Source organism: Dreissena polymorpha, chromosome 14 (assembly GCF_020536995.1).
Source record: "Dreissena polymorpha isolate Duluth1 chromosome 14, UMN_Dpol_1.0, whole genome shotgun sequence".
NCBI classification, from domain to species: Eukaryota; Metazoa; Mollusca; class Bivalvia; order Myida; family Dreissenidae; genus Dreissena; species Dreissena polymorpha.
This window is the reverse complement of record NC_068368.1, coordinates 56438115-56510203: the sequence shown is the minus strand read 5'-3', so window position 1 is coordinate 56510203 and position 72089 is coordinate 56438115. Positions and strand designations below refer to the sequence as shown.

General features: G+C 34.9%; 1 protein-coding gene across 1 annotated transcript; it reads right to left on the bottom strand.

Moving 5' to 3' along the window:
- Positions 1-17344: 17344 nt before the first annotated feature.
- LOC127856925 (uncharacterized) lies at positions 17345-44936 on the bottom strand. Its single transcript, XM_052393128.1, has 13 exons — positions 42502-44936; positions 41164-41406; positions 40548-40883; positions 40190-40435; positions 39753-40001; positions 38283-39494; positions 30934-31139; positions 30635-30753; positions 30125-30307; positions 26098-26207; positions 25811-25953; positions 24379-24556; positions 17345-21126 (listed from the first exon to the last, which is right to left on the bottom strand). The coding sequence occupies exons 1-6, from the start codon at positions 42869-42871 to the stop codon at positions 38959-38961; spliced, it is 1980 nt and encodes a 659-aa protein (XP_052249088.1). The 5' UTR covers positions 42872-44936; the 3' UTR covers positions 17345-21126; positions 24379-24556; positions 25811-25953; positions 26098-26207; positions 30125-30307; positions 30635-30753; positions 30934-31139; positions 38283-38958.
- Between the last annotated feature and the right edge of the window lie 27153 nt (positions 44937-72089).

Sequence of the window (72089 nt, the reverse complement as noted above, 5' to 3'; positions counted from 1 at the left end):
ATATAATTTGGTTTCCATTCTTTCCAGTCTCTCAGATTTGATACCAGTATCAATATTTCCATTAGCTAGGGCTATGCCATGAACTTGGAAATACTTAAAGACCAGGAATCTCTTAATCTATATACGTTGGATTCAATGGCTGTTCATTTACCTTGAATTGCAAGAGAAGTTAAATTTACGCTACAATTAGAAAATATTTTATCTATTGATTAATCTTCACAAGTAGCGCACAAATAATAATTAATTATTCCCACAGCCATTGAGTCACGGAGCGTTCTGTAGAACGACATTGTGTAGCTAGGAAATGCACATAATTGAGGAGCTTTGGGAGTTCAAGTTACACTTTATTACAATACTTGTCAACATCATTGTACGCGTTTCTCGTGAGACCACGTTTTTCAGTCCGGTATCCTCGTAACATCGTATTTAAAAGCTGTCATTGAAGAGAAATGTCCAGGTATATTGCTATTGAATCGGACAAGTACTCCTATTTGATTGTATCGGGAATTACCACACCTGCAACTCTGCCTTTATAGCCTTTTAAAATGATTAATTGCATTATATGGTCATTGTTTTGAATATAGGAAGTGTTCTATCCCAATAGCCACACTTTTAATACAATACAATATGCATGTGCGAAACTTAATCTAGTATTTGAAAATAAGTGTTTCTGTCTTATCGAAATCCGAATTTCCACCCGCTGCTTTGACACATTAGACCGGCGTGGTCTCTTCGGAATATTCGAGATTTATATATAGTTTAAGCCTTATAATACGTATATATATGATACCATTTACTTTTTTATTTTGATCCTATAACATCTGTCAATTTGCGGCACTTATTAAATAGTTGTTGTCGTTATCGCATCATATTGCGTTATATTATTATTTACTACTTTTCTCAAATGTATACTCCAAAAACATGAATAACTGTATTCGAAACGCCAAGAAAACGTCAATTGCATCGTCTGGGTTATAAAGTTTAGTTCCCCAATGGTATATTTCATTTGAGCTTACACTTGTTGAACAATTACTCAGGATAAAGAACCAAGACTTACGGTAGGGCAAATTAGAAAGCGTCGACTTTCCCTTATCGCTCTTTTTTTCAAATATGAAGAACAAAAACAGCAAAAATTGTTTTAAATAAATGTAAGATAGCCATAAAAATCGACGTAAAATAAGCATTTTTCATGAGCTTAAAAAAATGTTCACGTGCATGATCGCGTTATTTTGTATGGGACATATTGTCACAAAATCGTTAAACGTGATTTAGAAGTCATTAGCCATTTAAATAAGTTGTCCAACGTTCAACTCAATGATATTGATGTATAATAGCTGCTGTTCTAACGTGTGTCTATAATATCTGATCTTGTATGACGTCTTTGAACAGAGTAGAAAATGTTTAACCAGTAAGTTTACTCTCCTTAACACGAATGTACAATACCTCGCCTGTAATTTTTCAGCTTTAATTCAACATTCGTTTGACAGTCTTCAAATATCTTGTTAAGTAATTGAAGTTTGGATTAGTGCATAATAATGTTAACAATTCACAAAATGTAATCGAAAATTTGAATTGAATTAACACTTTTTTTAATTTACTATCTACAGTGTGTTCTCCTATTTTTATGAACTACCACTACTTTAGGTTTGTCGAAGATCCTTGAAAATTGACAAAAGCGCAGATGGTGTTCATATTAAAAACTACTATTAGTAATAATTTAACTTGCTTGCTATAAATAACTTAAATGGAAATTTTGTTCAAGTTAAATAATCATTTCGAGTATTCTATTATAGTTGACCATCCAAAATATCGTGTTTCTATCAGTAACAATAACATGTGTTAACCCTACTACATTTTGTTCCTCTCATGTTACATTTAATATGCAGAAGTTTAAAAAAATTCACACAAGCTATTTTAGCGTTCAAAAGATTTGAAATCGAACCTAAAGAGATGCCCCATTCTTGCCCCTCGATACAAACTGTTGAAAGCCCATTGGTGTGCAATGACTGGACATTAACAAAAAATAAAATCTTTTGTGAAGAAGGGCTTGACTCTGTGTGCTGCTCAGGGCAATACGTATGACACACTCTTGTTACAGCATCACTTGATTCAGTGGCAGAGTGGAGTGGCAAGACGGAGGGCGAACTATGAGTGGATTAAACATGCTGCAGGTGGACGCTTGAAACTGAGTGATATTTCTGAGGATGCTGGGGTTATTCATGTCTTCACCCTGCCGTTACCGTGTATACCATGACGAGGTTGCTATTCAGCCAATGAAAACTGATGGTTATCTGTGTAGCTTCCAAGTTAAGCAAACTGATGTCCGACATGAAGAAACGTGTGGCTAGTGATAATGAATCTGACTTCCACTGATTACAATTTTTGAAGTTTTTTAATGCCCTTGAAGAGAGGCATGTATTTTTTCCCAGTGTAGGACTGTCGTATCTTTTTTGGTTTCCATTTTCTAACTCAATCAGTTTTAAATGGGTCATTAGCCGATTTTCTTTAAACGTTTTAAAGCATAAAATACAGGCCAAGTTCAATCACCAAGCACTTCTTTGGCCCCTTAATTTTTCAAAATTTAGCTCTTGATTCCCCCCAATAACAAAACAAGTTTTCATAGGAGTGTTTGAAAATGCTAATAAGGATTAAATGCGGGCCACGCCCAATTATCAGCCAAACCCCACCTGACATTTGGATTTCCAAGTTCATTGACCTACCTATACGTTTAAATTGGATAATTATGAGAATTGGTTTTAATGTAACTTGTGGTGGGCATATTATCTTTTACATGTTCAGTAACCCGCAACATTGCCTCTTAATTATGGCGTATCAAATACCAAAATTAGCCAAATTGTCTTTCTCTAATGCATTCAATCGTACCATGAAACGTATTGTCTGTGCTGACCTTTTACCGCAGATAAATATTTCCTTCATAGGTCAATATAAACCAAGACCTTTTAAATACCTTATTTGTGACTAGTTGGTTCTCTCTTTTTTTACTTAAAATGTCTGTTTCAAGCTTATTTGATTTGCAACAGAAGACGACATGTTGCGTATGGAGCTTGTCCCTCTGTGACAAACTCCTTACTGACTTTCCTAGATGCAGAGTTATTAAAAGCGATTAATGCATTTTGATGACTAGTTGTACCAATAATAAATGCTCTGGAACAAAATTTGTTAATGATTTATATAATGGAAATCTTATACATTCAAACATCTATATTATGAATAATTGTTAAAAATGTCTATGAAAAAATTGAGTATGTAAGTTTGAATATACGTTTGCATGTACATGAAAACACTTGAAAGTATTAAATGCCATTTTCATATCTAAATTTTCAAATTGTGCAAAGTAAAGTTGAAATTAAGTTTTTGTCAAAAATATTTTCATGTGTGTATATGCAAAGTTATTGATTTGTTATGTTTGATAAGTGTTTATTTTTTTGTAAAAATACGCTTTTTGTTTTATTATATCCAATTATGGTGTACATAACAAAAGTTCTGTTTGAAGGAAACATTTATATTCAAATATGAAGATTTATGTAAGAAACTAATAAAAATGTTTAAGAACATATGGTTTGGCTTAAATATTTGATGTTTGTTTACAAAACAGTTTTGAATTAAGTTGAAGTAAAACTCCAGAAAAACTATAAGGAGAGACATTGTGTTTAATATCCGATTGTTATTTATTTAAGGACAGAATACATACATTTTATATGACTTGCACAATGTTCATCGTAAACATCACATGTGGTTTTTATTGATATATTGCTATATGAGAACATGTATATGTGCAGAAAACAAATGTCTACTAACATGAATATATACCAAACAAATGTATATTGAAATACAGAGGATGAACAATTACGTTATACGATTTAACAAATTCGATTTGATACTCAACTGTTCCTTAACACATAAACACAGTTTTATTATTTCAGACCTATTGGTTGACTGCAGCAATTGCACATACTTCATAACAGATGGATTATTATAGTATGTTTTATGTAATTCTTCCTTATATCAACAAATGTTGAACAAATACATACGAAATGAAATTTGTTCTCAATATCCGTGATATTACAACAAAGACAATATCTGTCTTGTCTAGCATTAATGATTGCGTTAAATCTACCAGTCTGTATACGAAGGGGATGAAGAGACAATCTTAATCGGCAAAAATAAAATCTGATTTTTTTTTTAATTAAGTGTAGTTAAATCTCATATTCAAGATTTGACTTAAATGTTCTATAAATGTTAAAAATGTCTAACATCGAGCTATCGTCTAGTGTACGGTACCAAGTTTGTTTATATGAATGTATAATTTTAGAATGGGTTTTAAATGTTTTACATTAATAGCATGAACGCTGTTAAAGACAAACCTGAACCCGTAATCGTCCAATAATTTCTTGATGTCATAAATCGAATTTGGACAGCCTCTGGCGTCATCTGCAACTCCAATTTTGTATACAGCTTTGAGAATTATGTTATCAGAGGTCACTATTTTAAGTCAATATTGTACGATTCTTATGTCCCTCTGTATAATGAGTGGGTATCTTCTTTACTCACCGTAAACACAAGCATTACATGTATTAGTTTTAACTCCTTGAAACCTCTTACAGAACTTCAGATGTATCCTTTCTTATTCCTTAGATTGTGTAAAACCACAAACTTTGTAACCAATAACCAGTAACCAATTGACAAGTAGACGCAATCTGGTCGTTTGTGAGCAGGACGTGTTAAATAAATTCCACCATTAAAAATGCAACATCATCAGCATAACTAAAAATATACACCATTTTATCTGTTCATATAAACTACATGATTACATCATAGAAAAAGTAAATCACGCCAAATACCTAGGTATTACACTCCAATTTAACCACAAATGGGATAAACATATTAACTCAATCACTTATGAGTCTAATCAGGCACTGGTATTTCTCCGTTACAACCTAAATATTATCTCATCAAAAGTTAAAGATCATGCTTAAAAAGCATTAGTAAGGCCTTAACTAGAATACTCCTCCTATGTCTTAGACCCACATATAAAAGCTCAAATAAATAATCTGGAAAAAATACAAAGACGTGCAGCAAGATTCGTAACAAACATATATCACAACACAAGCTCAGTAACTAAAATGATAGACACCCTGAATTGGTCCACTCTTGAAACACCCAGAACACAATTACGTCTAATCATGTTAGATAAAATTATCCACCATATTGTAGCCATCACTCCTGTAGATATTCTACTTGTTCCTGTCAGCCGCCGATACAGAGTCAGAACAGGGGGGCATGCGTATACGGGAGCTTACCGCGTTTAAGTGAGAAAGTTGGAACAAAACTTCAAAAATGGCGTCGTTTGTTGGGTTTTCTTGAAGGAAGAGAGGATAGTTTCACCCGGTAAGCCCCTTTGTATTTATTATTATTTTAAATGAATACCCTCTTTCGGCTCGTCGGTGTTTGTGCTTCCCTCGGTTTTTTGTTTCAAGATCGTAGACGTCGGGATAAAAAAGTTATTGAAGGAAAACCGTCCACAAATCTGTTGTCTCCTTACGTGACGTTCGAGAAATGGGATGTTCAAATATCATTTTCTCTTATAATACACAGTATTGGTCCACGTGTACAGTAAAATATAACTAAAACCATGAGTATTTCATTTTCCCGACGCCGTTTTATCTCTTATAACTAATTTATTGCCGACAACTATTGGTTCAACCCTTCTTTTTTTAACTGACTTCCTATTAAGCACATTTTGGGACATGACTTCCAAATGACCAACACAGCTCATACCCATGTTAGAAGTTAATACACGAACTTTCTGTCGTGAATGAATTTACCATTGATATGAATGTTTTAAAGAACGTTTCCTCAGTTTAAATTTATACCTCTTTCATACTTTTCAAAGATACGAAACCTAAAGCTACATTACAAAAGATGAAACATAACTTGTATTGTTATAAACTGCGACGTTATACGTGGGGAGCTTCACTTTTTTTTGCAATATACATGTACTATTAAGCAGCATAGCGCCCTTTTTGGAAGGGATATTATGTTCGGATGTTATGTAATCGACTTAACGGTTCGGAATCCATTTAAAACTAATTGGCGGGTGCACACATCAGCGGATAATATGCAGGTCAAAAATAGATTTTACATCCGGTGATGCTGGTTTTGACACCCGACGCATATATACATTTATGAATGAAAGGCTTCATGTACGTTGACGTCGCTCTTGGTTACCAGAAAAAATCCCACATATGGATTATAACCGTCATTGTTTACGATCTATAAAGTGCACAAGTACTGGAATTGGTATAGCGTTTTTTTAAAGGTGTATGTCAAGCTCGTGTGCCGGGAAAACAGGGCTTAATGTATTTTTTTGTTCAGCTCTATAATATTTATATCAAATCTGTATACAAAAAAAGTGGGTGAACATTAATCCGGTGTTAATTTTTGCAAATATTGAGGCGTTCATTAATTATGGATCTAAAACGGAGCATTAATCCGCATGTTAAAAAAACACCGGGCGCATTGCATTTTAGTTCGGAGACATGAAATTATTTTGAAAGAAAGCAATAAGAGGTTCAATTCTATATGAGCAAGTCTAGCTGCGCACGATTACGCTCTTACTTCTCGTATATATTTGACTCTTATGAATCTTGGCAAATACCTAGTGTTTTATTTTGCTTAATCTAAATTAAGTTATGCATCTATATGTACTTTAAGCAGCATAACATGACTTCCAAATGACCAACAGCTCTTTCATATGTGAAAGAGATTAACACGAAATACCTACACATCTATAATAAAGTTTATATGTGTACTTCAATATTATAGCTTTATAGCATTTTATGTGGTGCAATATAAGTGTTTTCTTAATCATTTTACTGTAGAATTATAAAAATGCTGTACACAAAACCTTCCGACCAACTGAATCAATTCACCGATTTTAAAGAAGATGGGTTGTGGGGTGCCTGATGTACGAGATAATAGAATGTTTATCAGCCCTTTTAGTAATATTTTAATTAATTAAATGTATTTTATGACGTGTCGACCTTATTCTGATATGAAATTTTCTTTAACCATTCTTTCACTGTCTTTTCAGATGATGAAGGTTAAAGGGCGATAATAAGTGCATCTTTCGTTGTGGTATAAAATTACGTAATTTAAAATTAGCGGAGGACTGGGATAACATTCCCCATTCATAGACCACAAGAGTTTAAATGTAGAATATCAAGAAAGAGTCCTTCAACAGAGCCGGACTAAAACAGCAAATAAACCAAACGAACCAAAAAAATGTACAGCTAATGTATTATGTGTTTGTTTGTTTGTTTTATTTTATTATTTCTACATAGACAAGTGTGACATATAATTGCTATGAGTGCTACGTAATTACACGTTTTGTTTCGTATATGTCATATGCTAGTTTCTCACCTTTTTATGAAAATAAACCATTATCTGTGTTATGTCATTTCTTCCAACGATGTCTCTGCATACATTGTCCATTGTATTTAGCAATTACATACATGATAAAAAAAGATTTGGGTCGGAATGAATTCGTTATGCATTTGACATATTAACATTACTTACGATTAGAAGGCAATGCTAGGAACAAACGAAATAATCTTTCTAAGTGAACCAATACTTTATTCCCTCAATACAACAGTCTTAAATAATATGTATTCACATAGGTATAAAAGAGAGAAAAAAACATGTCTATATTGATCACTTCTACTGAAATCATATCGTGTATTGCATTCGCACAAATCTTTCTTTCCACTACAAATTCACTTGCAAAGTTTTGCGATTATAATATAGTGACCAACTCAGAACTGGTTTAAAAGGTCGTCCAAAATGTGTCACATCATCATGTATCGTTATGGTAAAACGTGTCAAATGTCATTGTATTAAATAAACAATTAATATTTAAGTTTTCATAAAAAACATCCACCGATATGCATCTTCTAAGCAGGTGTCAGGTATTCCAAATTGCTTTATGTATTCCGAATCGCAACAATGGCAGTATTTGGTTACAGCAACCTTATACTAGTATCGAAACGGCTTTACTCTTTTCTGTTTATCATTACACTTATATTGCACGTACATGCGATTGTTTGGCGTGATACTTCGACGTAATCTTTTTCAGATAAACAGATTCAAAAAGTGTTTCAAAACGTTAATTTTAAATTAGTAGTTTTACATCCATTTTTATTTTTATGGACCAATTAAACAGCTATATATTTTCTCTATTGTGTTTGATATTTGTTCTCGCTTTTGTAAATAAATTGCAAATGAAAACATGTAAAATTAACTTATTACGAGATCACAATTTTTAAGAATACGAACAATTTCGAACCTGCAAATTGTAAACGCTGCACTGCTATGATATATATAAATAAAAAAAAACATTTCTTGGCGTAGTTTACCGTCCCGCTAGCGCAGTGGTCTGCATGTACTCTTTTTCACCTCTACGACACCGGTTCGATTCCCGCTTCCGGCGCAATAATTTTTGTTTTTGTTTTGTGGTCACCTTACCGGACAGGTGGGGTTTTCTCAGGATAATTCTATCTCCCCGCAGCACAAGACCATATCAAAAATAAAAAAGTATGTCAGTGAAAAAAATAAATAGTTGGAAATTGCAGCTATAATTCAAAATTCGTCCTAACTGTCGTCAGTCTAAGCTTATTAGGTAGGAGTGCTGGACACATTCCGGGTCCCAACATTATGCAGCCTCAGGCGCGGAGGTAACTCATAACCTTGGAAATACACAAACACACACACTTGGTGCAGCCTAGGCGTGTAAAGACTTAAAAAAGGAAACAGACTCACGTGCGGGCACAATTATTTTAAATTTACCAATTTAATACGATATTCTAACAGAAATTATACAACCACCTAAGGGTACATACCACGTTTAATAATTCGTTCGTGTGTAAGATTTCAGCATATACATTTATAAGGTCATATCGCTTTGGTTAGTTAACTTATCCATATGTTCCTGGGCTAAATTTGGTAGTCACGTGCTCTTACGATTGAGCTCACCTGGTCAGGCCATGTGCTCATACCTACTTTCGAGAATCAACATGAAAGTATTGCCATACTAAATGAACAAACATGCCTATGCATATTGAATTTAAATTAACAAACAATACTTTACAGGAAAAAAAAGCATATACCCATGTCCGTGGGCATGTGAAATCACGTCCGTACATATTACATTATTAAATTAATAACGTAAACAATGAAATAAAAGTAGGGTATGATGGACATTTGTTATTAACGATCTTGTCATGTTTTGTTTATATCTGCCGAAACGTAATTTTTATAACCCACAAACATATTTAATAGAAAGTTTTTTCGAAAAGTGGTACAGAAAAATACACGTCGATTATCTGTTTGAAGATATAGTGTTAGATTTGAGCGAGAATGTAACCCGCCTCCGAGTTTCGCTGAATGGGTAAAGTTCCCCACGGGTACTACTTCCCAGTACCCCTACATTTTTTTTATGTACCCAAAATGTTTCGCACCCAAATTTTGTTCGTACCCAATATTTTTTCGTACCCAAAATGTTCGTACCCAATTTTTTGTTCGTACCCAAAATGTTCGTACCCACATACACAATTGTGGTGATATAGATAAACTTAAATTGATGCTTTTATATCCATCCTCTTCAAAAGCATCGTCAAACCAGTACTGTCAGTACTTTGATTAAACCTTGGCATCCTCGACATATATAACTGGCGTCTTGATATCTGGAAATAGTAAGCATAGTATTTCGTTTAGTAGGCATAGTATTCCGTTTGATGCATATTCAAACATAAGTATGCCCATATGTGTTTAAATAAACAGGTAAGAATTACACTGTGTTAATAATACCGTCGAATGTCTTATATTACACACACTAAATGTTAGCGTTAAGTACGCGATAAAACATATATAATAAAAATTAATAATAAAACAATTAATAAAAAAAGATAACTCTTGATTTTCTCAAGTGAAAATGTTTTCCAAAACATTCGCACCAATGCGGAATTCATTCACGAAAGTTATTTCGCATAAAACCTTCTAACATAGCTGTTTATCATTTGGAAGTCAGGTCCCAAAATGTGCTTAAAAGGAAGTTTAGTTCCAAAAAGGGGGGTTAAACCTATATATTTGGCATTAAATTAATTAATAGACATAAAAACGCGTCGAGATAATAAAATAATCGCAATTTATGTAATATTTTACTGTAAACATGTACAAATACTGTTTATTGTGAGAGAAAATGATATTCGAACACCCAACATCTCGAAGGTCAAGAAATTAAACAACAAATTTGTCGACGGTTTTTCTTCAATAACTTTTTTATTCCGACGTCTACGGTATTGAAACAAAAAACCGAGGGGAGCACAAACACCGTAGAGCCGAAAGGGCTTATTCATTTAAAAGAAATATTAATATAAACTGGCTAACCGGGTGAAAATATCCGCTTCTCCTTCACGAAAAAACACTAAAACGACGCCATCTTGAAAGTTTTGTTTCAACTTTCTCACTTAAACGCGGTAAGCTCCCGAATACGCATGCCCCCCTGCAGAAGTAACCATTGCTTAAGACACATACAAACCTCAAAAGATTCGTATAAATTCTCATTCTGTCGAAGATCAGTAATCAAATTAAATTCACTAACTCCCCATATGCATCAGGCAGCCACAGTAGAATTTTTCAAAACCCTTACTCCAGTGGCTTTCATTGTCCCCCTTATCGGCCTGTTAACACTTACAATATAAATAATGTTAAACTAACACCCAACTAAGCACCTTTGTACAGTTTTCACCCCTAACACAATAGGCTCCGTCACAAAATCTTATTAGAAAGAGTGTTGTATCAGAAGAAGAGAAGAAGAAGTCAGTTAGACATAAAACCGACGTCATGTAGACGTTTTCAAAACCCTTACTCATGTGGCTGTCATTGTCCCCCTTATCCACCTGTAAACACTTACAATGGTAATAATGTTAAACTAACACCCAATTGATCACCTTTGTACAGTTTTCACCCATAAACCAAAAGGCGCCGTCACAAAATATGCTTATTAGGAGGAGTGCAGTATCTAAACAAGAGAAAAGAAGTAAGTGAGGTTATCAAAACCGAAGTAATGTATATGTGCCAGCTATGTGCATCGTCTCTTTATTTTGAGAAAAGTACAGATGATCCTTTTTTGAAAAGTACAAGCGAATTATGTTATTCCTTTTTTCAATTTCAACGGTTACTCTTCATTGTAAAACATCAAATATCGTTTGCAAAACAGTGTCGCATAGTCGGTGGATTCCAATAATTTACACAAGTCCATTGCAATTTCATTGAAATTGATTTTTGTTGATTAAACTCTAACATAAAGTTTTCAATGTTCGTAAATATTCTGAACAATACGATAAATGCGGCGGCCTAGCGGCCCGGTGACAATATGTAATTGTGACCTATCTGCCTGGTTGACTGACGTGTATTGTTTTTTCTACTGAAGTGAATATATTAATATAAACTGAAACTCTCAAAGCTGACGTGTGCAATTTCGACGGTAACGTGTGTTAAATCACGTGTCTTAAGGTAACGACGTAATATGACGTTTGCAACGGATGTATATGGACGTTAACATGTAGTGCATGACTTATTATTCCAACATGCAATTGGCAATAACCTGGTGCATTCTCATCGTTTAGTTTGACGTTAATATATTATGTTTATTTAAATATCCATTGAGGATGACATGATATTGAGCTTGATGCGAAATAAATCAATACTATCTTTAGTTATCTATCTTATGCTCTATGTGACAACAGCTAGTGTACTGTATAGGTTTGTTGAACGATTGTTTTGGTTTTTATTTAAAATAACTTACTATAAAACTAATCAAAGTGCTCTATACGTTGTTTTTTTTTTGCTTATTTACATTTGAAAATGGTAAGTATTTGACATGGCACAGACAAACTAAATATGATATTATTTCTAACATCTTACAATTAAACTAACTAATAAAACGAAGCGAAGAAACCGATTCTAGTAATACTCCAATATTCGGTTTGCGATGAAGCATTCTATTAACATTTCTTGTATTGTTTGGATTCTAGATAGTAGTTTGCGGCAATAAAACAGAGAAAGAGCACGAAAATAATGATAAATCATATAATGATTTCCAAAATGTTTTAAGTGCCTTAACTGTGTAAAAATGTATTGAAGCAGAATGTCCTCATAATATGTACACTATCTCTTTTAAACAATTTTTTATAAAAAGTGTCAAATCTGGCCTGTATGGGAAAGTTATTTACACTGTTATTTCATAGTTATATCAGAAATGTTCTTAAATCTTAGGCAATTCACTGAAGCAGTACATACTGTTATTATTAACACCTTCGCGTTGCTATGAAGCTTCCAAAACCGTTTTTGGCTTCCATTCAGGCAGTAGTTGCTTAGAAATAGCCCGGCCAGCATATCATGGTCTGTGCGTTAATGTCAGAAATAAATATACGGACGAAAATCAGTGGGACATACTGAAAGCATGCAAGTAGCATGATATTAAAGTTTATAAAAACGTTTTGTACAAATAAGCGTGACGGATGGACGTACACAGCGGCGACTTATTGATGACATTAACAATCATTCGGAAAGCATCAAACAGCAACAACTATATTTATTTTAGAATATTTTAAAAATTATATCAAAATAAAATAAAATTGTACCTGTCCTTAACAAAAACATACGTATGCAAACGTATCTTTACAGTTGTTTTTTTACAAACCTAGAACGAGATAATTATGTAAATCTGCGTTTCTGTATTTCATTCTTGGTGACCGCACATATAACAGTTACAATAAAAGCTTGTTGTTACATAAATGTCAAGATAAATACGAAGCTCACAGAACATGCAGGCACAATCAAATCAGTTCTTCGTCCCTGTTTAAATCCAGCGACACCGTCAGGAAGTGGGACACTTTCCTGGACACAGAGGTTTTTCTCCGGTCAACGTTCGCTTGCAGCTCCTCTCGGCGGTATTGCGGCAGCAGCATCCGGAATGGGTCGCAAATTGCGTTCCTTCTGCTGGCAAACCGACTGCAGTTGACCGCTTCGCGGTTCAAAACCAAGCCATAGTCTATACCAACTTTGCGCACGCTTCTTTTCCCCGATGGTCTTCGTAGAAGTTTCCGTTGAAACGAGCTTTCTACTTGTACTGCGCTCCCGGTTTCTTCAATGATGAAATCACCCGTCGAAAAGCGTCTGTTTTGTTCCTTGGAACTGAATGTACTTCTATCCAAACCTTGACCACTTTCAGTTGTACTTTCCTCCGAATCACTTTCCATCCTGAGTTATTATGCGCGGCGAAGACAACATTTGGAATTTTATAAACTTGCGTCTAATCCTAACTATCGACCTGCAATGGCGCGAAACAATAATCTGCCTTTCATTCCAACAGCTGATTCACGATGCTCCATTTCGAATGAGCATGTTATCGTCCAGAGCGCGCTAGACAAACACGGATTTAATATCCAGGTATATTGCCTTTTTCAAAACAACATCCAGAATAGCTGACGACAGGAAATAATCTCCAACCATCAATCGATTTCTCCCTTTGCAGGTAGTTTCATTAAAGACTTAGCTGTAATTTATTGTCTTATCAGATTGAGTTGTTATTAATTTTATTAAGAAAAGTGCATGATAGAATCTTGTAAGCGTTGCACGACAAAAACTACTTTTTTTCATGCATAATTTGTATATGCGATAAATATCATTGGTTTCAAATCTTTCCAGTCTCTCAGATTTGATACCAGTATCGATATGTTTACTAGCTAGGGCTATGCCATGAACTTGGCCATACTTAAAGACCACGAATCTCTTAATTTTTGTACGTTGGATTCAACGGCAGTCACTTTGAAGTACAAGAGATGTTAAAAGTACACCATTATTGGTAACTTATACATCTATTGATTAATCCTAAATGAAGCTAGCGCACAAATCATAATTAATTATTCCCATAGCCATGGAGACACGTAGCGTGCTGTAGAACAACATTGTGTAGCTAGGAAATACATGTAATTGAGGATCATTGTGAGTTACACTTTATTAAAATACTTGTCAAAATCAGTGTACGCGTTTCTCGTGGGAACACTCCTTTCAGTTCGAGATTCTCGTTAAATCGTATTTAATCTAAAAGAGCAGTCTGTCCCCTAAGAGAATTTTCCAGGTGTATTGCTTTTTAATCGGACAAGTAGTCATGTTTAATTGTATCGGGAATTACCACAGCTGCAACTATGCCTTCCTAGCCATTTTCAAGGATTAATTGCATGATGTGGTCATGATATTACATAAAGTAAGTTTTCTATCCCAATGTCCAGTCATTTAATACAATATACTATACATGTGCGAAACGTAATCTAGTATTTAAAAATATCTGTTTCTGTCTAATCGAAGTCCGTCATTCCACATATAGTTGAACACATTATACCGGTGTGATGTCTACGGAATATTCGAGATTTATATATGTTGTAAGCCTTATAATACGCATATACATGAAAACATTTAAATATTTTTTTGAAAAAAAAATATTTGATCATATTATATTTATGAAACGTAGGCACGGTATAACGCAGCTGTTGTCGTTATCGCATCATATTGCGTTATATTATTATTTACTACTGTTCTCAAATGTGTACTTAAAAAACTCGAATAACTGTATCGCACGCATTCGCGCGCAGAAACGCAGACACAAAACAAAAACACGTAAAAGTCAAGCACTGCGAACTCTTTCGCGCATATATGAACACTCATATCAATGCAAACGCACAGATTTACACATGCGAGTATCGCGCCATAACCACGTTGTCTTATGTCCAAGTATCCGTGTGTTTTGCACTTTGTAGATTTATCATATTCTTCACTCTAAACAAATACATCTTATTGCGGAATTAACAACAGCAAAACCAGCTTGGATGACAATATTATGTTCCAAAAAAAGTTTCCTACGCCCCGGATATTAACGAAAACCTTTGTCTCCTTGTAAAATATTTTACGTAAGAACGTCAGATGTTTTTATTAATTCCCTGTTATACAATAACGCAGTGCATGCATAGACAGATTTGTGAGCCTGTAAATCCCCCCTCCTGAGTTGTTCATGACATGATATTTACGAACCTTGACCAAACTTCACACCCTACGTTTGGAAGTAATTAAAAAAACTATTTTCAAATGATTTACCGTAAGTGACTGGTAAATTAATTAAATAAACTGAAACACAAGTTTGAATATGCAAGTTCAAACACAAAACAAAATCGTATGTAGTTCAAGTAAAATAGATGCTATTTTCCAGATGCCGAGCTTATCAATGATATACAACGTCTTGTGTGAGTATTGTTTTGATGGGTTATTAAAGTAAGCTTGAATATGCGTGGTCTTGGACCCATGATAACGCAATAAATGAATATGCTCAAAACTAAATTATGAGTTACACATTTATTCGACCATTATGCGTCCTAAGAAGTCACGTACATACAAATAATTCGCACACAAATCCAAAGGGGCCTTTTCACAGATTTTTGGCATGAATATGATTGATCGTGGACCCATGATAACTGAATATGCTCAAAACCAAATAAATGAGTATAAATGAGTTATACATTTATTCGACCATTATACGTACTAAGAAGTCACGTACATACAAATAATTCGCACACAAATCTTAAAGGGGCCTTTTAACAGATTTTTGGCATGTATTTAAGTTTGTCATTAAATGCTTTATATGCTTGATACATGTAAAACTTGGATCTTAAAAGCTCCAGTAAAAAAACAAGAATATAATTTAAAAAGGAAAAAAAAGTTACCCTAAACAGGGCTCGAACAACTGACCCTTGGAATACTAGAGTAAAATACTTCCTCTTAGACCACTAGGCAATCGGTGCTCATACAAAGTTGGATGTATTTTATGCTTTATATAAGCAATCCTAGTAGTTTTACATAATATAACGACAACAACAGAACTCTCTAAATTATCCAATCGTTTCGCGTTGCAACGCTTCATAATTTTCAGGTGAAAATATGCGAATCTGAACTAATTTTTTTTTAAATGTTGTCAATTTAACAAAACGTGAAAAGTCCCCTTTAAACTACGCAAGCTGAAAACACGTCATACAAAACACAACTGTCGGCGTGAAAAAATATATAATGAATAAAAACAGTACATAAATGTTTAAACACACAGATAAAGAGGCGATATAAGCGCTGCAAACTACCCCAGTATAATTGTACACAGTCATAAGCCCTATTTTTTCATCAATTCTTCATCATAACGTGAAGTCGTCGGAAACCAAAGATAAAAAATCATAGTTAATGCGAGAATGATATCCATAAAGCTACCAAACATGTATAAACTTAAACAAGTACACATAAATGAAATAAACTGTAGTTTAATAAATATTCTAACATAAAAGAGAGCCATGATTGCCCCACAATTTTCACTTTCAAAATATATTTTAAGTTTAATTAGCAAACTTAGGCAACGTACGCAAGTTTTGTATAAGACCACCCACCAGCCTTAATTACTATGAAAATACATGTATATTAAACGCAGCCATGATATTTTGAGCTATCGACGTGTTATGATCATCTTAGCCAAGTTTGATGAACGCCAAATATGTGGGCAAGGAGATGTCGTTTGAAATATCTACTTTAAACATTTAATTTAAGATGTGTTTTTTTTTCAAAATGATATTCTACCGAATATTTCGATGAAATTAAATAAATATCAATTTTGTTTAAGTAGAATAATTAAGAAGTTTTGTAACAATAAAACGTCTTTTTCCTTGTGGTGGCAATTATTTTGCAGTATATCTGTTGAAGTTATATTAAACCCAATGAGCGGTTTCAAAAATTAAGGTGTCGAACAATTGCCTTTTCTTGGCTATTGTAATACTACTTAGTAGCACTTATTGTTATCAATTAAATTAATCTCACTTAAATGCAAAATTTTGTTTAAAATCAACAACAATATATGACTACCAATTAAGCAGTCCCTATGTAAATTTTAGAGTCAAATCATATTAAACGTTTACTAACAGTTTTCATTCTTTATACGATAATGCTACATAATTATGTAAATTGATTAATTGTTTAATTAGAGAAAGATTATTTAACAGGTGAGTGTCATGAACTAATAGTAAGCGTACAGAGCATAGTTGATATAACTAGATTTGTCAACGATACAGTTTTATTAATTGCACACGTTGCAAATCAATATTAAGCTATATTAATCCAATAGCAAAATAAGTACTTCAGAAATTATTGTTTCCGAGTAAAAGAGCAACAATTCAAAGCATATGCATTCAATATTTATTTTATAGAAACAAAGTTCATAATGCTTGCGAACAGGTACATGTTATTTATGACTTATCAAACCCGCTAACGGATTTTTGTACTCACAATACCCATTTTATAGAACCGACAGCTATTCAATTGCATATCTGGAACACAGTTTAACATGTTACGAAAATAACAAATATAAATATAAACTAATAATGAAATTAGGGCATCAACGACTAATTAAATATGTACAATACGTATCATATTAATTAAAGGATAACAAACACGTATTTAACATAACAAGAGACATGTTATAATATAAAGCGTAAAGTTCATTTTAAGCATTAACATGCGACACATTTCAATTAGGTTTATATTCAATCAATTCAATCAAAAACGTGTATTTGTTAAATGTGCTTTATTGTGAAATAATGCATGGAATGCATTCCGTTCACAAAGTATTTCGTAACTGTGTCTCTTGAGGAGATTACTATTATTTTGAAATAAACATGTTTTGAACGATTTAACGCAGTTTTAGCTATGTTGGCTTGATACGAAGACGTTTGATTGGAATTTATATACTTGCTTTTTAAACTGCTACATTTGAATAAAATAATTTTATTGGTTTAAAAATACCAATACAAACAATGTTTTAGTGTACAACAACTCAAATTAATTACTATGCAAATATTGTACTAGCTTATCATTCAGGTACTTGTTTTGATTAGAACAGCCTATTGCAGTGAACCCAATGATAAAATGAACACGTTTTAATTCAAGTGTCTAGTACAAAATTGTTAAATTTCTTAACAAAGAACTATATAATCTGGAAAAAGGTGATTTCGAGTGATTAAAGCACTGGGCAAACGTGATTGATTGAATTCTAACATTTTCCATTTAAATTTGACCTAAGATCTGAAACTAAATTCTTAAATAAGCGACCCCGCCTCGTGTTTGTTATAATTTTGTAAAGTTATGTTAGGTCAACCATATACGACATGTTAAATATGCTGCTGACTTAAGTAAGACTTCTGATTAACATTTTTATAAGTATTGAATCCCACCTCGTTTTTATTTTCAGGCAAGGCGTACGCAATACAATAAAAACACTTGGAAAGGAAGAGGCTTGCCTGAATATCCAACCAACACAAACCATTAAACACGTAACTGACGTATTAACGAAGCAATGGAAATGTTATACAAACTAATCTGGTTTTAATGATAAACATATTGCAGAACATACATGATTACACATTGGATCATAAAGTGAATTTTATGCTTTTTGCAGGCATTCAATAGCAATATGTGTATATATATACGATAGTAGTTGCAAATATTTATCATACAATAATTATTAAACACACTCATTGGTAATTACATCATCATATTTACAAATATAAAAAAGTCACGAAATCAGGAATCTCTGGATACTGCTTACTTAAACCTCTTGAAATTAGAAACTGAACAATCGGATTCACAAGCCTAACTCTTGTACTTAAACTGCGGGTAAATAATTGTTTCCCAGAAACATTTCTGGATCCAGATATCTGTATATTTATTCAACTTGTATAATGTCGTCATTTAATTACTTAAAAAATAAAAAAATGGATAGTCGTCCATACATATAAATAATTGCTTCCTGATCCAGATATCTTGCTATCGATTCACCTATTACCATATCTTCATTGGATTATATAAAACATTTGAAAATCTGAAATGCACATGCATTAATACATAAACACATTAAATACATTTGAATTTAATGTACAAACCAATTCATACATTAAATGTGTATAATAGCGATATGAACAAAATATCGCGACCTAAATGTCTGTCACACATGTGCTTTATTAAGTAAAAGCACGCGCTAAGTGCAAACATTTTTCTATGTAAGTTAAGAGATAAAAATATAATATGAACATATCGATATACTGTCTAAACGTTTTCAATCAGTACATTTAAAGCGCATGCGCGATTAAGGTAATACATGTACTATAGTTTACACGTATAGTAAATGACAGTTTTAATCATTCTACATCATTGTGCTTATATAAGTTCTATAATGCAATATGTTATTAACTTTAAAAAGCAAACCGTGGGCAACACACAGGCACTTGATATAGTGGTGAATGAATATTCTCTTTCAAACGTACGTAAAATGTAACAAGATACTAGTGTTATGTGCAAAAGGTGTCAAATAGAAATGTTCTGTAGAATAAGTTTACCAAATCTTATAAAAGTAAAAACAAGAAAAATGATTCCACTATCTTACATCCATCATAATGAAAACTGCATTATTACAATCATCAACTTTGTTATAACATTAACATTGTTATTTAATTTTATTTACTTTATTGGTACACTTAATTGACCATGCTTCTAAATTTACAGTTGTAATTTACCAAATTGAAAGTCTAAATTAAATTTTCCCAAACTCATGAAATGTGTTCGAATATTCGCATGTCTATAATACATGTCTTGTGTCACAGAATAGTCAGTGAAATTGCATTGGGGGTTACAATTGTTTATGAGACAAAATGTCAATAATACGAGTCACGAAAATAGCAAAAATACAACATATGCGTATACATGTATGGGCATTGAGATGTCTTGGACACATATGTTATTGATCTAAACTAATGTACTAAAGTGATGAATGAATGTTTTTTTCCAAACGTATGTAAAATGTAACACAATACTAGTGTACTTTAAAAAGATGTCTAATAGAAATGTTCTGTAGAATAAGTTTATCAAATCTTATAAAAGTAACAACAAGAAAAATGCGTCCATTATCTTACATCCATCATAATGAAAACAGCATTATTACACTCATCAAATGTGTTATAACATAAACATTGTCATTTGATTATATTTACTGTATTTGCACACTAAATTGACCATGCTTTCTAAATGTATAATAGTCATATACCGAATGGAAAGTCTAACATATAATTTCAAAAAAATGATAAAATGTGTTCGAATATGCGCATGTCTATAATACATGTCTTGTGTAACAGCACAGTCAGCTAAATAACATTGGGGGTTACTATTGCTTATGAGACAAAATGCCAATAATACGAGTCACGAAAATAGCAAAAATACAACATATGAATATGAATGTACGGGCATTGAGACGTCTTTGACACTTATGCTATGGACCTTAAATTATGCATTCACTTAAAAAATGGACAATAAAAAGCGGATAAGCATGAGTATCATTAAAGATAATAAAGAGCTGTGGATATTTTACATTATTCGTCACTGAATCGTACAATGCGTTTATCCCACCGGATGGTTTACGTGGCGGTGCAAGTATTCCACGCCGAGACATTGTGTATTTCCCTGTCAGAACTCCGCAGTTGTTCATACGTTTAACACCATTCGGATCTGGTCTGGAGAATATATTCTGGGCAGAGTAGCTTGCACAGACCGCACAGTAGACTCCTTCACCGAATGCAACCGCTGTTAGTCATGTCATTAACTGTAGTTAATTGGCAGCGATGTATATAAGCTACTTAAAATGGACAATATAGAGCGGATATGCTTGTGTATCATTAAATATAATAAAAATCACTGGATTTTGTAGATTATTTGTCACTGAGTCATATACTGCGTTTCTTCCACCAGAAGGTTTAGGAGGTGGTGCTCGCATTCCACGCTGGCCCACTGTGTATTCTCCTGTAAGAACTCCGCAGTAGTACATACGTTTAACACCATTCGGATCTGGTCTAGAGTATACATTCTGAGCGGAATAGTCTGCTCTGCCCGAAAAGTAGACTCCGTCACCGGAGTGAACCGCTGCAGGTCAAAACATTTTGGTTATGAACACTTTGTTAATTTTAACAAAATAATTTTGTATTGTTATGGGTGTTTGATATTTGGTCCGATATAAATGTTTGACTGTTTTGTGCAAAAAATCATTAAATATTCGAAACTTATTTCTGTGCAAAAGGGTCTTCTCTGAAAATCGGATTACTTTTTGTCTTTTGATAATGTCTAAATAATGTAATTTTATATTAATACGTTTGAAAATAATATAATATAATTGTAGCTTCATAAGCAAAATAAAATATAAGTTGTTTTATAATACTTAGTCTCTTATGTGTACATGTAACATATATGTTGATTATCAATACAGTTTATTTTCAACATATTTCAACTGCATAATCAGAAATTCAATGAACAGCAGCTTGTCTTATTGATAAAGAAAAAGAATGTACACAACACAATTAAGCAGCAAGTATGCGTTTTTTTAAGTTTGATTGCTGCATATCAGGCAATATGACTCGCACGTTTACATACAATTTCGTTTGTGTTAAAATATGTTATATCACAAATTATTGTTGTGACACACTTTAAATAATCTAAAACAATATGTTCGATGACGAAGACAAGAAATGCCATCAATGATATCATAGTATGTGCCTTGAATTTCATTACGATTGTTTCTTTCCATAAACTTTACATTTGATAATAATTGTAAGTGCAAAATGGTCGCAACTGCAGTTAAGACCGTTTGCGCGGACAAATATTTTATTTTCAGACACGATCTTTTGCCAAATTATGATTTGTAGTTGTTGTTTTTTTAACAAAGTGGAGCGTAAATATATTAACAGGCGATAAATATGGCGTTATGGTAACAATATGTAGTGAAGTCATCTTTGTTAGAAATATCAGTTATAACATTTTTGCGCTTAGCCCGCACTTTGCCAAGGTGTATTTATATGATCAATTCATACCTCATTAAATTTTTCATTTTTTTTTTCAAATAATGAACAAAAGGCCAGAGACCAAACATTCCTTGTATCACTAATAATCAAAGCTACTTTAAAGCTCATATTGCCCATATTTGACTATGGAATTTAAAGAGGGGCATTGACCTTTGGTGAAGAGAAACAGTTGCGAGTGGCACGCTTTATCGACACCGTGAGCATTTTTTGGCAGTTGTCTTTTAAATGCATGATCCATAATAAAGAAACAGTAACGCCGTGTAAACGCACTGATTATTTGTGACGAAATGTAATTTCCCCCTTTGAAAAAGGCACATGAGCACGTGCCGTCTAAACAATGTAGCCATTTTGGTCAAATTATTTAAATTGTCCTGATAAGTAACAAGTTTAAGTATTCACATGCGTGACCTTTGGCTTGTAAGTTTAACTTTGACCATACGACTTTGTACAACATGTATTATGATATGTTCTGAATAATGTATCTCATTGGATAAACATTTCCCAACAGATAAGTAGCTTTATATTTTACCAAACCAAATATCTTCGTATATAAAAAATACTCGGTGGCCTTTAGATAAACACACATAAGGCCGTTTAACCAATTTGCAATTTGCACTCATCATGGATGGCGTATTGTAACACTCGAAGCATAATTAAAATAATGTTGATATACAACTAATTTAAAAAGGCTCATGCAAAACACTAAAATTCTGGGGTTTACAGTTTCGAATTTTTTTTTTAATTTCAAGAGAACATATATGACATAAATAGAAGTGAAACTTCAACCTGGTAACATATAAATACTCTGGAGGACACCATAGGAGTTAACAAAACACATACAATTACCGTGTGAAGCACAACTGAAACACTGTAACCGAAATGAAATTTAATGCCCGAAGCACGTTGTTTTTGGATACTAGTTATATCGTTTAAAATATCTTCACAAAATACATGTTCTCTTAATGGATAATATTACAAATTATTAAACTTTTTACGAATATTTTAATGATTTTTGAAGATAACAATTTAATAATGTTATATGTCAAATATGAATCTTCTTAACCTTGCAATCACGATATTCTTAAATGACCATGATACCTCCGTTGGAAAATCGTTGCTAGGCAAGATTTGCACAAGAGACATGTTTTGAGAAATATTTGAAAACGATTATTATATGATGTGACCTACCGATGCAGAAAGACTAGTGCTCTGCGGTTTAAATAGATTTTTTCACTTTGCAAATTAAGTCTATATTTATCAGTGGATTATTCGTGCGGATTTTGCATAGGGGGTACATGTTAACAATCTGTGTAAAGGATAACCATAGAATGTGATATACCAAATAAAGCACACTCATCCCCTCTTGCAGTTTTAAAATTTTGAAATCGGTGTGCCGATTATAAATCTCGTGATGATGCGCCTCAGCTAAGTATGACCACAATCTTATAATCTTAACAATTTTAACGGAGTACTAATATAGAATAATACAAACCAAACAAGAATCATGGCAATAACATGAAAGCAGATTTTCCACGTTTTATTATTATTTCAATTTAATTATAATGAGTACGCTGTTCAACGCTGAGTGTGCGTATAAGTTACTTACACAACATTGTATTCAAAGGTTTATGAAGATGGCATTGGGACATGTTATGGAAAACCGAAATCCAAAATTTTGTTATTTTATGGAAACCGTTTTTTCTATTTTTAGAAACAGTCCCTTGAAAGGCAATCAAGTTAAGTATGCATGTAAGCTTCAAACAATTAAAGTAAAATAGCTTTTAAAAAACTTTTAATCTTAAACTGTTTCTATTTGCACTACTAGCATTTAATACAATCACAATCTAAGTATCGACCCAGGATTGCAGTATCAAAAGGTTTATTTCTTATTCTAGTTTTAGTAACAGCGACCTTGAACTTGACCCAACTGGTCCCAAATGCAAGCCATTGTTATGATAGCTTTTTGTACACACAATTCCTTGCAATATCTCAATCAAATAACAGGTTATTGGTCGGAGACTATTTATCTATGTAAGTAACAGGTACCTCGACCATACGTCACCTAGTTCAGAATACAATATTAAGTTTTCCATTCAAGTTTGTTATAGCTGAAGTGTCATCAAGATGAACAAACTTAAATCTTCTTTTTATGGCTAATAAAATTCCCAAAAGAAGATGAATCATTACTTCTAAAATGGAGAATGTCTTCTTAAAAAACAACATGTGTCTTCTTAGAAAACAACATGCTTCATTATAATACGTATAATACGTAACCTGATACATAACTTTATCAACCTCAGTCGTGTATATAAATACATACCATACATTCCAGAGAAGCTGCGATTGAAGCCATGAAAATTGATTTTATCTACCGCATCGGCAGACGTACCATGCCAGAGGAAACGTTCGTTTGTCGTTCCCTGAGGATTCTGACCATCTAGTTGCTCCTTCTTCGCAGCGTACTTTTGCCATAGAGATTTGTTTTGGACCATTTCGATCTGTGAAGATATGTTAAATATCATTTTGATTTATTTAACCAACCTGTAATTAGATTATAAACACAGTTTCAGTACAGTATACGTTGGCAGTCGAATTCCCACATGAACTCTTCGCCAAATCATTAATGGTTACAAAGTGTGCGGCGGAAAAGACATACATACTAAACTGTTTTGATTGAATGGAAGATACATGTACACATTCCATTTAGCGTAATATTAAAGGTGGTTTCCCACTGCCGATCCGATCAACTCGATCATCCCGATCACCGAAATTTCCCGACCAAACCCGACCAAGCTCGACTAAAAAGGGTATACACGACTTCTTCTCGACCTCTTGTCGCTAACACACGACCCCCACACGACTCATTCACGACGTCCACTCAACCATCTTTCCGATTTCCGCTCGATCATCTCGACCTATACGCGAGCCCTATACGATCTCAGCTCGGCCAAGTGGACCTCAGCTCGATTGCCACCAGATCTTCACACGACAAGATCGTGATGGTCGTACTACAGTCGTACAAAGCGATCTAAAATAACTCGGGTAGAGGTCGGGCGGATCGGGTACAGAGCTCGTGTATGGTCGAATAACAATCGGGAAGTGATCGTGTACGGTCGAGTGGCCGTCGGGTAACAGTCTAGTATATCTGTACATCAAAGCGAATAGATGTCGAGTGAATCTTGTTGCGATCTAAATTAACTCGGGTAGAGGTCGAGCGGATCGGGTACAGATCGTGTAAAAGATGTCAATCCGATCGCCACACGATTGCTTCACGATCAACACGATCTTCTACTCGACGAATACACGACCACTTCCCGAGCGCTTCTCGACCCATTTCCTACTCGAACGCTACTCGATATTTTTTGACATGTCAAACAACCGCCCCGACCATTCATGCCGACCGAACCAGACCAGTTCCCGACCGCTTGGTCAGGCTTGATCGAGTTGATCTGATCGGCAGTGGGACCCCAGCTTAATTAATAACAAACCTGTACTCAGTTTACAAACAAAATTATACATGAGTAGATTAAGATTAATCGTTTGTTTTTTTAAACTGGAATAAAAAGTTAATGGATTTTACGCTAGCCATTTAATTCTTTTTATATTAGAGTGGTCCGTACATTTCTTGTTGCCAAATCAATAAAACAAATACCGTATCACACACAAGAGAGGTAATTCTATCACATGTTTAGGCAAGCTTATGTATACATATAAACAAATTACAATGTATATTTATTCAAATATATAATAACCTTTTGAATAGTAAACTGTGAGCCTGCCGACGCTATGAAGGTAGTGGCTATTACTGCGTATTTAGGGTCCGTGGTCAGCAAGGTGTGCACTAAGAGATTTCCTTTCATTTCCTTCCAAATGTTTGGTATTTCGCGCAATGTGTCTATGAAAGAAATATCGTTGTTGTAAGAAATGAACACACATTTAGAATGAAATTCTGTAAAATAGTTACCCAATCAATCCTTTAAACAATCAAATTTTCATCAACTAAAATACAAAATGCATTATTTACGTATTTGAATTATACCTTTAATCAAATCTTTTCGAACTAGCTTCGTTTTCTTGTTGTCATCTGTTTCGCCCTTTTCATATTCTTGCAAAGTATTGAAATCGACGACTACTTCAACCATATCTTCCCTGCAATTGATATTGAATAAACTCCATTACCATAACATATATAACCTTTTATTTTAGTTTAAATTAACAAGTGTACGAAGGACACGGATGCACCGTAATGTCATCAGATTTCCCACACTCAGCGTATGTAGAGACAACCACGCTAAATTACCCAGGTGCACACGTTCAACGCCTCGTTAGTGTATGTTAATTGTTTAATACTATTAATCATACTTACGAGTAACGTGTGAGACAAGTCTAAAGATCTGTTTTGCTCGTTAAAAGATAGCCATCACTTTGCAGATGACGAACCAATTACTGAACTAAAATACCCATCGCATAATTTTGATTTTAAATCTTCATTTATAAAGATTGAATTGTTTGCTCACACACTTGTCAAGTTCGCAAAATACCAAGATTAATAATTTTGATATAGCAGTTCATTACATGCTGGTAATTTCGCGATAAATTTTGACCTGACCAACTTTTATTTTGTTTGGAGAAATGTGACTTCAAAACATAAATACAGTTTTATATCAGATTTAGATATTGACCTAGAAGAATACAAACTAAAGAATTCATCTAAATGTTGTCAAAATTTGTCAATTGAACCGTAATGGAAAACGACCCCTACCTACTCGAGTCTATTTTTTAATCGGAGCTGGTGTTGACAAGTTTACATCCTCTGTCGAATGAATATTTTGCCCAAGGTTCATGTTGATAAGGACAAGCATGTTACTTTATGAGTGTTCGCTTTATTTTCCTAAAACCATTTTAAAGAAAACTGCCTCCGAAGACCATGTTGTTCAACCGCTAAAGAAACTATTTTCGAACTGTCATGTTTGATTTTTATTGCAGCATAACACCATTTGATTTCTAATTTGATGCATATGTTAAAGGGAATGTGTCAAATATTTCCATGCATTATAGCTTGTTAAGGTCTATGAATAATAAAAAAAAAACATAATCAGTTGAGGCCTTCTTGCAAACATCTGCAAGTATTTTATTTGATGCAAGATGCCAGTTGCCTTTACAATACAGGAAAAAATACAAACACTACATTTGATTTACTTCAATGATTAAAACTTGAGTTATGGCATCAGAACGGTCCATGCAAAAAGTTGTGTGTTTAAATAGGTTAAATGCGCGCCCATATTTCACATTTTGACAATAATTCATTATAAAATACACACTTATAATTAACCTTAAACTCATAGTACTGTTTTGATCAAGTTTGAAAATAAAAGAGACTATAAAACCGATTTTATTTAAATTCAATCACTCAATGTTTTTTTTACTGGAGCAACATAAAACACCTTTCTAAGACACGAATACAATGCTATAAAAATAAGTATAAAATTAATCACTTAGTATTGACAAAATGTCGGAATCACCGTAGTGCATGTAAGAAAGAAAAATGCTCTTTCCTTGCTACATCCCATGCTAGTACATGCACATATGATCCTTTATCAAAACTGTCATAAAGACAGTTATATCCACCGCCGATAATAATTGGATTGGATTATTAAGCAGATGCGAAAAAAAGATTACGCTATTTATTTCAGCAGTGACATTGATCCAGAAAATAAATGCGTGTTTTCTGCACATCAAATCAGTGCCCTTTGAATCCTAGACAAATATCATGAAACCCCAAGAAAGGGTATGCATAATATGGAGCAGACAATGACATAGTGGCTCAAAAGTGTGACCTTGAACCATGACGTTGACCTTAAAACGCATTAAAAAAGCATTACAAGTAAGATGACTTCACTGTAATAGTTCACGCATTGTTTTAACGTATAGATTAAGGGCAAGAAACCACTTCAATTGTAATAATGGTTCATTAATCTATTATGACATTCATCACGTCCTTGTTTATAAAATTAGTGGCATATCGCAGTGTTCCCAAAACATTTAATTTCTCATATTTTCAACTCACTCTTGTGACTTTCAGTCCTTAAATAGTATATATTTATATAATGGGGTTGCACACAGGAAAAAGCTTTTACGAATCTGTTTTTACATATCCATTAACATCGGGATACAACTCGATTTATGTTGCGTAATTTTTTGTATATGATATTTGATTGAGTTTAAGGCCAAATAAACATAAACTAGAGATCGGAGGCAGATGCCCCCCCCCAAAAAAAAAGGAAATAAAAATGGAATATATTTTGCCACAAAAAAATCTAAACGAGCAATTTGTATCTCGTTAAATCTGTGTTACCATACCATATCTAGCGAAACACTTATTTTGCATGGGTTAACTTTATAATACGAAATATTTTGCGAAATATTTGTTGATTGTAAATATAATTGCATTTTTTTTTTAATGAATGCTCCAGAGATTTTTCAGCAATCCATATTATTCAAATGAGGTCACTTTTTTTCATTCAACTGATTGTAAAAATTGAATGTTATTGTATTACTTTAGAAGTGTTTAAAATTTAAACTTGATATTAAGACTATCACCTGAAATACATCTTTTAATTTAATCTAAAATATAATAACATTTAAAGTAACATTACTACTCAACATCAACGAAATTTTCGTACAATATTTCGTAAAATAAAGCTAAACAATTAAAAATCATTGTTCCCTATGGCCATTGTCGAAATTTCAACGCCAGATGTGGTGTGGTAAAATAGATGTTTGTAGGTACAAAATGCTCGTTTTTATTATGGTTTTAACATGGTACCATTATAGTGTTCGTGTCGTATCAATAGATATATACACAGGAAATGAATATGGAATTTATTGTGGTAACAAATAAATAAAGACGAGCTGCTTGTATCTACAAAAATCTATGTAATCATACCACATCTAGCGTTGAAATTGTGGCTATTGCTATAAGGAACACTGATTGTTTATGTGTTTACTTTATTTTACGAACTACTTTACGAAATTTTCTTTGATTTTGAGCGTTATAGAGACTTTAATTGTTTTACATACTTTTCCACTTTAATAAGCATACAATTATTACCCATGTTAACTTAGGCAGACATCGAATAAGCCTTTGCAATAGGTAGCACATACACTCAATAATCATACTTCTCTACCTCTGAACATTTCAAGAATCACCAAAAAAGCTTTTATGAAATGACATTTGCGAGAAATAAAACAGTGTTGATATAAATTGTACCGTATTGACGCCACGTTATTCGTGTCCGCCTAACAAATATGACCATATCGGCCCAGAGCCTATTCTGTATATTGACACACAGGCAGCAATATCATAAAATTTGCCCCCCCCCCCCGGGACCCTACCCCCGCGCCCAAACCCCCCCCGGGTTTACCACAGGGGTTCCATATTGTTAAATGTACACCTATTGTGTATGGTTTGACTTGGGAACATGTGTGTTTTCGGTGAAAAAGGTCACGTCCAGTGTTCCACAATCTTTCAGCAATAGACATATAGTACGTTTCATACCTTGTGCATATATAATACCTATACGAGGGTTATTTTTTCAAACTGTGTATTTTTGTCAATATTTGTTGTTGAAAAGTCAAACCTTACACAATATGTTAATGTGCTCTATAAATCAACATAACCTTCTTATCCCAAGTGCGTGACCTGTGTGTTCCAAGTCATATAATGTAACACAACTTTGTTAAGGACTATTTTACGATGTAACATGACAAATATGATACCTAATAGTCTATTAATTATCAGAAGTGTTTTCACTAATAGTTTATATTAATATGCATCAAGTCTTAGAATGTCAACGTCGAGAAAGTGTCATTACTGCTGTATAAATAACGTGGGATGCTTATTATCGCACACGCCATACTTCCTCACTTGTGGAAAAACGTCTGCAAGACGGACAAGCTATTGTCTACGGAAAGTCAGACGGACGGAAAGATAGACGTCCATGTTGATTCCAGTATATCCCCCGTTAACTTCGTAAGTGGGTCTATACTTCAAGAACAATGCTTACCAATATAAGAATATGCTGTCGTGATTTTTGAATGCCTTTTCTATCTTGTAGTTTAGAATAGTATCATATTCTTTTAATTCGTCGCCTTCATCAGTTACTTCGATGTAGTACCATTGGGCAACATCTCAGAAAATATGCGCTGCCTGTATGTCTCTTTCAATTTGTAATGCGTCCCTTACTATTCTAGAAACACAAACACTTCTCAAATTCACGATATAAATATAAATTTTAAAAACAAACTCACAAAGTGCAAGCATCCCTAACATAAGTAAGTTAAATATATCGTGTAAATGGATGCTGTTGATCAAACATAGCTAATATTTTATGATACCATAAGACAAATTATTGTTAAACAAAAGCAATTATATCACTAATAATAACATATTTGACTTAATATGACAGTAGTCGCAGCTGTGATGAAGAAAACTAAACCATAAGTCCTCGTATTTTCACAGACAAAATTGCTATGATGTAAAACATGTTTTACATGGATAATGAAAACAGTATTACTTGTTAGCAAGAGTGCTGCTACGGTGCACATTTGCCATCATTCCCTCAATTTCGAATCCGTCACAGGTGAGTCTTAAATCTACATCGTTGTTATCTGCAATCCGTCTTAATGCTTCTTTCTATAATATACATTATTATGCAATTTTATACAATTCATTTGATTAGTTTCGCAAAAGTCATATCGATTTAGTAATTGTTCTTAAACAAAGTTAATACACACAACAAGTATAACGTTATTTGAAAAAATCTTTTGCGGGACACATATAACTGTGTTTAACGCATCATAACACTTAAAATACCTGTCGATCATCGAACCGTTGTATAATTGAATCGGTAAAACTAATTTTAGAGACCTCGTCTTCAATCATGGCGTCTAACTTGGCAATGGCTTTTCTTATGAGCGATTCCTCCTTTGAGTAAATATTTAGGTAAACAGAATTTGCTTTAGAGGAGGCGTTTTCAGACGGAGTTCTAGCAGCAACCATCGATGGTTTTCTGTGAGTACCTTGCAAGAAGAAATATGTATATGACCTGGATTTATATGCATGCATTCATTTTTTATTAACAGGAGATTTGTTGATAATAGTTTTTCATTACCTGTGCGTAAAACTATCAATAAACGATCGTTATTTTGTTCCAACAAACGTTTTTCATTGAGATTGTAAATATTTTAAATGTTTTTGTTGTGTTTGTTAAGAATTTTCGAGAGCGCAAGTAAACAAGTTCACTTAGTATCCCACTAACATTACCACGTTTTGTTGTATTATTCCCGAAGCGTAAAAACGCTTCATTTATTATTACATGAACAAAGATTTTGAGAGGGCGAAAGTAATAAAATAAAGTGTGTTTTTTTTTTAACAAGCATTACATATTATTCCATTAAGATAAACACGCTTCATTTATTATTTATTTGACGTAAAACACGCTTTATTTATTATTCCTTGATCAAAAACACGTTTCATGTAGTAAGCCATCAGCAAACGGACTAAAGCTGAATTTCAAATACCACGCTTTTAAGAATGTTTACGCGTTTCCAAAACGAGAAACCCTGTTGGCAAAACTTAAATGTTCGGGTCAGTGATTTTATAATAAATCATGTATACTTTATGTTATGTGACTTGTCAAAACGTGACTTATTCTCTTTTCATGTTAGGCAATACGTGCATTCAAAAGTAATCGTTCCCCTAACAATCCAAATTGATCGGCGTCATATGAAAATGGGCCCTATGCCATATTCGGCCAGCGTTGCTCCAGAGCAGCCTGCGCAGTCAAGCAAGGTTTCGTGGTCTCATTGGCGTACAGTGTACCTCCTGGCAAGACCAAACGAATGCGTTAATTGGTCTGGAGCTACATATGTCGAATAAAACCCAGTTTTGCATGACGTGGATCAAATAATACCAAGTACGTTTGTGTACTCGAATATAACCAATGCCATAGTTAAGTATAGCACTGCACTTTGGTGCTATCGAAACTTCGAAAGTCAACTATTATAAATAAAAATAAGTTGCATTTATATATCATCATGATAGTTCTCCTTTTCCTTTTCCTAATTATCATAAATTTCAGCAGTGTCATGATTATCAATATCATCATCATGATTATCAATATCATCATCATTAGCAGCAGTACCAACATCAGCAGCAGTACCAGCATCAGTGGCATGCCACTGCATTTCAGTATTATTATAACCACAATTGCATCATACCCCTGAGATCAATATCATACTATTGTGTAATTTAAAAAGGGACGTGTTCGCAGATGTTCACATTATTTGAAGTGTGTAATTAAAAGTTTAATAGCTAGATTTGAACATCGGTGCTACAGAGCTCCGGTATAAAAACAAAGATACACTTTATAAACGAAAATCAAAGAAAAGTATCTGCTGAACGAAAATCCGGTGTATGTTGAAATTTCGTCCCTGATTAGCCTTTTCGGACTTAACAGTCTAACCTTGGACGAAACTGTACGCACATGCCTGGTTTTCTCACAACGCACAAGTTATTAGGTTGCTAGACAATCAACAAGACAGAGTATACATGTAATTGTTTATAAACTTCAAAGACCTATAAAATACATATTTTATAGGTCTTTGTAAATCCCTAATATATATATATATGTATACATAACAATACATAACTGGTATCGAGCACGGTTTTGCCAATTTCTTGCCTATATCTATCTCTCTCTCTCTCTCTCTCTCTCTCTCTCTCTCTCTCTATATATATATATATATATATATATATATATATATATATATATATATATATATATATATATATATATAGAGAGAGAGAGAGAGAGAGAGAGATAGATATAGGCAAGAAATTGGCAAAACCGTGCTCGATACCAGTTATGTATTGTCAAAAAACGTAACAATCATAATGCACTCACTAGTTGCAATAATCCAACCCCCATTTATTGACCCTCCGGGTTGCTGGGAGTTGAAATTACACGTTTCTGCCATTAAAGAAGCCGTCAGGAATCTAGGCGGGACTTTAATCGGAAATATTTGCCAGCCACAATAACTTTTTTCTGGCATAAATAAACACAAATAGATCGTAAATATATCCAAAATGCGCTAATTAAAACAACTTACATGATATGGTATGCTCGCATCATTTTGATATTAATTCAAAGTTTCAAACACGTCAACGGTTCATTTAAATGTGTATGTTATTGCAATGGACAAAGCCGAGTATTCCGAAATCGAAAATACGCTATCGACTATCTCCGGAATCCTCGGCGAGATTGATCGATCTCGTGTCTACTCAACCAATCGTAATATACCGACTATCTCCGGAACATCCGTAAGATAGATCGTATCGTCAATACGAAACTTCGGCTTTCGGTTTGATAACGGTTTTTGTATAAAGATTTTTGTTTTCAGTACTTCTCCACAAGTCACTCTCGAATTGATGTCGGTGATAACAGGTATTGTGTTTGTGTTACGATGTATAAGTTGATTGAACTCGATTTCATAGACATACTTGAGACATACTTTTTTGACATTAAAATATCGATTAACATGAAGAAAACTCTGAGCTGTACGTATGTACTTATAAAAGCTCACAGCATTCAAGAAGAACTAATGCGCTCACCAGAGACCCGAAGGACATGAGCCATTCTGAGAATGCTTTGTGAAATTTAAAGTAACATTACTACTCAAAATCGACGAAAATTTGGTACAATATTTCGTAAAATAAAGCTAAATAATTAAAAATCATTGTTCCTTATGGCAATTTCCGAAATTTCAACGTCAGATGTGGTCTGGTAAAAAAGATGTTTATGGATACAAAATGCTCGTTTTTATTATGGTTTTAACATGGTACCATTTAAGTGTTCGTGTGTCGTATGAATAGATATATTCGCAGGAAATTAGCATGGAATTTATTGTGTCCACAAATAAATAAAAACGAGCATTTTGTATCTACACAAATCTATGTTATCATACCTTCAAATGATTTAAATGAGTTAATTCCGAAACTTACACTTAAATAGGATAGTTTCACGCGTAGTTGTTGTTGTTCAAGAAAGGATGCTAACTGGTTCCAAATAGGCTGGATGTGTTTGCACTCCCAAAAAAGATGTTCTATAGTTTCGATGCTTTCACCGCAAAAGTCACATAAATTAGAGTTAGATAATTTGCATTTAAAGAGATGTTTATTTGTAGCTATAACTCTATGGACGTATTTATATTGAAAATTTCTCAGTATGCTATAAATAGTTGCTTTATATGGCATGATAAATATGTGTTTCCAATTAAGTTCTTGTTCTCGAAAAAGCACTTGCCATTTATTTTGGATTTTGGAGTTTTCTATAGGGTTTTTAATTTGAAGTGTGTAAAATATTTTGTTGGGTTTTTTTTGTCTTGCAAGTATGTTTTCTAAAAATGTAGTTTGAATACATGGTGTGTTATTTGTATTGATTATTGATTTAATATGTATGGGTATGTTTTTATTTAATGTGTAGTACTTCAGGTAATTACTTGAGGGTATTCCGTATATGTAACATATATTATCAAAGGAGTAGAAGTCATTAATTATGTAGTCGTATAATTGGTCGACGTATTTTATGCTTCGTTCAAACCAATCTTTAATATAGAAAAACGTCTTATTGTTTGAAGTTATGTCTTTATTGTTCCATAAAATAGTTTTACTATTAGTTTAGGTTTCTAGGTTATGAGTAACATTACTCCATGCTGATAGAACATAAGATAGAAATATGTTTTCTTTTGAAATTTCATGTAAGATATTATTGCTGATGTTACATTCAAAAGGTAAGGAAGTGCCATATTTTTTTAATCTTCTGGTAGAATAGTTTCCATTTACTCGTATTGGTACTATCTAAGTATCTTTTAACCCAGCTGCATTTGATTGCATTCACGAATGAGTCAATATTCGTTAATTTGATACCTCTATTTTCTACGGATTGAATTAACTGAGTTCGTTTAATTTTGTCAGGTTTATCGTCCCACACGAAATTAAATATTGTTGAATTTATATCGTTTATAATGTCATTTGGTGGATTTGGGAGAACTGTTAATACATAAATTAATTTAGGAAGTGCAAACGTTGTTAATACTGTGTTTTTTCCGATTAGTGTAAGTTTACGGTGTTGCCATGATTTTAAGCAGTTTTTAAATTTTTGTAATTTAGGCAGTATGTTTTTTAGAATTGTATCTTTTTCATTATTTATAAATGTAATTCCTAACGTGGTGGCTTAATCGGATGTCCAGTTAAATTTCATTTCTTTTTTATAATGGACATTACTTAGTTTTTATTTACCTACTCGTAGCACAGTACATTTACTTTTGTTAAGTTTAAGACCCGATGTCATTCCGAAAAGGGTTAGTGACTCTATTAGGTTATGGAAAGAATCGTAATTGTCATTTAAAAAATAAGTTGCATCGTCAGCAAATGTGGACTATTTAATTTCATCGTCAGGTTCTATTGATATGCCATTTATATGTTTTTTTGATTGGATATAGTGTGATAGATACTCAATGCATATAATGAATAGCGATGATGCAAGTGGACATCCTTGCCTTACGCCTCGTTAAAACTGTTCGAGAAAAAGCCATTGTTAGTAATTATACTATTAATGTCGGTATAGAATAGTTTTATCCATTTAATGAGACTATCACCAAAGTTCATATTTTCTAAGCAAGCGAACATAAACGAATGATCGAATTAATCGAATGCCTTTTCAAAGTCTGCAAAGAATATTAGACCAGAATTATTTGGTCTGTTGAAAATTTGTATGCATTCTTGTATTAGACGAATGTTTACACCAATGAAACGTCCTTTAATGAAACCAGATTGAGATCTTGAAATGACTGATGGTAATATTTTTTAAATTCTGTTTGCTATGCTTTTAGTTGCTATTTTATAATCATTGTTCAGTAAACTAATCGAGCGCCAGTTTGACAGGGATTCTTAGTTTTTTCCAGGTTTTTGAATGAGTGATATTATACCTTGTTTTTGTAGTGTAGTTAAGTTTTCATTGTTAAATGAATAGTTAAGTGAATTAATTAAATGTGTTTTAATATCATTCCAGAATATTTTATAAAATTCGATTGTGATGCCATCAGATCCTGTACTTTTGTTATTTTACATTTCTTTTAGTGCTAACCCACATTCATATTCATTGAGTTATCCGTCGCACATTTGTTTTTCCGCTTGATTTAAAGCATGATGTGTAGTTTTAAAAAAGTGTTATTTTCAACAGGTTTTCGTTTATAGAGGGTTTCGAAAAATAAACGATGTTCTTCTAGTATTTGAGTTCTGTTTGTTATATCTTCGCCATTGACTACTAATTTGTGTACAGTTTTTTGTTCACTTCTACGTTTTTCGATGTTTGCGAAGTATTTTGTATTTTTTTTCATTGTGTTCAACATGCTGTGCACGTGCTCGTAGTATTATACCATTGAGATGTGTATGATAAATTCCTTCTAATATTTGATTTATTGTTGTTATTTCATCTTCAATGGCTTTGTTATCATTTGTGTGTGTTTCATGTAATTGTTTTTCGAGTGTTTCAATGATTTTGATAGTTTCAGTTTAAAGTTTGTGTGTTTGTTTTTGTTTAAATGATGTGTATCTAATTGTTGTGTTACGTATATTTCCGTTAATTACTTCCCACAATGTGTTTGGGTTCGCATCTTTATTATTTGGAACTGTATTGAATATTTCTTGTTTTATTTGCGTTTGATATTGTTTATCTAATAAGATGCTGTTATTTATTTTAAAGTATCCTGGGTCTCTTTCAGGTTGTATTTTGTGTAGTTTAAGTTCAACTAGAGAGTGGTCAGTCATAAATCCTGGTTTTATGTTACATGTGTCGATAATGTTGCAAAGTGACTCAGATATTAAAAAAAGTCTAATCTACGGAATAAAGTTGGTTTTGTGTTTGAGTGCCAGGTGGATTTGCTTTCGTTTGGATATATTGTACGCCAGATGTCTATCGTATTGTAGTTTTCAATTATGTTATTTAAAATGTTTCTATTTTTAGGATGAGTATAAAGGTTTCCCTTCTTTTTATCTAATAATGGGTTAAGAACAGTATTGAAATCACCACCGACTATAATGTTTTTATCTTGGTTATTAATTATAAAGGATTGTAATGTTTCGAGCGAATATTTCTCAAAAGGTCAGTTTAAGACTGCTCGTCTACAATATTCGTCGAATAATGAAAACAAATATATTCTAAAATTAAATATATATGATCATAATTTGATTGTAATAGGGTCTATAGGGTCTCTGGTATTCAGACATTCAACCCAAAGACTATATCAGTACTATTATTCTTATGATTGATAATTAGGTATGGATTCGTTCTTAAAACATTCCAATATAAGATTATACATGTTCGCAAGTCAATTGCACTTACGTACAAGTACAGTAAATGTACTTCCTCTTCGATGCAAGCACGCATGCTATACATTATTTAAGCAACAGATCTGAAGCTGTCGTAAATAATCAACTGGAATATTTTCCGTATGGTATCATTTTTCGCTGTTTTGAAGGGAAATGCACTTTCTCGTTTACATCTGTACTCATAGGGTCAAGAACAGCGGAGCAAAGCTGAACAAAAGTTTTTCGAAACTCATACGACACGAAAGGAAGTTGCTTTAATTAGTTTAAACAGATAAATTTATTTAACAAATAAAATGATGTAATTTGAAAACATGCATTCATCGTTTATGTTCTATTCTGATATATTTAGAGCGGTGGACATTAATCTTGATTTTAACTACTTATTTAAAAAAAACGTTCGTTACCCTTTAAAGGGTAGCCGTGGCGTAATGGTTATGGTGTCCGCCTAGCGACCGGGAGGTCGGGGGTTTGATCATCAAAGTTGGAGCGTTCCAGATATTTCCAAAAGACATCAGCTACTGGTTTTACACAGGAAACAGAATCGATAATATTTTTTAATGAGAAATAAATTTGCGTAGTGAGCTGGTTTGCGTGTTTTTGAGCGTCATCAAACTGCGCATAATTTGTATGAAATATTAATTTATACGAAATATTAATCATATGTGTAATGTAACAGTTTAATTTTGGTAAATGTATTTGAGTGGTTACTTATTTATTTACTTCTGTATTCGTATACGATATTAATACTTAAAATAAAATATAACATGACTTACCTTTATCGACTTCTTCATTAATTCCAATGATAACAGGGTATAAACGTTCCACATGCTTGAGTAGTCCCTGACCTTTATTAGAACGAAAAAAGCCGGAAATGCCGTGTTTTGTAACCAAATGTTCTGTTTTCTTTACTTTCATGGCTATGGATTCGAGCTTTTGCCTAAACACTTTGATGTTTGCAGGTGATCCAATAGTTTTAACTTCTGTTTCTTCGATTTTGATTACGACATTTTCACTTTTCGCTATTCCAAAAATATCTTGGACATTGTGCCTTAGCAACAGTAGCTCCGTGTATTTTTCAAAACACCACTTTTCAATGCACAAAGTATTATTTTGCAGAAAATCAGAAACGAATATCAACACTGTACTGAGTATTTCATCGGTACACAGCAAAGTTATTGCTTCTAATGCAACTTCAATCAAAAGCTTTCCTTGATATACTAAAGTTAGCTCTTGCAAAATATTTTCCCATATGTCTATTCGAACTAATGATCCAAATTCTGGCTGAAGCTGTACTCTGCCTGTAGAAATCAACTTACTTAAACATTCTTTTCCATCAAACATGTTGTTCCTTTTACACACGGTATTTAACTGACGATTAGAGTCCCACAGCGTCACCGCCCCATTACGGTTTAACTTCTGCAAAATATTATCTTTTACGAATCTGTGCGTTTACATGTTGAGGAAGTTAGTTTGCTTATTCATGTCAGAGTCCGGAAAAGACTCGGGTGTTGGGAATTCCTCAACCTGAATGCACTTCACCATGATATTTAAACCAGTCAATTTTATTTCATTTGTTCTTTGATGAATTTCAACTTTTACTTCATGTTCACCGTCCATGTTGAGTTTGTTCATGAAGTCGTCAAAAGTTGTTTTTGCGTTTTCCTTCCAGTTTTTAGCCAACCCCTCAAAGTCCTCAACATTTTCCGACAATGTACAAAATATTTCAACATTTTTGTTCGCAATATCAGTAGGCCACTTTACTAATGCGTAGCATTTAGACATGTGCCTTTGCAGAGTTTTTTTAATGACCGTCAGGCCCAGAAATTTCTTTTTGTTTGAATTCGTTTTTATTTCAAATGGTTTTGGCATTTTAATACTTCGTCCGACAATATCATCCTCTGTCTTTCCAATGCACGGAATGTATCGTTTTACGACAAGCGGTTTGCCATCAAGTGTATGTTTCTTTGACAGTACGTTATCAACCACTTGATTATAAAATGAAATAAATGATTATTTTCAATCAAATGTGGATGTCAATAACTGATAAGTTATTAAATGTATATAGTGAAATAGATATTACATATATTATTGGGTTATCAATTTAACCATTAAAAGAAGAATTTATACATATATTGAAATACTTTTATCTTATAAAACTTATACTTAAAAATCTGTCTAAATCTTTTAAACATCGACTTTGCTATTTCTTGAATGTCGGTAATTATTTGCTGTGTGTTAATAACCTTTATAGTCCTTGAAGAACACGATACAACATTTCTTTTCGACGAATATCTTAACTTTGTCCACAGGTCCACCGTAACTTCTGTGTACGTTTTCAAAATACAAGGCGATTGTGTCTTCGGTGTACACACTACGTATGTTCGATACATGCACGCAGTTGGACATAGGTACTGGACATAATCGCAGTATTGAGCCTTCTAAGGGCTTCGACTTGCATGCGTCTTCCAATTTTGTCCATGAAACATGCATTTCTGTAAAGTGTAAAAGTAGCGATAATTTTCACTGTTATTTTCATATTGATTGAACCAGTGAAATATCGGTTTAAATTCACTTATATTTCTCTATAAACCATCGGAAAGCATAATATAGAATTATTTCATCTAAAAGATGCCTGTCGGCTTGAAATGCAAATACGAGATTTTGATGAAGTTGAATTTACCTGTTACCCCATCGACTATCGCCAAAGCAGTGTCTTGTCGGTCAACGTGATATATTATATATACCAGAGAAATTCCCGCTCTAGCCTCCATGAACAGCTCTAGGACACTGAATGTTATCCTGGGATTCAATCCTTTGATTAAAAGCTTGTTTGTGTAGTTGGGCGGGGTAATGGGTGGGACGTACAACGAAACCCCAAGATTATGACCATCAATAGGATGCTGCCTTTCAGCTACTTTTCTGGCAGCTAACACAGAAAATACATATACAAAATGTAATCTTTAGACCTAGGTTTACAAATATAAATATCATTTGAAACAAAATATTCAAGTGAAGTAGAGCTTAAACATTATACATACCGGACTCGTCTTCATATCGAATGTAAATGATATTTTCATCTTCATTATCATTAAATAATTCTTTAATTCTAGTTTCACCCGACTTTTCCAAGCTTTCAAAATATAAGTGCACACTGTCTCTGTTGTATAGCTTGCTGATTCCTTGAACTTTTATAGTCTTCACCGGACTTTGGTCTATTTCCTCCGTTTGTTCGTCACTTCCCATGAGTGTTAACTCCGCTACATTGATCTCATTCATATGACGTATATTCGTTGACCGGCGTGGCACCAAGAGCTCTACTGTTACCTGTTTACGACATAAACGATGGTCAGATCTTTGTGCAACACGTTTGGCAACTGAAACAGTTGTATTAAGAAAGCAGAAGTTCTAAAATCAATATCTGAAGATAATCAGAAATATCTTTAATATTCAACATTTGACTACTGAGAACTGCACACCGTTATCGTGTTAAGGAAAACAATGGTATAGCTTAGGCAAAATAGCTTTACAGTTAAAAATGTGAAAAATATAAATATCTATTAACAAATTTCTAAATAGTAAAAATATGTAAAAGATAATTACAAATAATTCTTCCAATGACTGAATTACTCATAATCGTTTGAACACAGAATTTACCTTCATAATCGTTAAATGTGATATAAAATGCATCTGATTTGAAACTTATATCCACTATATCGCCACCTCCAGACCTCTTTTCATTTTCAAAATATAGCTCAAATGTTTCTTCATTTTCCTCCTTAACGATCTCGCTTGGTCCTCGAACAATAACTGTACACAACTTCGTTGGAACATTGATTTGTACAGATAAATCCTTCTTTTTTATTGTTATTGGGCGGTTTTTCAGCACTGTCTTTACATCTAAAATGATTGAATATTTTGTTTCATATTACTGTAAAGAAAAGTACAAACATTAAATATACGGTAAACTATTACACAGACTGTGTTATACGAGTATTGAGAGCAATGTCCTGTTAAGAGTGTATATACATCTTTAGCTGAATACGATATGCGGTTTCTTTATGCACCACACGTCCCTTTACAATTTGAAACGAAATATACATTTGTCTTGCTATCTGTGTGTTCTGACAGCTATCTGAGTCGACCGAAAATGCAAATTCCATACACACGCCATCGACAATAATATTTCAATGTCATTTTTTACAAAAACGAAAAGACATGTACAGACCTAATCCTCAATCGAAACATTGTAATCAATTCTACCTCACTTTTAAAAAGACATCGTACAAGAAAATTTAAACCGGACACAAATATGATGTGACCATTTAATGGTTATCCCTTGTTTAAACTATTTTACGCATGTATAATATTAGATTTTAGGCATTAGCGTTGCATTATTAAAGTAGATACTTACGACTTGAAATGGGGCATGTCTATGATACAACGTATATGAAGACGGTTAAAGAAGAGGGTGTTACTAGTACACATTTACGTTATTAAGTAGAACCTGAATGAATTACAACATAAGGCCATCGAGCTTAAATCGTGCCAATGCATATTTGAAAAAGCGTAAACCATCTTGTATTTCAAAATAATGACCTATTTTGTAATACAAAATCAACGTACGTTATGTACAAACCGGATTTAATACGTTTCGATCTTGTGAACAGAAATAAAAATCTGATTTATTTTTTTTTTAAAGTGAAGAACGCAATTTCTACAAACATACGTAAATTCCATAAAAAAAAATACGGACATACGGGCAAATGTAATTGATTCATTTATAGCATCCTTGTTTTCAATATTTGGGTGAACCATTTAACATTATCAAATTTCAACGCAAAATACGTTTTAATATAGGAATATAAAATTCCAGAAAAATCTAACCTTACTGAATCAAGATGAAAAATAGTAATTGCAAGAATAAAATATTGTAATCAAAGGTGTGCGCTCCTAATCAAAAGACACAATCAATATATGATCAACTATCCATACCTTCGGGTTTATCAAATTTTATTACGGCATTCGACTCCACTTCATCAAAGTCAACTTCAACAACTGTGCATGACTTTAATCTCCGCGATGAAAACAACATCTCAAGGATTTCTGAGTCAACTCCAGGTGGGATATCTTGAACTACGATCTCAGTTTGCGTGCCATCAAAACATAGCTCTGTCGGATTTTCTAGATTTCTGTTCGATGGTACCCTACATGAAAAACTGCCACCTGGCCGCTGAACTAAGATGTTCCGACCCATATTTTGAAGTGGTTTATTACTCATCAGATCTGCAGAAAAAGGCATTTCTATGAGATATTTTATCAAGAATACAAACTTAACTTTCTTGCACATTTTGGTGCTTTCCATAAATGCTCATATATTGACACTAAACGGAATCTTTATCATAAACTTGATGTGATTGTAAGATAAACTAAGCCCTTTCAAATGAATTGAGACTTAAAAATACACAAAGCACACTTAAGCAAGTAAAACCGAAATGTCCATGTACCAAACGTATGTTTATTTACTAATCAGAGTTGTGATTTTTAATTATCCTACAGTAATAAAAGTGTACCATTCATAATCGTATCAGTTGAAGAGTGTGCATGCATTATCTACACTTATACATTTATCTACGCCGTTTCGTTATCAAATATCATTACCATATCACCCTGTACTAAAACTGATATAGATGTTTAGACTTTTGAAAGGAATTTGACCTAAGGTAAACGCAGATAATAAACTTCACATTTCTTTAAAATGTATTAGTAAAATGATCTTATATCTAATACACGTTAATGTTATAATATTATTTAATGTATGTTTTAATGTTGATTTAAACGAAAAACGCGTATACTGTTCATGAACCATACAATGCCATGCTTCTTGTAAAGCGCCATGTCGTCGTTTTGTTCCTAATATGCAACAGTCGCATGTATGGCTTGCGCATTCAGACCATGTCCTTAACTCACGCTTGGTGCTTACTGTGAAACCATTTATTTTCGACAGCACAAAATTTCGTCATTTTTATAAAAATTACGATTTCGTCAGCACTTAAATTCGCCGATTTCTGATTTTGAATTTTAACAAAATGCGTCAGTCAATATCCGATTTGTGTGTAATACATATTCGCGATCAATCGCAGTTGCGAAAAATCGTGGTACGAATGCGGGAGCACACTTGAGAATCACTGCAGGAGGTGGGGCCTGTTTGTCACATGCCAATTAACTAGTTTTGTTTTCAAGGGACAGTAATGAACCCTCTTAATGTATGCCATTCACACGTTCATTGTTATGATTAGTGGACAAGTGGGATCGAATAACCGTTAACGAGTGTTTGTAACAACGAAGCCAATTGCCAATTAGTCTTATTCTATTATTATAATTGCCATACTGATAACAATCGTACCTTTGTCGGCACCAATTAGGGAAGGTGCGAACAATATGGGTTATAACTAGTGTTAGGAAATTATTTTGTCACTTTTCAATAAAGTTTCAAGCGTTTTGCATCGTACATTTTTGATTATTTTAAGAACAGTAATTGGTCTCAAATGTCACTGTTTTTTTCAAATAAAATGCTTTTGTATTCTGATATCAACATTAAAATTATAAACTCTATGTGTGTGTTTGTTCTTAAAAAGTAAACTACCGGTATATAAAACAATAATGTCAATAATTTAAAAATAAATAAATTGATACATATAAAATAGTAATAAGTGTGGTTATGGGCAAACAATCAAACAACAAACAGCACTTAAAATATTCTTTATTATTTGTGATAAATACGCATGTTGCTCACACATCGTCATCTTTTAATTTGGTTTATTGTCTTTCATCGGCATTCGCTGCGTGCTGGCTAATATGCAACACCCCTGAAAAACACAATGCACCTAATGGGTAATAAAGTTATAAACAATTAGCGCTAATTCATTACCATTCTACATAAACGAAGTCAACGCATTCGATACAGATGTACTGCACACGCGTTTTAAAGAAGTGTAACGTGTCAGTTAAGTACCTTGTGTATTCTACATCCCTTTGTGTCAAAACCGGATTAATCTTGATTACGAAACAGCAGTGAATGTGTGCATGGATTATGTTGGAATTTAATGCCTAATGTATACGGTAAAGTTTTAAAATATTGTTCAACTTAGTGTTTGTTTTTGTTCAAACATAGAGCATGATTGTTCGTTAGGATCTTAAATTCGCCGATCGGTCGACTGACGAAATTTATGAAAATTAATGCCTGACGATTAATAATGGTTTCACAGTATATGAATGACTTACGTGGACAATTTCCGCAACAATTATAACTTCATGTAATGAGCAATTTCTTTAATACGCGTGTTGTAATAAAAGTCTTTAAAATCGACCAATTTTCGAATAAGTAATATTTTATAAAACTGTTCAAATACTTAAATATATAGTAAACAAAGTCTGTGGATTGTCACTGACTTAAATCGCCTATTTATTTGTAACATCAGAAAAGTTGGTTTTAACACGAAAGCGTAACTGTGCGAGTGGAATGCAAACACTGGACCTAACAATCGAAAAGTACATTCTTGTTTATTCGTATATTTGTTTTTTACACAGTTGATGATCCTTTTAAACCAATATAATGACAATAATAACATTTAGGCGAATAACCCATTCAATCCCCACACTCAAAGAGCTTAGAGAAACATCATCTATTAGATGAAACTTAAAAAAATCAAACTTTTAATGCCTAATGCTGGGTGTGATCCATCTAGAATTATTGGTACCTGATAGGGTGTAACTTGATAATCAGATATATACAGGGTTTTTTAATTAAAGGACACTTTTACTGCTCAACAAAAACACGATAAAATGGTATTTCAGATTCTGGGTGAAGCATGGTAAACTATAAGTGTCATATAAAAGTATGCGTTTAACTTAACCAATATAATGAATTTGCATACTATACAAATAAAGTCTGCCTACCACAAGGGGTCTGGAACGGTTAAGGGATGATATTAAATGGTGTGTAATGACCTTAAATGCAAAACCCCAAAGCCATATATCATAATAGTAAAACGAATTTAACTCAATAATTTTCTGTTTTCTAACAGCCATAAATCAATGTCAAATTGCACAAACATAACATAATGCAACGCAACAACTTAGGCATCTACAAGTATCTCTATCAATAGAAAATGACAACAATTTGTCCTAAATCATTGGTAATCGTTATTTGGAAAACGTAACACCAACTGTCAATATTAACTGTCAAACTGTTATTAATGGAATGACCATTCTATATGTTTGATTCTAAAATATTCAATAAACATAGCTGGTTTTATTGGTAATTCGATTTTACAGTACTGCCCCTTTAATATTTGTATTTTACAGAACTGCCCCTATATTTGATTTGTTTGACGTCATCGTGTCATCGCTTCTAAATTACGTCATCCGACACAGTTTCACTATTTTGATCTACATTCATACGTCATCTGGTGTATATCGTTTAACTGTATTAATATTTTCTCTCTGATAGGCGTTTCTTGATTAATTATTTTTGTAGCAGTCACATATGTTATATGGATCTAGTCCTCCCATTTTTACTGCTTCGTCCTGTATTCGTACGATGATGATCTAAACTATTAACTATATGATGCTGAATTCTTAATTCTTGTTCTAAAAAGAAGGGAAATAGTTGACACTTGTTCGTAATTTCATTTCATCGTTCCTCAATTTTTTTTAACTCTGTTGCTCTGAGCTTCTTCCTACCATTGAGTAATTAAATGGTGATTACATTGAATGCGTTTTGATTCATTTTTTATTGTTTAATTTGAGTTGCAATGCTATGAGGTTAAATTTTATTTACACTTATATGTATCATAAAACCGGTTTAAACCCCCAATGCTTTGCATTGACCGTTCTAAGGCGGTGGCCCCAACTTTATTATTCTATGTGTGTATGTTGTTTCGTATTGTGCTGTTTCGTACTGTTTGGGCAATTGGTCACTTGTCTTCAATAAAGGACTGGTCAACTAATTGTTTATAATGAGAATGCAATACTGCTCCATCAGCTGGAATTTCACTTCTTTATACTGATACTTGACACCACTGAAAACGTTCATAATCCTTACTATCGAAAAATTGCGCGCTCAACTTGTGTGTAAGTGAACTTTTTGGATATTGTTAATTTTTGCAATAAAGTTAAAGCATAACTCGTAATCAAATCCATAAGCCATTCCTGAGGATCTAGCATCTCAACATAGGAATTCAACAAAAACTGATATTTTTTAACACTAAGTTTATAATTCAATAACAAAGAGAAAACTATATATTAATATTATTTTCTTTTTAAAGTAACATTACTACTCAAAATCAACGACAATTTCGTAAATATTTCGTAAAGCTAAACAATTAAAAATCATTGTTACTTATGGCCATTGTCGAAATTTCAACGCCAGATGTGGTCTGGTAAAATAGACGTTTGTGGATACAAAATGCTCGTTTTTATTATGGTTTTAACATGGTACCATTTTAGTGTTCATGTGTCGTATCAATAGATATATTCGCAGGAAATTAACATTGAATTTATTGTGGTCACAAATAAATAAAAACGAGCATTTTGTATCTACAAAAATCTATGTAATCATACCACATCTAGCGTTGAAATTGTGGCTATTGCTATAACAACACTGATTGTTTAGTTGTTAACTTTATTTTACGAAATTTTCGTTGATTTTGCATGTTATAGAGACTTTAAAGTTATTTAGCTAATTTAACACGCTGATTATGCTCTCAATCTTAAGACAGGTCGTGATATAAGCTGTTTAAGAAAAGTTTTACAACATACCGATGTATTCTTATAAACTTGTTCGAATGCCATTTCCTATTTTCAGAAATACTTTCCTTGTAAAATACTTCTGAACAAGTAACCAAACAGTGTCAATGTGTTTTTTATACATTTTGTTTTACGTTTGGCAAAATTTTTTAACCATATAAACAATTTGAAACTTAAACTGCGTATGCGATGCAGAAATCGTATAACAGTACGAAATCCATTTTTATGGTATTAATGACTTATTGCAAAACGGACTGACGCATTACAAAAATACCAGGATTAGCATAAACGAGGAAATATTGACAAAAACTAAAAAAAAAACTTAGATAACTTCGTTTAAATGATAAACCTCAAGCAATTTATCAGAAAAAAAACTTGCAAAAAAAACGGATGACGACGGTGGGTGAAAAAGTAGAATACATAATACATTTTTTGAAGATTTAAAATAAACAGAGCATAAAACTGTCAAATAACGACAGAGGTTTAGTAACGTCTGTATGTACACAAGTCGTGAATGTTTTATGGCAATGACAAAAGACTCTAAATTAGACCGGCTATTTTACAGGACGAATGAACAGAACGAAGCTATAGTTTTGTATTCTTATGATTATAACAATTTACTACTATTTACAGACCCCGTGACGTGAGATACAGATTTTGTTGATTAAAAAAGGCTGGGAGCGTGGCTTAAATCTACGCTCTCGCCAAATATTAATGTTTGACACCGTTTGGGGTTTCTTTCGCCACCGTAATACCAGAAGTAGATTTATCTATACTGTATTTAGTAATGTCATATCTTTGACATCTGTTACGACATTTAACGTTTCTGACGTTAAACGAAAAGGTACTGACCTAATTTGGAATAATACACCGGTCAGCATTTGACCTTGCTTAGCCTATGAAATTAGAACGATTAAAACAAGTATGCATCTAAAAGCGTGCACAATTCATCGATAAAGTTGATATTAAAAAACAGGACCTTCTCAGATTCAACTCGTCTCGGTATGTGTTCGTATACTATATGCAGGATGTAGATATCATAGCGGCATCTATGTGTCGGCTAGTTGTTATGGTATAACGTAGAAGTCTTTCCCACAAAGCATGTCTTCAATATAGCAAGCCATATACCAATAATCATATTTGCTCGTTAAAACTTAAAATTATATATATATCCAAATGTGTAATCTTAATACAAAATAAGATCAAATGGTTTGCTTAAAAGATACTAATACATTTAGATACATCGCTATTTCCGGAATCCTTCGTTCGATAGATAACGTTGGTGTCGTAAAGCTATCTTGCCTTGACACACGAAACGCGTCATGCGTCTCTTGTTATAAGACTGAATTCTATGCGCATTGAACTGGCGTTTTATTTTTTTCCGACATTTTCATGAAAAGAAAGCTGTAATCATTCAATTGTTTCGCATGCTCATATATATATATTGAAATGCCTCAGCATTTCTGAATTACGTTGAGTACGTTTGTTTTAATAGTTCTTACCTTTTCAAAGCGTTGTTTTAGCATAAACTATGTTCATCAAATTTTTATTTTTTTTTAATTATTATTGTATAAGCACAATTTTATACTTCATATGTATTGTATCCTGGGCTTATTGGTTTTGTTTCGATTTTTCATTGCAAGTGACATTACGACCCGCGAAATTTCATTGCACTGAACCTTAAAGCATGTATTCAACTTCTTACTCACATTGGTGATTGGTAATATCCAGTACATGTAAACAATTCCTACTTAGTCTGTTAATATGTTTGCTACTTTTTGCATTAGATGTCATTATCCCTATGAAATCGTAAAAAACGCCTTTGCTTGAAATCACATTTTTGTCTGCCGTCAGCCATCTTACTTCCTGTTCGAAACGGCTGAATTGTTTGAAGTCAATATTATCGGAAATTAATAGAACACGTCCATATCATTTTATGGCATTATGCACCCTTTTGTAAATTGTCATAATTTAACTGCGCTCATGTTTTATTCTTATTTAAAATCCAAAAAGGCTGCCATTTGTCTGTTTTACTCAGTCAGCTTTTTAGTTGATGTTCGAATTGTGGGCAATGTGGTTAAGTCGTAATGACATCATTGACCAGTTATTTCGTCACTGACCACTTTTCGCCCATGTATTATGGTCATTGGCCAATAGTATGGTAGAGTACCATAATGAGCCGGCAACAATTGATGAGGCTGTATATAACATAGTGACCCTTGTACAAACAAGCGGAACTGAAGATGAGAAGGGCTACTAGAAGAACAACTGAAAAGCCATATGCAGGTGACCAAGGGGCTCCAAAGAAGCCATCAACGTACAGTGGAACGTGACCTTAGAGTCCAAAACAGGACACGTCTAACGACAGCGAGGAAATTTTGAAGCAAATGTTGAAGCGTTTAGACAACATTGAAGGTAGGTCAATGAAAAGCAGCAGGGAGAAAAGAAGCAGGAAAGATGTTGAATGCTACCGCTGCCATGGCAAGGGACACTTTGCCCGAGAATGCTAAAGTGGTGAGAAGATGAGCGAGGAAGTTCATGCAGAGCCAGAGTTTGGGCAATGCAGTCTTCCTTTAAACGAGAAGGGACCAGCCCTTGTTGCCAAAGGGAGGTCTTTGTAGAGGGAGAGATAGGCCACCCAAGAGTTTTTTTTTCTTCATAACATTATATTTCTGAAAACATACATTTTACAGTCATACAAACTATGATAGATGTTTGAGCATGTAATCTCCAACAATTGTAACTGAAAAAAGTGGTTTCAGAATATTATGATGTGGAAAAAAGAAAGGAGTAGGCGGTCTAAATTCAGTTGGGTCTATTAAATGTTTTATTTTAAGAAGAGATTGGCGTGTTCATACGGCTGTATTTTCTAAGAATAAGCTCCATCGTTGACTAAACAATTCATGTGTGTTTTATGTGTGATATTGTTTCCTCTATTTTTAGCCTTCGGGTTAAGTAGCTCATATATTGTGGTAATTTAGGGGCGGTGCTCTCGCTTTTACATTTAAAGATAAAGTATTTGGCTAAAAGAATGATAAAATTAATTGCATTATTGTTTGTACCTGTGAAGAGTTCTTGCGTAGAGAGAAAGAGATAATTAGGTTAGAGAGACCTAGGCAGCTTGCTGTTGGGGTGTATATAAAAGGGAAAGTAAATAATATACCTGTCATCTTTACGACCGACACAGGTGCGACTAGGACAACTGTCTTGAAGAGAGTATTTGATCAATTGGTCCTAGCGAATCGACCTGTATTACATAAGACAGCCTGTTTGATAGGGGCAAGAGGCGCAACAGTCAAGGTAGCAGGTCAGGCGAAGTTAGAGCTGTGCTTAGATCCTGTTAATCTGATCCAGGATGTGATTGTGGCGGATATCGAGGACGAGGCTCTGTTTTAGAATACGATATACTAAGAGGAAAACAGGGCATACCAGCGGACATCCTCCTGAGTGAGAACAAAATAGTGCTTGATGGGCAGGAGGTTCCTTTATTTCAAATAAGGAGGACTGGTAGAGCAAACAAGTAATAGTGACAGAAGACATGACCTTGCCACCACTTGCAGAGACAGTTGTCAAAGTGTTTGTAGAGAGGTTTAAGAGTGATAGCGGCTTGCAGGCAGATTATGTGGTTTAGCCAACAGAGCACTTCAAAAAGAGATACCCCTTGCAAATGGCCTCAACTCTTGTCAATATTTACAAGTCTCTAACTTGTGTGATAAGGCTGTTAAACCAATTCACAACGAAGTTGAACTCAGTCAGGATGCTGTCATGGGTAGCGCTAAAAAGATTGAGAGAGTGGCGTCAGTGCTGACAAGCAAAGAAAACGATAAAGCGGAAAGCAATTTCTTTTGTGGTACGCAGAGTTGTGACCAGTCAGCCGGATACTGTATCCGAACCCGCCAAATTGCCTAAACCAAAAGATGTAAGTCAGGTGCCCACTCATTCAAAATCTCTCTTAGAAAGATCTACTAAAGGAAAGGCAAAAACTGAAATGGACGCATTCGCTGCATTATTGATAAAGAACGTGAACACATTTTTAACAAACAAATGGGACTTATGACTGTAACATCTACCTTAACACCTTATTAACACTGGAGCGGCTGCACCGATAAAACAGAGTCTTCACCGCGTGCCACTCGCATAAACCGCTGAAGAGAAGGGGGCAATAGTGGATCTGCTGAGAAAGGGGGTTATTCAAAAGAGCGTCTACCAGTGGGCCAGTTCAATTGTGCTGGTAAAAAAGAAAAATGGTAGTATGCGTCCCTGTGTAGACTACCGAAAGGTGAATGCGTTAGTCAAGCCGGATGACTTTCCCTTGCCGCGCGTACAGGATGTCTCGATGCAGTAGCTTGTCACACAAGACATTACTGGGTAATCTGGGATCAGCTATTGTTAAAAGGTGGAGTGCTATTTTGCCGTAGAAAGGATGACTTTCCAGCCCCTGAAACGTTACTGCTTATAAAGCCAAAGGTTATCAGAGAGGCATTTGTACGCCAATCACACAACCCAGTTACTACTTGACATCAATGTGTTAAAAAGACCAATGCGATGTTAGATAGGTAATTCTACTGGTTCAATCTCCAAACTGATATCAGGTTATATATACAGACCGGTGATGTCTGCGAGAGAGACAAAACTCCCAACAAGAAACCTACGGCTCCTATGGGGCATCTACAGGCAGGAGGTCCCTGGGATATGTTAGATATGTACTTAGTTGGCCCTCTCCCAGTGACGCCCGCTAGTTACACGCACATCTTGGAGATGACAGATTATTTCACCAAATATGTTGAGGTTATTTCCGTCAAAATGCAAACAGCAGAGGAGTGCGCGGAGAAAATTGTGGAAAATGTTATCTTTCGTTTGGGAACCCCTCTCACCAGGGTTCATTATGCGAAAGTCAAGTTTTCCAACAAATGTGCTCTCTGTTTGAAATTTAAAAGAGCCGCTCAATCAAACGTAACCCAAACGAGCATGGCTACGTGGAACAATTTCATCGTTCCATCGTAAAAATGATTAGGGTCTACCTTGAGGATGAGCAAGCAGAATTGGACCTGCATCTAGGCAGCCTTGTCGGAGCCTACAGGGCAACTCCCCACGAGAACACTGGTCAGTCAGCTAACATGTTGACAACTGGTCAAGCAGTGCGTTTGCCAGCTGATCTTATTTTCGGCCAGCCAGATGACAAGGAGGGTATGGTGGATTCGGCAGAAGCACACGCTTTGAAGCTGCTGGAGAAAACCAGGAGGGCTCATTGAGTCGAAACTGTCCTTTACTCAGTACCACGTTGGTGATGCAGTATGGTTCTTGCGAGAAGCTAAAAGAGTCCGTGTGTCACAGAAGCTGGAACCGCGCTATGACGACAAATTAATGTCATCGCAAGCCTTTTCAAATCAACCTCACTATTCAATTGGACCCAGACGTACAACAGAGGACTTTTCATCATGACAAGCTGAAACCTTATAGAGGGAAAAATATCGCAGCTTGGGTTTTCAAAGTGCAAAATAAACTGCAAGTGAAGTGCAACAATAGTGTAAAGTAATTAACCAAGTTTCGTTTTTAGCAATTGCTTAAAGTTTTTCTTCGTTAGTCTATGATTGTTCATACTGCAACGTGAATTTGTTGTTACATACATGTACAATGAACTCTATAAAAATAAATTGAAAGTAAATGAAATTATTCTCGGTTTAATAAATACGGTATAGTATGGTTTATTACGTGTTATTTAGAAGAGAGATTATGGTAATGGTTTAGCGCGAATAATGCACGGGGTTTTGTGTGCATGTTTTAGCGCGAAAGCGCACGAGTTTTTCGTTTTGGGGTATATATGACTTGCACAGCTATTGAGTCGCCATTCGAGGGTGTATTTGACAGGCAAACGTTTTGGAACGAGAAAACGAAAGGGTGATAACCCCGCCCGCCCGCCCTTAATGAGCAAATGTATGGTTTAATAATTGGTTACATTGCTTTTATGTTTATAATTTTGCAATTATAAAGTCTATATTTAGTATATTTTCAGTTCGGTTTTTAGTCCCTGTGAGATGGGATCTTAACACAAACCGATTCCTTTACTGGGAAAGACGATGGGTGTATTTTCATTTAAGTCTGAAGCAGCTAAGTTTTCTTGATTATTTTGACTCATTTTTTAATTAATATTGTGTTTGAATGAGGTTTTTTAAGTTATGGGTGTCATGTTTTTCGAGACTCTCACTTCCTGGAGATAGTACCTCCAGCATATTTATTGAAATATTGGTATGTTTAAATTTCAGTGTTATTATTTTTTGTTATCTATCGTAATGAACGTTTAATTTTAAAGACATTCTTATTATACGATTACTTAATATTTTTATTTTGGTGTGACTGGTTAGATGTTGAAGTCAGTTTAATATAGCTGTTCGTCATATGCATTTATATATTTCTCGGAATACTTATGATTTATCAACATTCTTTTTAGGTGCTTTATGGATTTTATGGTTTGAGTGATTTGTTTGTTTTAATGTTGATGTCCGGGGTGTGTGCGGGATGCTTTTGATGTTTGTTTTGTTAATTTGTGCAATGAAATTGATAATGTTTTAATTACATTTTTTTACTAAATAATACTTAATGTTTACAGTATAATAATAGCTGCTTATTTGTAGATTTCTCTAAAATTAGAGATTTCGGGAGGTGATGAAGGCACCTAGACACCGGTCTCGAGCCATGGGTCCTCATACGCCCCCTGACATTAAAAGAAAAAATAAGAAAACAAAAATGGCAGTAGGGTTGCGTATCCCGCTCGCGGTTTTACCTGGATCGTTTAAAACTACTGATTATTGTATGGGGTGTACGTGAAGTCATGTACACTTCTCTTGATTGGTGGTGAAGATGAATCTTGCAGATATTAGCAGCTTCTTTAAACAAATTAATGTTTCACAATTGTTAATTTATAATATTTAAGCAAGTTAGCGTGATTGATGGGCATAGGGTGCGTGCTGTGTGCACTTTGGGCATCGGCGGGGATCAGTTTATTCAAACAGTAACTCTTTATTTGAGATTTATACTTGACGTCTAATTGTGATGAATAAATTTGCATTTTTCACATGACACATATGTGCATGTGAAGTATTCATAATTAAATGCCCTACAGCATTTAAATAGTATCGTTTCAGTTCTTTATACACCTGAACAAAGATGTTACACCGTTTCCAGTCATCTCGAGGCTCATCAATTGAGCGGTGCCGTTGAGGGCTATATCCATTGCGCATACAACACATACGGGCGTCAGAAGAATTGTTGTTTGCATTTATATGTTGAAAGTCCTGTCAAATACAAGCACTCACTCCTATTTTGTCTTTGGTTTATTATTTGTATGATAATGATAATGATGATGATATGGGTTATAAAGATGGTGAGATTTTAATAGTATTTTGAGAATAGAGAATAATAAATCTACTCATAACTATGAGTAAAAAAAACTATGATAGCAAAGTCTGGTTTATAGCCAGTCCGTTTATCACAGGCATGTGAACAAGGTTATTAACACTAATCAAACAACTTAACGGTATAAACTGTATCACAATTGCGTAATCACATTTATTCGTATCGCAAGAGTAAGCAAGTAAAAGACAATCGCTAAGCAACTAGCAATTGGATGAACAAACTTAAATTCTATTAAACCCACATGGTCAAGGACAGACTGTTTCACGCATACTTTGGCATTTTGGCTTTAAAATAAATTAGTTCTTTAAAGGTTATGGAGAGTGTCAAGAAGCCTAGGCGAGTGCAGTACGTGTGCAAAAGGCGCCAGAAGAAGGACCGAAATGGTAGGCTCATGGTGCATTTTTTCAAGCATCACGTGCAATTCGAACAAGCGCTTTTTGCGTGTAGTTTGTGCAGTTTCCGATGCCAGACTCAACAGCAGCTGCTCGAACATATAACGAGGTACGCACCCCACATTAAAGAGGTGAAAGCAAGGGGAATCACAGACCTCCGTAGTAACATGAACGGGTCTGAGAAACCATACACTGTCTCGGAGGCATACATCGAGAGACTAGGTGACTCGAGTCTGGAACAGTGCATTGAATAGATCGATGAGGGGTGGTTCGACGTGAAAGAAGAGACACCCCTGTTGTCAGACTGGTTAGGTAGGTCAGCCCCCTTGATACAATCACCAATGACCCTTCCGTTAGGCCCTGCAGCGAGCAGCAACATAGCAAGCAGACCATACACATCATCTCAACTCACTAGTGGCTGGGTTGTCCTCAGTTCTGTTACGGCTTCTATCTACAATCCGACACCAAAGACAGCATGCCCCAAGTTCACACTACAAGTACCAAATGTTAGCGTCACTATCCCAACATCCGCTTCACCTAGGACCCCTGTCCAAAACGAACCAGTTTTGCGTCTAAATGATGGTTTCAACCTAGACTTTTTCGAGGAGGAGCCGCTAGTGCCGCTGGCCTTTTCCGCATCCAGTACAGCCACTATGGCAAGCCAGTGAAGCACACTCCAGCCAAGCAGGCTTGGCTTTCATCCATTTTACCAGCAAACGCCTGTAACTAAGAACCTAAGAGGTCCCAGGGTGAAACGGCTTACGCAGCAGAGTCGGAGAAATTGCAGATCCTGCGCAATCTTCAAAAGATGGCCTCTGACATGACCTCCGGGTTAGAACGCAACGCGAGAGAGATGAGCCGCCAGAATCGCCTGCTTAAAAAAAAAAAACCGACCTTCAATACAGGATCACTAACGGGGTTCTTCAGATACACGACGACCTTAACCAGAAAAAGAGTCGCAAGGAAAATCGACCTCCTAAGAAGAGTGTGGCAAGATTTGTAAAGAATTGACATTCTCATAATATAGTTTATATGCCATTTGTCTCCAAACTGAACTGTATTCTGTTCCCCAAATCTTAGTAGGATAAAGTATTCACCTTAATTTATTATATTTTGATGAATATTAAATTTTGTTCCAAGTTCAACGTTATGTTTTTTCATGAATTACAAAAAATGATAATACAATGTGTTACCATAATTAAGTTACTTTAGTAAAAGTATTTTAGATGCAAATGCAGGTATATGTTTCATGCACTTCAGGTACTTCAAACATGTTTTATACAAGATATAAGTAAATAAACGAAACAAAACATTCCTGACCAAGGATTGGTACCAGTACCTCAGAGGCCCGAATAAGAATCGTTATGGCAATTATAGCGATTCCCAGACTAAGAATGATGTTGACAAACAGCTTAATCAGCTTCCCCACCAAGAACAGGCTGTATAAGTCCCTCGTATAACCCACTTGTATGCACGGCTGCGAAACATGGGCATTCGCGTTGACACAGAAGCAAAAGTGGCATGCCTTTGAACACACGTGACTACAAAGACAGCTCCGCATCTCATTTTTAGAGAATAAGACCAACGAGTATGTCCGAAACATTAAAGCAGCTGCTGTCAGCCCTAAAAACAAAATCTTACCACTATCAAACAGCGAATGCTGGCTTGGATTGTTTAAGACTGTGCTATAGGGCACACTAGAGGAAGGTCGCCGTCGAGGCCGTCAGACGAAAAGCTGGATTGACAAGGTAAAGGAGTGGATGTGCCTGTCCATGGTTGAGCTCATCCCCCCCAGACCTTACTGGCGGAGGTTCTCTGTGTCATTCACTCTCATATATCCCCCAACGGCCACACCGGTCAAGGGAATAATAATGATAATTTGTTACAAACAACAGTTTTGCATTGATCATATAATATTAAAATTAATATTATAGTAATGGTGTGTCTAAATATTGTATACTTAAATATTTCCGAATTAGAAATGAGTCGACGGCAACATAAAGAGATAAATCAGAGAATACATTCATTCGGATGAGCCATTATTACAGTGGGGTTAGGGATTTTGTTCCGCAAATAAAGGGTTTGCTTAGGGATGAATATTTTTGGGGATTAATCTCTAACAATCCGTGTTTTTTAGGGTTTAATCACTAACAATCCCTTCTAGGGTTTTTTAGGGATTTTTGGGGTTGAAAACGGAAATAATGAATCAAGAATAAGTATAAAAGTGATCTCAAAATTTACAGTCTATAACATTAACTTTAACATTTTCGCGGGTATTAAATAACACTACTTTGAGAGACTATCGGCGAGGTTAGACTATTTAAAAGCATATAAATACGCCTTACGTACATATCATTTTAAAGGTAATATACAAGTATAAGATTCTTTTTGACGTGAAAAGTCTCGGAGATATTCATTACCGATGCATTTTTTTCTTATTGAAAAGTACATATCCGCCTTTGCCTAAAACTTAACTATTTCTAAATTAACATTTCATGTTGAAACATTTAGAGGTAATTCATCGCAGTTTATCCCTAAAAACCGCTGGAAAAGGTTTAATACAGATGATTTCGGATGAAACGGGGTTAAAACGGATTAATCCCTAAAATCGGCTGAATGAGGGTTATTTTTTAGGGATTATAAAGGGATTAATCCCGGAACCAAATCCCTAACCCCACTGTATATGCTTTGAGTTGTAAAGAGGTTTTGTGTAACTGAACGCACTATATTTGATTTCTAGAAACCGATGTATTTTATAACACCATAAGCTATCAATCTATGATATTTTCACAGTACCGAACTGAACCAGTATTGCCTGCACACTTTATTCCCACCCGACGACAATATGTCTACTCAATTTAAAATGTCATGATGAGTAATTTGATCCAGATTTAAGCAATTTTGAACCACTCATTATACCCCATGGTAATTATGACGCATTGGTCTTGTCGTTTTTGTTGAAATAAGCATCGCTTACACACAAATACTGTTTTAAACACTTTGTGATGTGTCCAACGTACGTTGCTTGTGTTAATTAAGTTAATTATGCACTCCTAAATGGCCGTTATGTATCTGTATAAAATAATTTATGCACGTGAAAGTCATACAAATATTTTAATTCATATAATTTTATAACAAATAAACTAGCCCAACCGTTTGGGTACATTAGTGATGTAACACATTCCTTTTGTTTTACACACAAATTAACGACCGAATTATATTTGTTTCGATGCTTATCAATAGGTCTGTAACCACCACTGTTAGCTTATATACATGTATTGGCGTCGTTACTTTCACGTGGTTATTTGTCAATGAATAATGTAAATCGTAAGAAAAACTACGCAATTCAAATGAATAGCGGCTAAGGTCGACGAGTCATTCAAAAAAAAAGATAGACTTAAATACTTCCTTTTCATTTAACATATACCGTTGCACCAGCGGGACGCATAACACTGTCCGTTTTCTTATTAATGTTTTAACACCTTGGTCATTTACTAATGTTGTTTGTGAGATATATAAACCAAGAAAACATTAATTACTGCAATTCAGCGAACTTACCTATTTTATAATTTCTTCAGTATATACGGTTTCTTTTTGGGATGAAGTTATAAACCTAAATGTTCTCAATGCATTTTTTTCTACATGCATCTTTATTATTAACTATTTTTTAAATATGAATAACCAGTATTGGAGCTATTTATGATATATATATGAATTCACAGTATTGGAGCTACGCATGAAATATGCACAAAACTCTATTGGAACCACGCATGAACTATTAACAAAACTGTTTTGGAGCAACGCATAAAATATTAACAAAACTGTTTTGGAGCTACGCATGAAATTTGAACAAACTTTTATTGGAGCTAGGCATTAAATATGAACAAAACTGTATTAGAGCTACGCATGAAACATGAACAAAACTGTATTGGACCTATACATTAATGAAATATAAACGGCACATTAAGATAAAGAAAATGTATAAGAACCCAAATCCCCAATATACTGTAAGGCCCTGGAGTATTCATAAACTTGTTTATTATTTGTTATTTCATAATATTAACAAACTGTTTAAAGTATCATTTACTCAACCATTACATTATCGCATACAACAGATTATGGTTGAAGTGTTTTATTATACATTTGTATTACCTGAAAGTAATCATTTAAATATGTTTTGTCTAATGATTATAAACAGAACAGAATTCCAAAACTTACTGTAAATTTCTGAACTTCAAATAAGGTAATTCAACCGTCATCTTGCAATGATTATATTGGTTACATCCATTTCCAAGTGACTTAACATTGTAAAATTATAATCGTACGACTACAAGTTACTTTAAAATACTATTTCATTTTCATAAAACGTGTATATGTGTTGTTATTTGTGAAAATTCACCATTCCTTAAAAGCATTTTAATCTGTTGTAATATTTCGGATATCTTGTACCGTGCTATTTCTTCTCTGTGATAACTGCATTTTTACTTAGGTAAGAAAGAAGTATAATTGATTGTTGTTTGATGTAGAATCTTTTGCTCATTTGTATATGCTTCTATAATGTTTTAGTTTTTTAACATATAATGTCATTGTTGAATAATTGCCGCTAGAGAACATTGTTGAGGATTTAGGATTCCTAAATGCATTTGATTGGTTGTAGAAATCCTAAGTCATTATGATTGGCTCATCCTAATTCCTAAGTTATTTTCATTGGTTGTTGCGCATAATCCGTAATCCTAAGTGCTAAGCGACAGGTATAAATAGCGCCGATAAACAACTTTTGACATCTGTCAGATCCCTTATTGAAATGTCTTGTAAAATCTATTGATCTATTTAGAGGACTACAACTTCGCATGGCGTCATTAAACATTCCAAAGAAGCGTTATTTAGTCCGATTAGGACCTCCAGCTTTGTGATGAAAGTTTATCGGCGTTATTTAAATTATAATATTGTTCAATGATATGTTTTATACGAGAACTATTTCATATAGAATAATTTTAAGATCGATTAAACCAAGATTTTGAAACAGTGCAACTTTGCATTACATATACATTATTGAAAGCGTCATCCTGACAATGGCACTTGTAAAACAATTAACACAATAAACATGTCCCGTACCTAAGGGTGGGGTATACTACAATTGGCGTCAGAAGTGCGGCAATTTTTTTTTACATAAACGTCGAGTGATCGAAATTCACGCATAGAAAAAGAAATGAAATAACAGACGAATTTAATAATTGTTTTAATAAGATAGAATTCCGATTTTAGAATTTAATAAAATGTAATACAATTACCCTGCAATAGTATCAGCTATATACGGTCATGTCTAACTGTTGAGAGTAAAATAATTCCTTTGTGGATGGGGGTGTTACAAGATACACGAACTTCTATTCTACAATTTTATTTTACATATTTACAGGTAGAATATAAGCGTCTATACAGTTGCGTTGCTAGATAGCTAGTGTGCAGGGCTTATCGCGTGGTTGATCAGGTGGTTGTTATGATGTTCTGATAATACAACATTTCCCTCTTTATAAATAAAAAAGAAATTAAGATACATGCATAATTATAGACCACTAAGTAATCTATGTAACGAGTTTGTACTGTATTGAGTCTTAAGACCTATGCATAAATCAAAATACAAGATTAAAATTCATGCATAATTTTTTAACATGAAGTAATCTATGTAACAAGTTTGTACTGTATTGGGTATCATAAAAAGCATCGGTTATCATACTCTGCTCCGTAGAAGCGCGCATTCCTCATTACTACTCTCCCAGACCGTGTTGCGTAAGAATTGTCTGAAGGTATGACCGGGGCAGTCCTGGCTGAAGCAGCTGATTGGGGTTCCTTAGGGGTATTTGCAAGAATGTTGTAGTCTGGTACAGATATGTCTGATACATTTTCGTTAGTTTTTCGTAAAGCAATGCGATTTCTGCGATACACTACTCCTCGCGTTTGTACGGTGTAAAACCTTGGATAGTGTTTTGTATCACTTTTCCCGGAACCCAACTTTTACCCATCTGTATCCTAACAGGGTCATTTACATTAAGTGGCAGGAGGGATCTGACCGACTTATTGTAGTTCTTCTTGCTTCTCGTTTGAGTGTTTTTTTTTAACACTGTTTGACCTTACGGGAATTGATAACCTGGGGCACAGTGCTTTGTTTGTAATCGGCAATACTGACTTAGTTCTGCGATTAAGTAACAGCTATGCAGGGCTGTAGCCACAGTTGAGTGGTGTGTTTCGGTACTCTAACAGTACGACATAAATATTCTGATTGCTAACCCTAGCATTTTTCATAAGTTATTTCGCGATTCCTACACTTCGCTCGGCTAAACAGTTTCATTGCGAGTGTAACGGCGATGATGTGGCGTGTGTGAAATACTACGATTTTGCAAAGTCTGCAAACTCAGTGCTAGAGAACTGAGGTCCATTGTCACTATGCAGCACGTCGCAAATGCCGTTGCGAGCAAAATGTGTCTGCAATTTTCGAATTACTGTGTACGACTTTGTGTCCGGTAAAAAGTCAATCTCGAAGAAATTCGAATAATTGTCCACTGTCAGTAGGTAATTCATATTGTCAAAATGAAACAGGTCTGTTGACAAAACTTGATTAAACCTGTCTGGGAGTTCTGACGTAATCATTGGCTCTTTAGCTTTGAAGTCTCTGTGAGTGAGACAAATTGGGCACTGTCAAATGTGCTCTGAGATCTTGGTCACGCCTAAATGACCTATGTGAACCTGTCTGATCATGTCAGGCTGCAGAGATCTCGAAATAAGGAGTATTTGACCTCTGAACATTATGCCTTCCTCATAAGAAAGCTCATCCCTATGATTGAAGAATTCCGTTACCACGGGGTAACATTTTGACCGAGATTCTGGCAAGCCATCGAGTATCGTCTGCTTCAGAATTTGCATCTGATTGTCGTCACGAATTGCCTGTCTGATAATTTCTAAACGTCTGTCAGTCACCAGCAGTTGCTTTCTGACCGAATGCACGTGTGTGCCCAATCCATCAATTAGAGTTGGGTACGTGTCATTTACTGAGTGTCTTGACAAATAGTCTGAGATGGGTATGTCTTTACAACGCACATGCTCCACAGTGATGTCGTATTTCTGTAATGACAGAAGAAGTCTCTGCAGCCTTGGTGGCGCTGTCGAAAGAGGCTTGTTTATGATTGACGAAATCTGTTTGTGATCACTGTGAACAGTCACGTGTCGTCCGTACGTCAGTTGGTGGAATTGCTTGCAACCAAACAAAATTGCAAGTAGTTCGCGTTCAATGTTTGCATACAGCTTCTCACTTGCGGTCAAGCTTTTTGAAGCATACGCAATTGGCCTACCTTTCTGCCACAGGGAGCAACCTAACCCGTTTTGAAAGGCGTCGCATTCTAGCACAAGGGGCTGCTTTGGGTCAAAGTAACCTAGAACTGGTGCATTCGTAATCACGAACTTGACTTTCGAAAGCTCTCGTTTGAGAGTCATCCCAGAGGAATTCTACCTCCTTTTGCAAGAGGTTCCTAAAGGGGGCTGTAATCTCTGCTAGATTTGGCGCGAATTTCGCCAGGTTGACCATGCCTAGAAACGTCTCTACTCTAACTTGGCTCGAGTTTGTGGGGCTTTTAGATCTGCAATTGCGTTTTGACCAACAACATGGTCAAAGAATGGAACTTCAGTCGCGCCGATAATACACTTAAAACGGACACCCTTTTTTTAGCTAGTTTAAGCTCGTTACGCAAGTTTAGATCATGCTCTGCCCTTGACCTGCAACTAATAAGAATGTCGTCGACAATACAATAGACTCCTGGAGAATTTTCAAACATTTCATTGCATTTCTGCATGAAAATGTCACCCGAGGAACTAATTCCGAACGGCAGTCGTAGGTATCGGTACCTTCCAAACGGTGTCGAAAAACACGTCAGTAGGGAAGACTCGTGGTCAAGTTTCACACTCCAATAGGCATGTGTGATATCGAGGATGCTTAAGTGTGTAGCTCTTGATAAGTCATTTGTAACGTCTTCTAACGTCGGCATTGGGTAATGGAGTCTGCATATAGCGTCATTCAAAGCTGTTGAGTCTTTGCATACTCTGAGTTTGCCTGTCTTAGGTTTCTCTATAAGAACTGTACTGTTTACCCACGCGGTTGGTTCGGTGACCTTTGTGATGATTCCATCGGAAACTATTCGATCAAGCTAAGCCTTAAACCTTGATTTGAGGGCTTCTGGTACTTTGCGCGGGAGGTTCACGACAGGGACTGCATTTTCTTTCAAATGCAATTTGACATAACCTGGGATTTTCCCTTACACCGCTGAATAGCGTTTTGAAATCGGACATCACAGTGTCCTTGGTTAGAGGATTCTGCTCTTTTGGGGAGTTTTCTACTGAGTACGTCAATTTGATCAATTTTAGATCAAGTGATGATCTGAGGCCAAGCAGTGGAGCGGCTTTGTTTCCGACTACATAGAATAATGTGTCTACTTTGTCTGATAAGTGGGAGCAAGGGAGACGTACTTTGCCTATAACCTTAATGAGGTCACCTGAGAATGAGGTGAGTTTACTTTCGGGGGGTTCCAATGGGCTGCTCAGCTTAAGATTGCGAAATGTATCGTGAGGGATTATATTGCACTCACTTCCTGTATCAATCTTTAAATTGACCGGAGTCATGTTTGGCCCAATTGAAATTTGTACAAATGCACGGTCTGGAGAATGTGAAGAATGTGCACTTACCACGTCAACGAAGTACTCCGAATTGTCGCCGTATCCATTGTCACTGTGTCCACAGGCACCTTCCACAGCACTACTGTTAATGTCATGCACAGATTTGTGCGCACTCCGTTGTTGTCTACACTTAAAGGTAAAATGGTTGAGTTTGCGACACTTTCTGCACTGCTTTCCGAAAGCAAGACATGATTGTTTGTTTGGCCCATGGTTGTTGCCGCAGTTGTCACATGGTCTCTGTCCACGGTTTTGCTGTTGTTGTTGTGGGTACTCCTTATGCGGTGTCTTGCGTCGTTTCGGTCATGATTTCCGTTCGGAGGCGATGGCGTCCACTGGTGTTGCCGTCAATGACGTTGCGCCGGTTTGATTAGAAACAATGTTCATCGATGCCATTTGATGTTGGCAGTATTCGAAACTTTGGACAATCTGAATTGCCTTATCGAGAGTCAGTTTGTCACCATCGTTGATCAGTTTTTCTCGAATTCATGTGTTGTTGGTACCGATCACCAGTCTGTCACAGATCATCTCGTCTTGGATGCCATTGTCTTTAAATTGATAATCTTGCGCTCTGGATGGAGTCGGGTGATGAACTTGTCGACTGAGTCTGCTTCTTGGACTTCATTGTAAAAACGAAATATGGCAAATACAGTGTTAAGTTTCGGCTGCATGTACGATTGAAATCCCTTATAGTGTGCCTCAAGACTTTTGTTTTCCTCGTCGGAGAGCTACCAAGTTTGATACACGTCTCGCCCTTTGTCGCCAATCAATATAAGAACGTAAGCGATTCTTTCTTCTTCTCTTTTTATCTTTTAATGGCCCTTTGAACACTAGTTGGGTGTGACGTTTGAACTTCTTCCATGCTTCAGTTAGATTGGAAATCTCCAGTCCATGCCGGGCGGTGTAATTCTAGACATATTCATTGTCACTGTTTAGTATTCCGCGCGTCGTGAACAAAATCCAGTTTATATCAAATTTACGTGAATGTCCGTAGTTCTGACACCATGTTGTTTATAGTGTATTTGGTATGTGAATGTCAACACTAATGTTAAGGCGATATCACAAGATACACGAACTTCTATTCTATAATTGTATTTAACATATTTACAGGTAGAATATAAGCGTCTATACAGTTGCGTTGCTAGATAGCTAGTGTGCAAGGCTTATCGCCGGAGCGGGCTTTAGCGGGTGTGTCCTTTGTGTAGCAAAACCGGACACATCAAGATTCAAATGCCAACCGCAATCTCAACTACATATTAAAATCTTCTGAGTTTACTATTATTTCAGCATGAACGTTTGAATCGATGATATACTACTGCGTTATGTGGTAATTTTCTTCGGAAGCTCGCTTCCATCATCAGAGGAGATGTGTCCTTTGTGTAGCAAAACCGGACACATCAAGATTCAAATGCCAACCGCAATCTCAACTACATATTAAAATCTTCTGAGTTTACTATTATTTCAGCATGAACGTTTGAATCGAGGATATACTACTGCGTTATGTGGTAATTTTCTTCGGAAGCTCGCTTCCATCATCAGAGGAGATGCGCTCGAGCTATCAGGAGCCGCTAGTTTTTTTTAACATAATCTCACATCTCTTTGTTTTCTTCAAATGCACATTGATTATTAAAGCGGGTATATACGATCTTGTCAAATATTTATTAATTAATATAAAATGTGTAAAAACTTATTATACATATATTTCAATATAAACTAAAATAAAAGTTAAGAAGAACATGTGTCGAAAAATGCTAAATAAGCCAGATATTTAATTCTGAAATCGAAAAAGGCTGTACAGCCGAATTCGCCAGCATGTATATCATGCATGTACGATGTGAATCTAAATTTAGTTTAACGGTTCATTTGAAATTCCTGCAGCGATATCGATTCATACGACACACGAACACTTACTAAAAAGACGAATGCATCGATTATTGTAGGAAAATAATTACGAATTATCTTCGTCACAATCGGATCGGGGCGCTAATTTGTATTTGCTGTATTTTATGAAATTCGTCTTAAATGTATCATTTTTCTTGCATATTGTGTGTTATTATAACATATTTGTATCAATATTTTACAATTCAGCACATTTAAAAATCGTATATACCCGCTTTAATGTGAGTATGCACGATTTTTATATGTGTTAAAGCGGGTATATACGATTTTGTCAAATATTTATGAATTTATATAAACTGTGTAAAAAACTTATTATATATATATTTCAATATAAATTAAAATAAAAGTTAAGAAGAACATGTGTCGAAAAATGCGAAATAAGCTAGATATTTAATTCTGAAATTGAAAACGGCTGTACAGCCGAATTCGCCAGCATGTATACCATACATGTACGATGTGCATCTAAACTTAGTTTAACGGTTTATTTGAATTCCTGCAACGATATCTATTCATACGACACACGAACACTATCTCCGATCCTACTGCAAAGACGAATGCTTCTGTTATTGTAGGAAAATATGTACGTCACTATCGGCTCGGGGCGCTAATTTGCCTTTGCTTCATTTTATGAAATTCGGCTTTAATGTATAATTTTTCTTGCCTATTTTGTGTTATTGTAACATATTTTATCAATATATTACAATTAAACACGTATAAAAAATCGTATATACCCGCTTTAAATTGTAATATATTGATACAAATATGTTACAATAACACAAAATAGGCAAGAAAATTAAACATTGAAAACGAATTTCATAAAATGCAGCAAAGACAAATTAGCGCCCCGAGCGGATTGTAACGAAGATATTTCGTACATATTTTCCTACAATAACCGAAGCATTCGTTTTTTTATTAGGATCGGAGTAAGTGTTCGTGTGTCGTATGAATAGATATCGTTATAGATATGGATAGGTTATTAAAAAGATCCGTAAAAATAAATTAAGATTCACATCTTTCATGCATCATATACATGCTGGCGAATTCGACTGTACAGACATTTTCGATTTTAGAATTAAATATCTGGCTTATTTCGCATTTTTTCTACACATACTTTTATTTTAATTAATATTGAAATATATGTATAATAAGTTTTTTAAACATTTTATATAAATTTCAGAAATGTTTGACAAATTCGTGCATACTCACTTTAAGACCGTGGTGAAAGAACGATCGATCGACCTGATTACCATTTCTTTTATTTCCATCAAAACCCAATTAACCGCTCCTTAGGTGTTGTAGTCGTGACAACAGGTGTCCAGATGACCCTGGGTGTACAGTCTGAGTCGCATATGTAACTCTTGTTGTAATAGCCATCCTGAACGGTAATATAAAAAGATATGGCCGAAAATAAACTTATATTAAACGGTTCTTGCAATGCTCTCTATATTTCCTAAAAGGATATATTTCTGTATTATTTTTTCCAAATAAAGTGTTAATTTTAGAATAAACTTTACAACAGGAAACAAATATATTGGTTTAAGTTTCGTTTATAACGTAAAAATAATATTAGCAAAACAATTAACATTTTGAATACACTAATCTTCAAGGGTGTTGTCTGTGACCCCCCATGTCTACGCATGTGTTGATAAGATTATCACGATAAGATGATTAAGATCTCGTCTCATGGCGTGAACACCCAATAACACTAATCTTTGTTTATTTATACATCTTTGATCATCATCGCAACTTTTTACTGCAAACATTTGCGGTAAACAAAATATGAAATATTGTTACTTGTGACAATTTGCTCATAGTTATGAGTAAATTTATTATTCTCTATTCTCAAAATACTATTTTATTCTCCTCATCTTTATCAAACATATCATCATCATCATCCTATCGACAACATTATCATTATCGTTTTCAAATAATAACCCGAATACAAAATAGGAGTGATTGCTTGTAATTGACAGGACTTCGACATACAAATGCAAAAAAAATAATCTTCTGACGCCCGTATGTGTTCCATTTTCAACGGAGATCGACCCCAATAGCACCGCTAAGTGGATGAATATATGTATATGTATAGGCATGTGAAAAGTACAAATATATTTATAACAATACGGCGGCAAGTATATACCTGTCCTAAAATCAAGAGTTAAGCCCAAGTCTCACTATTGCCGGTAGAGCCCCGGTCCATCCCGGTTTGCTATCGCAGGTCCACCGGCGAGAACCAGGATGATTAATAGAAATTATGTAACACGGTCACACTATTTCCCGGTGCCGCCCCGGTTGAAGCCGGTCAACAGCCCGGCAGAGTCCCGGTCAACCCCGGACTGGCTACGGTTTATCCCGGTGAAGCCCCGGTTGTCGCTGGTTATGCCCCGGTGAAAGTCAGCAGCGTCACGGCTAAGCCCCGGTATACCGTAACTCCGCCGACACTCACCGGGGCTATACCGGCATTAGACTCCGTCAAAACTACGGAAACGCCCGGTTAAACCCCGGTCGTCGCCGGTAATACCCCGGTGAGGCTTCGGTGAATGCCGGTGGCGACCCGGCAGAGCGCCGGTTGACTTATGTACCGTAGCTATACCAGGAATAAGCCGGCATTCACCGGGGCGTTGCCGTAGCTATGCCGGGGTCTGCATGGCCCCGGTGGAGCTACGAGGCCATCCCATTTGTTCCCGGTGCCACGCCGGTCGTTTCCGGCCCTTCCCGGAGACTTTCGGCTCATCCCGGAGGTATTTAACATTTTAATACTTTCCCGTTGAAGCCCTGGTTCATCCCGGTAAAGCCCCTGTTCATCCCGGTAGATGCCGGATCACGCACCGGGGCTCCGCCGGCGTCATAGTGAGACTGGGCCTTTACGGTTTGAATAAACTGATCCCCGCCGATGCCCAAAGTGCACACAGGACGCCCCCAACGCCCATCAATCTATTATCACGTTGAGTTGCTTAAATGTGATAAATTTACAATTGTGAAACATTAATTTGTTTAAAGAAGCTGCTATTATCTGCAAGATTCATCCATCACAACCAATGAAGAGGTGTACATGATCGACTTCACGTACACCCCATACAATAATCAGGTAAAACCGCGAGCGGGATACGCAACCCTTACTGTATATGGCGAAACAAAATTAACAGCTATATTTAACCGACGTCAACATCTAACCAATCCCACCAACACGAAATAATAAGTTATCGTAAAATAAGAATATATTTTAAATTAAACATTTATCACGTAAGCAAACAAAAAAGTATAATACTGACATTTAAACATACCAAGATTTCAATAATTATGCTGGAAGTACTCTCCAGGAAGTGTAACAATATACAATACACATACACGATATGAAGTAAAATATTAATCAAAATAATCAAGAAAACTTAGCTACTTCAGACTGAAATGAAAATACACTTATAGACTTGTTATGTTATGAAATCGACATACCGGTTCGGAATCCATTTAAACTTAATGGCGGGTGCAAACAGCAGCGGATAATATGCCAGGTTAAAAATAGATTTTACATCCGGTGATGCGGGTTTTGACACCCGGCGCATACATACACGTCGCTCTTGGTTACCAGAAAAATTCCTACGCACGGATTTCAACCGTCATTGTTTACAATCAATTAATTGCACGGGTAATGGAATTGGTATAACGTTTTTAGCTCCACTGGCCAGAGGCCAGCGGGGCTTATGTCATGGTCCTGTGTCCGTCGTGCGTGCGTGCGTCCGTCCGTCCGTGCGTTAACTTTTTCTTTAAACATCTTCTCCTCCTAAACTACTGGTACAATTCTGATGAAATTTCTCAGGAATGTTCCTGGGGTGAACCTCTTCCAAATTTGTTCAAATTATGCCCCTGGGGTCAAATTTGACCCTGCCCTGGGGGGTCAAAAATTGAAAATTAGGTTATATAAGGCCTATTTTGTGAAAACTTTAAAAATCTTCTCGTCCATAACCATTGGGCCTAGGGCTACCAAATTTGGTATGTAGTGACATCGTATAGTCCTCTACCAAGTTTCTTCAAATTATGCCACTGGGGTCAAATTTGACCCTGCCCCGGGAGTCAAAAAGTTGAAAATGTGCTTATATAAGGCCAATTTTGTGAAAACTTTATAAAAATCTTCTTGTCCATAACCATAGGGCCTAGGGCTACCAAATTTGGTATATAGTGACATCTTATTGTTCTTTACCAAGTTTCTTCAAATTATGCCCCTGGGGTCAAATTTGTCCCTGCCCTGGGGGGGGGGTCAAAAAGTTGAAAATTTGCTTATATTTTGTGAAAACTTTAAAAATCTTCTCGTCCATAACCATTGGGCCTAGGGCTACCAAATTTAGTATGTAGTGACTTCTTATAGTCCTCGACCAAGTTTCTTCAAATTATGCCCCTGGGGTCAAATTTGACCCTGCCCCGGGGGGTCGAAAAATTATAAATGTGCTTATATAAGGCCTGTTTTGTGAAACTTTAAAAAATCTTCTTGTCCATAACCGTATGGCATAGGGCTACCAAATTTGGTATGTAATGACATTTAATAGTCCTCTACCAAGTTTGTTCAAATTAAGCCCCTGGGATCAAATTTGACCGTTCCCCAAAATTGAACATATGCTTATATTGGGCCCATTTTGTGCAAACTTTAAAAATCTTCTTGTCCATAACTATTGGGCCTATATCTACCAAATTCGGTATGTAGTGACATCTAATAGGTCTCTACTTAGTTTGTTCAAATTATGCCCCTGGGGACAAATTTGACCCTACCCGGGGGTCACAAAAATGAACATATGCTTAAATAAGGCCTATTTTGTGCAAACTTTAAAAATCTTCTTGTTCATAATTTTAGAGCCTAGGGCTACTAAATTTGGTATGTAGTGATATCTAATAGTCCTCTACCTAATTTGTTCATGACTCGCAGATGACCCCCTATTGATTTTCAGGTCACTAGGTCAAATGTCAAGGTCACGATGACCCGAAATAGTAAAATGGTTTCCGGATGTTAACTCAAGAACGCTTATGCCTGAAACTTGATAGGTACATTGATCATGACTCGCAGATGACCCCTATTGATTTTAAGGTCACTAGGTCAAAGGTCAAGGTCACGGTGACCCAAATTGTAAAATGCTTTCCGGATGTTAACTCAAGAACGCTTATGCCTATGACCATGAAACTTCATAGGTACATTGATCATGACTCGCAGATGACCCCTATTGATTTTTAGGTCACTAGGTCAAAGATCAAGGTCACGGTGACCGGAAATAGTAAAATGGTTTCTGGATGATAACTCAAGAATGCTTATGCCTAGGATCATGAAACTTCATAGGTACATTGATCATGACTCGCAGATGACCCCTATTGATTTTCAGGTCACTAGGTCAAAGATCAAGGTCAAGGTGACTCAACTTAGAAAAATGATTTCCGGATGATAACTCAAGTAGACTTACACCTAGGATCATGAAACTAAATAGGTACATTGATCATGACTCGCAGATAACCCCTATTGACGTTCAGGTCACTAGGTCAAAGGTCAAGGTCACGGTGACTTTACACAGTAAAATGGTTTCCGGATGAAAACTCAAGAAAGCTAATACGCCTAGGATCATGAAACTTCATAGGTACATTGCTAATGACTCGCAGATGACCCCTATTGATTTTTAGGTCACTTGGTCAAGGTCACAGTGCCAAATAACGTATTCACACAATGGCTGCCACTACAACTGACAGCCCATATGGGGGGTATGCATGTTTTACAAACATCCCTTGTTATATTTTGAGATGATTCTTTACAAAGAAAGATGCTACTATTGTATTTGTTATAAATGTGTGAAAGGCTCTTAAGAAGGAACCAGAGATTATTAACCCTTTACCAAACACTCACAGGATTTTACAGGTTTGTAGCTGACGACTTTATAAATAATTGTGATAAAAGGAGTAATTGCTTAAGATGAGTAATTTCTCCTTATATCACAATTATTTCTACCCTACCTGATCATTTCCTTCAGATTCCATTACAATTTAATTGTCGTCTGCAACCTCTTCCAAATTGGGAATGTCCAAAATGTGTCGTTTTGTAAAGGGTTAAGGCATTTTGATTCATATGGGTCTTGTGAATCTGTTGCAAATCAAATGCGTAGATTTGATCTTCAGCATCTAAAAATATGTAAAATAGAAAGAACGACAATATCTTTTGGAGATATAAATGTACCTACGATATAAGCAAAGGACCTGTGCAACAATACCCAGGCTTTTTAGTCTGTTTAGTTAACACAGTAGTAACTTTTTCCATATATAAAAATGCTCACCCTTCCAATTTTAAGCGCCCTGTGGGACGAGTGATAGAAAGAGAAAGTCACATGC

What these genes read in the sequence shown, in the direction of transcription:
- LOC127856925 (XM_052393128.1), bottom strand. Translation starts at nt 42,871, where the DNA reads ATGGAAAGCACCAAAATGTGCAAGAAAGTTAAGTTTGTATTCTTGATA. An exon ending in AAAATTTGATAAACCCGAAG is followed by an intron (nt 41,407 to 42,501) that starts GTATGGATAGTT and finishes CAATCATTTTAG; the next exon opens with ATGTAAAGACAGTGCTGAAA. An exon ending in GTTCTTCAAGGACTATAAAG is followed by an intron (nt 39,495 to 39,752) that starts GTTATTAACACA and finishes TTTATAATCAAG; the next exon opens with TGGTTGATAACGTACTGTCA.